The sequence below is a fragment of the Melopsittacus undulatus genome, chromosome 4 (genome assembly GCF_012275295.1).
Source record: "Melopsittacus undulatus isolate bMelUnd1 chromosome 4, bMelUnd1.mat.Z, whole genome shotgun sequence".
NCBI classification, from domain to species: Eukaryota; Metazoa; Chordata; class Aves; order Psittaciformes; family Psittaculidae; genus Melopsittacus; species Melopsittacus undulatus.
This window is the reverse complement of record NC_047530.1, coordinates 97,253,698-97,325,373: the sequence shown is the minus strand read 5'-3', so window position 1 is coordinate 97,325,373 and position 71,676 is coordinate 97,253,698. Positions and strand designations below refer to the sequence as shown.

The window sequence follows — 71,676 nt, the reverse complement described above, 5'->3', positions numbered from 1 at the left end:
GGGTTTAAATGTCCCTTGGAAAAGTTGTACTCCTGTTCAACTGGAAGTGGAACGTTTCAGTGCCCTTAGTGGTTATCATTTAACTACATGCTGTAACTTACTATCTTTCAAAATACTACAACACTGAGTGAAAGATGGAAAAGTGTGAGGGGGAAAAACTAAATGTGAAATGTTGCTTGTGTGTAGGTTTAGATGAGTATCCCTTCTTCAAAATGTGTTGTGTAAGACAAGTGTACTGAGCCTGTGTAAAAATGAAGTGTCAAAATCTCTTGGAGGGGAGGGGGAAATGTAACTTTCTCCCTGAAATGTTTCTGTGAATGTTTAGGTTATTCTAGCTTGTACTTGAGGAACAAAATTAGAGCAAGTATTGGTATTTCTGGATAAATGCTGAAGCACTGCCCACACATTTCTCTTGGGTTTTATACTTTTATGTCCTCCTTGTCATCATGTGCCTTCTTACAAAGTAGTAAAAATATAATTGTCTGGAACTGTGTGGTAAGATGCCACCAGAACCTAATTATTGTATCTTACAGGAGTATTTGTTGTAAACTCTTCACAAAATCTAATCCTTTGGTCTTGCATCTGCAGTTTTTCTTGAGTGATGTGCAGTGTTTTGGGGCCAAACAGCTTCAGTGCTCAGTTGAGACAGGCCACGTGAGGTCCATTCTGCATATGGTCTTTTGAATTCAGCAGAAATGCTGTATTTATCTCTTGAACAAGCCTAAACTGTTGAGAGAACTGTGTTTTGCCCAGGCTCTTAAATCAGTGGTTTTCAACCTGGAGTTGGCAAGAAGCAACTGTGGAAAAATAAGACTATTGCCAATAGTTTAAATTGTGTGGGGTCTTTATGCTTTTCAAGAGCCCACAGGTTGAAAATTACTGCTCTAAATGATTTGTAAACAAGAGCTAGTTTTTTCTTTTTCCTTTTCCAAAGTGCTTGTAGGTGTTAAGGAGTATGAGCTGATATTTAGGCATGTATTAGATTAGGATTGAGTTTTCTTTTCCCTTTTGCGTCTCATACCTAACTATTTAAAAATATATGTTACCCAAAAATGGATATTGTGGAGGAGACTAACCCTGGAGAGCTTCAACTTGAAAACTAACTTCTGCAAGAAGGTTTGAGTGACATTAAGTAGGTCTGTTTTAAGTGCTGTGCTCCCTGTCCTCAGAGCTTCTGTATTTTCCATTTCAAGAACTTTGCTGTGAAGGTCAGACTCCTGCTACAGATTTTGTGGTAGATCTAAAGATTTCAGTAGTGCTCCTATGTTCCCTTCTTGTGGTTGAGAAGGGAACATAGGCTTGAGTGTAAACTTGAATGATGTAGTCTCCATGCCCTGTGTTGGCAGATACACTGAGGCAACAGGTAAGCCACCTTTTGGCCTCAAGAGGACATGGTTTGAATGAGTAGAAGGTATTTGAGATGTGGAATTTACACCAAGCTGTTTGGTAGTTCCTAGGTGCACTGATAGTCTGGGTATCAGAGTCTCCTCTTAACAGCTCTTCCAGCTCACCCTCTTTTTACTAGAACCTTAGCTGAGGTCACAGGCTGAGTGCAGTAACAAATTTGAATATAGAGTTCGGAGGTTACTCTGCTCAACAAGTTGCTCAGTTTCAAACTAGATTAAAAATTGACTTCATAAGTTAACGATGTTGCAGGCCTATAGTCTCCTTTGCCATGGAGGCTGCCTCCCTTGCCTGTAACAAACAGATTGGTTCTTGTTCCCAAATCATCTGTTTTCCTGTGACTAATCTTGAATTCGTATCTTCCTGCTGCTTGTACTTTGAGCTGAATTCTGTACTTCAAATAAGAACAAATAGGGCTTTAAATTTTCTCAATCCCTCCTAGCCCAAAGACTGCTCCTGCCCTGGGATAGGAAATGCCTTATGCAGCTTTGTGTATAATGGGAGGTGGTGGAGGGGAAGACATGCAGGGAGAAGTCGATCACAGCTGCTTTGGTCTATACTTACTGGCATGTTGGTGAACTTTAGCAGCTAAATGTGCTTGTGATGACACCTCACAAACTTCAGAAAATAGGCAGTTATTTTTGGAAACCTTTTCTCTAAGAACTAAACGTACTAAACCTACTTAAAAATCTGTAAAATCACTAGTTCCCCAGAAACTATCACCTTCTGCTTATGCTCATGGGCATTTCAGCATCCTAACCCTAAATCCTGCTTGATGTTCTGTCCTGTCTGTCCTTCCATTATCTGGAACATGGAGTATTTTATGTTGCTGTAAAGGAGTAGAATAGTTTGGGTTGGAAAGGACCTTAAGATCATCTAGTTCCAACCACTGTGCTATGGGCAGAGGAATAGTTCTTTCATATTCATTTCAGGGGAAGAGATGAGTGATTCTGACTTAGTCTTTGCTCTCAGCATGCCATGGTGCTGCCTAGGAAGGTTTTTGTGATTCTGCCTGTAAGCAGCAGGCAACCAATTTCAGAGCTGGTTTGCGCTGGGAGACTCGAAGGGTTAAGAGTGCTGAATTTATTGCATAGTGTTGAGATTCTGATGGTAGTAGGAAAACTTTCTGTACACCCCCCCACCAAAAAAAACCCCAAACCTCAAACAAAACCAAGCCCTAAATAGTCCCTGCTCTGAACACTGCTTTGCTGCCCCATAGTTTTACTGGTGCAGCTATATCAGTGTCTTTTTGTAAGCTGGGTCCTGAAGCTGAAGTTTGATAAGCCTGTCCTTTAGTGAGAGGTCCTAGGTTAGGCTGAGCAGGGTGTGTTGGACCTCAGCTGTGAGTGGGCCTGAAGGAAAGCCATGGATGTAGGTAAGTGGAGGAATCCCTGCATGTGGTGTTCTGTGCCTCTGAGCATCTCTTCACAGTGACTGCAGAAGGGCCCTGGTGCCTGCTTGGAGCAGCTTCTGCTGAGGCACAGAAAGTGAGACTCTCCTGTGGACAAATCCCTGCTTTCTGTCAGCATGGCAGCCAGTGTGCGAATGGGCTCTGGCTGTTAGTCCAGGAATAGCTCACACTGTGTTGTCAGTCCACACTGGGGGCTAAACCCATGCTTGAGGTTGGGAGCTAAAGCAGAGTGATTCGGATAGCCTTGGAAATATGAATGTTTGCTCCAGGTGGTCACACAAAAGGTTGTAAGCTTGCTCAAAATGACACACGCAGTACTTATCTACAGGCTTTCAACCTCCTTAGTAATGCATTCTTTTACTCAAGTGACTCCTCCCTGTTAGTTCAGTCCAAGGGGGCGTAGACAAGATAGAGCCAAATATGAGCTAATGGGACATCATAGCCTTGAAGTATCTCAAGTCTTTCAGAACCAGTGAAGGAAAATGAATCTCTTTCTTAAAACTAGGTCTCTTTTGAAAATTCAGATTTAGCATAAATAAGGGTCAAACAACACAACAAAGCCTTTTAGAAAAGGAGATGATATACTTTAATAGCTGTATAATTACTTGCCTTGTCTGAAGGGTTGTAAAGGTGCGTCTAAAACAAAGAACTGAGAAGTTTCTGTCGTTCTGCCTCTGGATTAAATTAGCTATGAGTGCTATACTAAATGGTATAGGTGGTTTAGTTGAGAGATAGTTCTGTGAAATCCAGAGACAAGAAACGTGGAAGGTCAACCAGGGCAATGAAATAAATTTTGCATCAAAGTATAGCCATAAACGGGTGTTTCTATTGTGTGGTGGTTGGGTTTTTTTTGGGTTGGGTTTTGGGGTGTGGGCTTTTTTTTCTCCTTTTGTTTTTTGATCAGGAGGGGGTAGGCATAACTAAGAGACCTGTCTGCAGGGAAATCATGGCTACTTATTTCTAAGGTACTGGAAAAATGATCAGCTGATAGTCGTCCAAATACATCTTAGAATTTTTGGGAAATGGACAACATATTTCCCACTCTAGGGAAAACCCAGTTTCAAGTAAGTACCAGTCATTTTTCCTGTGAGAGGAAGAAGTATATTCTTTGGAAGCCTTTGCTTGTTAATATTTTAGCATGAGACTTTGGGGGACAGTGTACGGGGACAGACTGGTGGGAGAAGACAGGCAGGCAACCTGGTCTGGTGGAAGGTGTCTGGGCCTGTGGGAGGTGTCTCTGCCACGGCAGGGTGGTCGAAGCTAGGTGATCATGAAGGTCCCTTCCAACCCAAACCACTCTGATTCTGTGCTGGGTTTTTTTTTTCTCCAATCTTATAAAGGGGATAGAAGTTATCTGGAAAAAAAACTTCTAAAAGCTCATTGTTTTCAGTTAAGGGGTTGTGGGTTAGGACAGAATAGAGATTTGCCTAGATAGAGTCATCAGAGAACCTTTCTTTTAAGGATATCAGCATTGGAAAATGGTCCTTAAGAATATTTAGTAGAACCACTGTTGGCTTTTGAGTTTTGGTGGGTTTTTTTTCAGCATAAAGTTAAACTTTACACTATTTATTTGTTAAATTATATTGCGTCACAGTAATTAAGCAGGTTTATAGAGGTTCAGACTTCTGAAAAGGCACGAAGTTAGTCTCTGCACAAAAGAACTGTTTAAGTGGAAAATACTGAAATGTATTGATTATAGTTTATATGTCCTAAACCTGTGGGTAGAAGATGCTACAGGAAGTATTCAGTAGACTTTTTTTTATCCCCTTTTTAAATAAAGGAGAGGTTGTGCTAGAGCATAATAAATAAACTATTTCACCCTACTTTGAAGAAGCTGCAAGTCCACCTACAGACCTTGCCAAACTGTGAGAATTTGCTTTGCCTTTGTAGTAGGTGAAGGTTTGGGCAGTAATTCTGATGGTAATTTTGGAGAAATGGCAATTTTACATCATTTAACCTAAATGGGCAGAATGGGAGAATACAGTTGTTTAATGCTGGCCAATCTATAAGATCCTTCAGGAAAGGTCTTGGTTCTACCACAGGAAATAGAATGTACATCCAAAGGATACATAGCAGTAGAAAGTGAATTTTCTTGTAAAAACACAGCTTGTTTAAGAACAATGCTCTCCCAAATGCCAGAGACAGTAGATTTAACCATGGGAACTTCCTGAGGATAGTCAACCCCTCATTACATCAGATGTCTGTGAAGCATTCTTGTTTTAGTTCTGTATTTTCCCTTTTCACTGGGAAACAATCCCTATCAGAGAGGATAATGTGGGATGATCACAAGGATTACAGGTCAAGCAGGTTTGGACTGGGCTTTCTGTGTGGTCAGCCAGTTGGGATGCATATTCAGCATGGTTACTGGTTAGGAATTTTGTGTTTAGGCAAGGTAGGAGGTTGGCACAGGGCTTGCTTCCAAACTGGAGTCATCGGATAGGGCTAAGGGCAGGTCGGCACTTGTGCTGAATTCATCTGCTGAGATTTGTCAGCCAGCAACTCTTGAAAGTTGACTGAGGAGCACAACAGGACTATGTCAGACCAGCGCAGGAGAGAGGAGAGAACCGGAATAAGAACTGTTCCCAGAACACATTTCCTTTCTGTTATAACAGTCCTTGATTCTCCAGCATGCTCACTGGTAGTACACATCTCCCATGGTTTTCACTTCCAAGGAGTTGTAAGCACTTATGCATCTGACTGATCAGGGTAAGTGCATACTCTGTTCTTTGACAGTTTGTTAAGCAGTAGCTGTACTACTAGCTCCTAAGCAGATGTAGAATGGGTTGATTTTCACGGTGGTGGTGTTTACAACAACCCCTTATGTGGCCACTTACATATTGGCCTTTTTGGAATTGGGACTCCAGGCTAGTTAAACCTTTGTCTTAACCCTGAACAGCTGTTCTTATGTAATGTGGACTTGTAGAAGTTACTTCTTCAAAAATAAAATAAAATAAAGGGGGACATGCACACTGCAAAATCACTTGTTCGTTATACAGTCGCAAGAATTTGCACCAGTGTAACTGATAGAGTGCAGGGGTAGGAATGAAGTTATGGAGCAGAGAAGGGAAGGGCTGCAGAACCTGCTGTTACTGCTGAAAGACATGCTTATGAGACTGTGCTTTGAATCTGTAGGCTTGATTGGAGTTTGTCTCCCTGTGTTTTGCCTCATGCTAGCACTGATAATTCAAAAGGGGCAAAAAGACTGCATACATAAATACTTTGCCAATATCCCCTGGTGCAAAAAGTAAAGATTTAGGGGTTTTGTCATGTTTAAAGCCTCACATCTTCCTAAAAAGCATCGAGTTCTTAAATGAGATGATGTGGTTCTCGGTTCTGTAGTGTCCCTGTAGTTCGAACTACCTTAAAATGGTACTACAATCCCTTAAAAGCAGTGTTTCATGTGCCTTTGACTGGAGGGATGCCTGGGAGTCTGTTGTTTGAATTTCCATTGAAATATGCTGGACTAGCCACTCTCTGTCAAAGATGAGGCAGATTGGTAGGAAGTGTTTCTTTGTCCTTGCTATTACACCATGAGCAGAAGCTGTAGATGTTCATGATTGAACATCTTCATCAGAATGACTTATCTCAGAAATGGGTAGCTTAGCAGTTGTCAAGAGGAGGGAGGGGAAACCTTCACTCTCCTGTTTTCATGTGATGATGGTATGCATAAACTGAAGCATGAGCATCAGTGATGGAGCTTGTCCTAAGATACAGCAACATGATAGGTGGAAAGATGGCCTCTGTTAAAAAGGTTTTTTGTTGTTTTCCTTTCCTTTCTGATCTGCCCTGAGTGTAAAGCATCTGCATGGTTGCCTCACAGAAAGCTTGTTACTGAGAGTTACTTAATCCTGTAGAATTAGCCTATTCTGTTAATTTGGGAATGAAGCAGAAGAAATGGTTCTTAGCTTGTGCATGGGAATATTTCTAAGAACAAAGGCTTGACAGTCTCTGAAGATGTATGCTGGGTAATGAAGCTTCTGCTTTTGTATTTATGTGGCTACTGCAGGTGGGGATCCTCTTGCAGCCTTTCTAAAGGTAGAGTCAGTTCTTTCCTCCTGTTGCCTTTGCCCTTAAAGCTGGATGGTACAGACATTTGCCATGATGGATGAGTGGATGTTGTGCTCAGGAAAGTAAGGTGAAAGTAAAGGGTGAAGGGATTTTATCCATTTTTCTTTCTTTCTTTTGTAATAGTTGAGCTAGCTGTTTTGGTTTCTTTTCTCAAGGACCACATGAATAAACCTGAACAATATGAGGTTGAGTTGCACCTGTAAAAATGGATGCATTTTGTTAGCTTCCTCCTGTTCTGCACAAAGCCACGAGCAGCAGAAGTACTGGAAGAACCTGCTGCGTAGGCTTATGCTAACCGTATGTTAACTTTGCTTCAAAAAAATTAAACCCTACCTCCTGCAGAACTTGATTTGCCATTGAGAAGAGCTTTCCACTTGCTGGGATTGAAGGGGAATTTTTCAGACCCTGGCAATTGTGCAAGGAGATGGCTATTGTTACTGGCTCAAAGACTGTAGAACTTTAATTTCCCTGCTCTGTTTGATACCTCTGCAACTCCGAACTGTTTTTCAATGCAAATATTCAGCTGACTGTCCACTGTTGCTGCTTTTAGGTTTCTTTCATTTTACTTTGTCTTCCCCTATCCTCATGTTTCCTCTACATTGAGCATTTGAAATTATTTTTTTCACAAGACATGCGTGTTTCCAAACTAGTTTTATTTTCTGTCTAGGTCATTTATGTATTTGCCTTCACTAATGTTTGCAACATCTCCATAGTATCCTCTGTGAATTTAACTAACATGCTGTTTACCCTTTCTTCCAGATCCAGTTTCTGATCCTACTTCCACATTTGGGAGTATGCAAGGGACAAACGCATCTCTTTGTGTAGCTTGACTGGATATCCCAAGACTAGGATGTTAGTATATTTAAACAATTTATTTTTGCATTAAAATGTTGCCACTATATTAATTGCACATAGATTATTATTATTATTATTATTGAAAATGTAATTTGCTTTATTGGCATTATGCATATTCAGAAGCCTGCTGTTAGAAACACTTTTTCTGCAGTCTGACTAATGCTTATTGGTGACTTTAAAATGGGTGCAGGAGTAGGAAGCATTTCAGTGTTGGTTTTAAAGGGGCCAGGCTTATTTAGTCTTACAGCTTTAGCACTCATTCTTGAAAGTCTTGGCTCTTTGTCTAATAAGATTAACTGTAGGTTAATCCAAAAACATATAAAATCTTTAGACCCATGTTCAAGATATTTATGAAAGACCACTTCAGACTTCTGAATGCATGAATACAGGCCATAGGAGAGATTTTTAAATACTTGAAATAGTCAAATATCTACAGGAATAGTTTCATCAAATAAGTGTTAATGAAAACTGGAATTGCACACTGAAGTTTTTTGAATCCCTGCATCACAGGTTGCATTATTCTGGTATTTGTAAGAAGACAGTTGCCTGGAAAAGTAAGCCCTGAGCTAAACTACTTTTGTGGAGTTGATAATTCAGCTTCCTTTAAAATGTGTTTTGTGATGGTGCAGTTATTGCAAAATGAGCTGGTGCATGTTTTCTGTTATGTAAGCAATTGTCTGGCAGTAATCAGCAGTTCAAAGATAAAGAAGTCAGCATTAAACTAATGTGCTATTTTTAAAACTGTATTTTTGTCTCAGCCACCTCTTGGAGTGTCTCATATATTCAACTACAACTATCTAATTGAAAAAACTACTGAAACACTACTACAAGCAATTATTTAAATTACTGAAGTGAATTTGATGCTGAATGTAGTGTTTATTGAGTAGCTGTGGACTTCTCAGGTTCTTCTGCAGCCCTGGTTTTCCAGTGCACTTCTGTTCTTTACCTCTTATAAATGGAGTCTTCTCTTCAAATAGTTTGAATTTCTTTTGTTAAAACTGTTGCCTGTTTTCTTGGTTAACATTTTGAAGTAATTGGATTTTCATTTATACTGTCTGGCTCTGTACATGGGTAGTAAATTTAGGTAAGATTGCAGATTTTCAACTTGGCTACTTTGCTAGATGCTCTCAGAAGGACAAGTGCTAGGGAAGCGTGTCTTATCTTTGTGGTCCATTCCTTCATCACCCCTTCAGTGTTATTCCTGTGGCTTTACAGAAAAGTGAGTTTGGCATGGTTGTTTACAAGCTTTTCAAGGGAATTTGAGACTCATTGAATATTGTTGTTTATCAAGTTTGCTGAAGCACAAGGTATTCTAGAAGTCAAATATTCCTTGAGCCTGGGAATGTTTCTAGTGTCAACAAACCACTTCCTTAAAAATGTTGGCTGTATCTGATACAACCTTCAGAGGATTTAAGGTATAAAATGGTGGGGTAATGGGAACAAGGCACTCTACATGAAATTGTTACTGGTGCTTCCTGCACACACTGTCTTCAGCAATTTGTTGTTCATTCTTTGTGATACTTTGTTCATTACATGTGCATGCTACTCTTTTTCTTGCAGAGAAACTTGTGTATAAAGAATTCTGTAGGGAAAAGCTGACCTTAAGGGAAGATACTAAGTGTCATAGGCACCAACCTGTTTTATAACTTTGAATATCTGTTAGTGCTACTTTTAAACCCTTAAGGTCAGATAATTAACATGTAGCCTGTAGAAGCACAGTTTGTATCAAATTCATCACTGTTTATATGGCTGTGCTTCTGGCAGCTCCTAGCCCTGGATTAGGCAATCCGTTCTGAGATTTTGCTCAGAAAGTAATGTTCAGAAGTTACAAAAAGGGCTGCTTTGGGTATAGGTGGGAGGCGACTCTTAAAAGCTGAAGCTTTTCTAGCAAACTGTCACTCAAAACTGTGAAGTGTTTTTTGTTTTTTCATACAGAGGTTGTCTGTCTCCAGTGAATTTAGCAATACAACATGATGTGCATTGCCAAGTCTGAGGAGCTTTGTGTATATATTACCTGGAAAATTTCACTCTGGTTTTGAACACGGGTCCTGTAGTAGTCAGCTTAGAAGGCTGAGTGTTCTCTCAGTGTTTCTTTACAAGGCTGAGTGTTCTCCCAGTGTTTCTTTACTTAGCACCAAAGAAATGCTTTTAGATCTGCTGAGCATCCTAAACAGGGATTAATTCTTTGAACAGATCTGAGGCAGTAACAGGTCTGCCAAGACCTTTTCATTGAGATACCACCTGTAAAATTGGAGCAAGGGTGTCTGTTCTAGAAGCCCATCTCCACATATTTTGTCTTTAACAATTTGATATTCTTGACTAGAAACCCAAATTTGATTAGCTGTGAGCATAGTCTGAGATTCTGTTGTAATTCAATCTCATTGAACAACTTAGTGTGCAGAAAGCGTGGGACTGCTGTCTTCTTTCAAATTCAGATCACACATGCTGTTTTCAAGCAGAGAACTTCAACTAGGCTGAAAACAAAAGTTGTGTGGGAATAGGGTGGCCTCAACCAAAATACAGTGGATTAAATGTTTGACTTCTTTAGTTATGCAAGCCTGGTAACATGCTGTGCTTCAGGAAGTGTTCAAGGCCAGGTTGGATGGGACTTTGAGCAACAAGATCTAGTGGAAGGTTTCCTGCCCATGGCAGGGAGGTTGGAACTAGGTGATCTCTAAGGTCCCTTCCAACACAAACCAAACAGTAATTTTATGAATTATAGAAGGTTTGGAGTAAATGAGATAGAAAACTGTGCTTCTGCAGTCAAAAAGTTGCACAGAACTGCTTGGCTTGAGAAAGACCTAAAGATGATAACAGGAGATGAAATTACTTGGGTAAGTGCAAAGTAAACAGTTAAATATACCATAGACACCAAATTCACTGTAGCTACTCAGAAAAGATACTTGGGCATAACTTTGAAATCCACAATGGCCATCATAAAAGATGTGTTCACTGTCATGTTATGTTTGCATCAACCAAATCCCAAAGGATTTTTTCCTGACTATGATTTTCAGCTCTGATCTAGTACCTACTTCAGAAGTCTGTCTCAAATCTGAATAAGAGAAAGGCAATCTGAGAAAGGCAATGAGAAAGTTGAACAGGTCTTGATTTCAGCAGTGTTGCTGTCTAAGCTGTCCCTGGTCCTGCCAGGAAATTGTTCTTGTCTGGAAATAAAGCAAGTGAAACAGGTTATTTTTCTCAGTTTTCTGCATGCGCCTGACCAGGTGCTGGTATGTTGCCAGGGAAAATGGAAGAGTGTGAATAGAAAAGCCTGGTGTTAAGCAGCCTTTCTTCTGTCCCATGTTACTGTCAAGGAGGAAAAAGAAAAGCTCAGTGTAACTCCAGTTGTAGTTGGACACGAAATACTCTTAAGTGTGTGCTTCTCCTGGGAAGCTCATCTGCAGGCATAGCTTATGGAATTGATGGTGTGTATCTGAAGCTAAAAGGTTAGTGAGATTCAGAAAGCTGCTACATGAAATGATGGCAAACATTGCATGACATTAGAAGTGAGAGAAAGATTTATCAGTCTCTTGCTCTTTGGGAAAATTTTCCACTAAACCCCAAAAGCCATGCTGTCTTAAAGCTGCTCACTGCAAGTTTCTTGCATCTGTGTGTAGTTTTTAAAGAATGTTTACTGCTCCTATTGTACACTGAATAATGAATGCTCCATCACGTTTGGCAATTTCAGTTTCCACAACTTACTTCAGCACCAAACTGTTTTGCTGCTGTAATCTTCAGTTACAGTGTCATCAGCAGCTGTGCTTCTGTTTCCAGAGAAATATCAGGGCTTGCAGCTTTAGTGCACAGGTATAACTTGAGGTGTGAATGGAAGGCAGGTATTTCAGTTACTATTTAGTTCTGTTGGCACAAGGGTAGCAATAGTAACACAGCTGTATCTTCTGTGATGGTGTCATGTGCTGACTTTGTAAGGTTGTGCTCTTGATACTATTGTTGTGTAAAGGGCAGCAAAGCTGGAGAGGCTGTGAGGCTTAGGTGTGTTCCCTTTGAGTTTGTATCTTGTGTTGTAGGCTCATGAATGCCTCACTTGAGGTATACTTTCAAATGTGATTTCAGTGGTGAAAATTAGTCATTGTAATCTGCTCTGCAGCTAGTATGAATTCTGTGTTCATATCTTTCAGTGTTAAGATACTTCTCTCTGGGTGCTGATCTGCTTGTTTGGGGGATTTTTGTTTAAGGTGGATATCTTTTCCCCAGTGCCTTGCTTTCTGTTATATTTTCACTTTGTGCTGCCTGTATCACCTGCTGATTTCACTTAGGTCATCCTTTCTGTTGACAGAACTGAACGGTCCATCTGAAAAGCCTAAGGATATTTTTTTAGAGTTTGAGAAGCCTTCTCAAAACTTCAGGCATGCCTCGTATTCACTGTAGTCATGATTCAGCCTTCTTCACATGAGCTAGATTCTTCTTTTCTGTTAGCTGCTTAATCAGAATTTAGATACTCACTGATGTTTTAGTGAGATAATCACTTGACTTTATTAAGTGGTGCATCTTTACATATTGTAAGACTTTTCAGGATGCTGTTAGCTAGCTGGAGTCAGAAGGGAAACTCTTCATGGGGGCAATAATGTAATGGCTTATGATGGAGATTTATTTAACATCAGACTTTTACAATCACAAATTACAGAGTAAAAAGGTTCTTGGCACTTTTTACTTTACAGGTAAGCTCAGTATGTTCACCTCTCAACTAAGAAAAATTCTATAAACTTTCACAGGTCTATGCTATTGGTTGAAGATCAGCTTTTCAATAATGGGTGCTACAACTGTGTTTAGTTTCCTAAGTAGAATCACATTATCGTTCCTCTTTGCAGACTCCTATGTAAATTTGACAATCTCTGTAGAGATGGTGAAAGGGATGTTTATAACTTGAGATCCAAAAAGAAGAGAGTAACGTATTGAGTTAATTCAGTAATGAATGATGATATAACTGATGTGCTGTGATAAAGGGGGTGAGACTGAGTGGCACTCCAAGGGTTTGCTAGACTGTAGTTGTTTAAATGGATTCAGCAGTTTGTGCCTACTCTTTATGGGCTGTTATTTAGAATAGTTAGGATTGGAAAGGACCTCAAGATCATGTAGTTCCAACCCCCCTGCCATGGGCAGGGACACCTCACACTAAACCATATCACCCAAGGCTTCATCCAACCTGGTCTTGAACGCTGCCAGGGATGGAGCATTCACTACCTCCCTGGGCAACCCATTCCAGTGCCTCACCACCCTCACAGTAAAGAATTTCTTCCTTATATCCAGTCTAAACCTCTGCTGTTTAAGTTTCAACCCATTACCCCTTGTCCTGTCACTACAGTCCCCAATGAATAGTCCCTCCCCAGCATCCCTGTAGGCCCCCTTCAGATACTGGAAGGCTGCTATGAGGTCTCCACGCAGCCTTCTCTTCTCCAGGCTGAACAGCCCCAACTTTCTCAGCCCGTCTTCATACGGGAGGTGCTCCAGTCCCCTGATCATCCTCGTGGCCTCCTCTGGACTTGTTCCAACAGTTCCATGTCCTTTTTATGTTGAGGACACCAGAACTGCACACAATACTCCAAGTGAGGTCTCACGAGAGCAGAGTAGAGGGCAGGATCACCTCCTTTGACCTGCTGGTCATGCTCCTTTTGATGCAGCCCAGGATACGGTTGGCTTTCTGGGCTGTGAGTGCACACTGCTGGCTCATGTTCATTTTCTCATTGACCAACACCCCCAAGTCCTTCTCCGCAGGACTACCATTAATTTCCTTTTTGCCCAACCTGTAGCTGTGCCTGGGATTGCTCCCACCCAGGTGTAGGACCTTGCACTTGGCATGGTTAAACTTCATGAGGTTGGCATCAGCCCACCTCACAAGTGTGTCTAGGTCCCTCTGGATGACATTCCTTCCCCCTAGCGTATCAACAGAACCACACAGCTTGGTGTTATCGGCAAACTTGCTGAGGGCGCACTCAATTTCATTGTCCATGTCAGCGACAAAGATATTAAACAAGACCGGTCCCAAGACCGGTCCCAACACCGATCCCTGAGGGACACCACTTGTTACTGGTCTCCAGCCGGACATTGAACCATTGACCACAACTCTTTGAGTGCAACCATACAGCCAGTTCTTTATCCACTGAGTGGTCCACCTGTCAAATTGATGACACTCCAATTTAGAGACAAGGATGTCATGTGGGACAGTGTCGAACGCTTTGCACAAGTCCAGGTAGATGATGGCAACTGCTCCATCTCTGTCCATCACTTTTGTAGCCCCGTCATAGAAGGCCACCAAATTGGTCAGGCAGGATTTTCCCCTAGTAAAGCCATGCTGGCTGTCACCAAGCACCTTGCTCTTTTTCATGTGCCCTAACATGCCTTCCAAAAGAATCTGCTCCCAGATTTTGCCAGGCACAGAGGTGAGACTGACTGGTCTGTAATTCCCCGGGTCATTCAGTAAGTGGCTGTGTGTTGCAGACAGGGAATGATGTGGGGCAGGACTGAGTTCCTAGGGGAAGGCTCGTTCTTCAAATAGAACCGCTGTGGAGTGTGAAATATAACTAATATCACAGCCAGTTTAACCCATTCTTATAACACACTTCTGCTCTGTGGCAGCACCTGTCCTTGAGGCTGAGGTGGAAATCTCTGGTGTCCTGTGCTTCCACATATACTATTTCTGGGGGAGAGGGAAGGTTCCTCCATGGTTTAAATTGATGTGAGCCTCTGCTCTACCTACTTGTGGCAAGTTGTTCCTGACAGCACACCTGACTGGCTGATCTGTGGTATGGACATTACTGTGGCCATGCAATAAAGTGGAGTGATGAATTGTTGCTTCTGGAAATCCTATCTCTTCTGTAGGAGGCATTTTCCAGGCAGATCAATTCTGTCTACTGCAAGGCTATTCTTACACTTGTGCCAAGGGAGCATAGGGATAAACACCGGTGGTTAATGAATGTCATCTTAACTTTGCTTGGGAGTGAAGCATTAACAAGTTGTCTCCAACAGGAAAAAATTCTCAAGGTTTTTATTTTTCTGCAATAAATAATGCAACACTGTTGAATATGGAAAACAATTGCCTTGAGAAACATTTGGGTCTCTGTATAAAAAACCTTTGGTCCCTGATGTTTTACACTATTGAACACGCTCATTCTTGAGCTATTTGACTCTTTTAATCTGTTTATAAACTTTCTAGCTAGTTGATACAGTTTCTTCTCAGTGAAGAACCTAGTTGCCTGCAGGAAATCCAGACCTGGAGGTTGAATAAAGAGCAATGTTTTTGAATTGAGATACTGAAAACTAACTCCCACATAAATTTGTGCTGATAATGCTTGTTTGGGTTTGGGGTTTTCTTTGTTTTTTATTTGATCATATTTTACCATTAAGTAAAAATGACCTTTTAAAGGATACATAGAAAGTTGTTAGTTATTGAAATTCTTCTACTGTCATTCTTTGCCATTTTGTGATGCCTGTGTTTTCTGGTTTATTTTCTTAAGTAATAAAATGCAAGTATTTACATGAGAAGATTCCAGTTAGATTCTGCATTGGTGGTGACTGGCTGTGAAGAAAACCAGGTAGTTGTACAATAAACCTCCTGATCTTGAGTTAAAATGTTAAAAGCCAACAACCGCTGATTTGAAAGACAAGCCAGATTAGTGAAGTATCTACAAATCAGAGGATCTTCCCACCCCCACAAGCCCACACAAGGTTACAGCTCAGTCTGCCTGATCAGTTACTGTATCTTGAGGTGATGTTGAGCTGCTGCAGAGTCCTTGGCTTTTCTTGAATTCTGCTGCTGATGCTTTTGATTAGAGATAAGAAGGTTTCATGCCTTCATGTGATTCTCTACTTGGTATCAGATCACACACACAAAAATACTGCTGGTGGGAGGGAGATGGAAGATGATCCATATTATGCCTTTTGCCTTGCTGTACTCTGGCAACAGGCTATGTAACTTGTCGCTTCTGGGTTTTTTGGTGGTGACTTTTCAGTTGCTAGTTGGAGTGCTAACATAGGATGGGGAGACCTGTTCCCATTTTTTTTCGCTGGAGAGCAGCCTGATAACTTGTTTTCTTTGTCTCTCCATTCTCCACTGTAGAGGGAAGAGATCTCTCTTTTAGGGGATTTGGCAGGGTGCTCTTCTCTTGTGAAGGCAAGTGCATTGCAACTGTGGTTTAGATATGTAGCTGTTCTTCTGTCATGCTTAGTTCATTAACTTTTAAATGCCTTGCTGTGAGTTTGATATTACATCAGAGAAAATGTGCTTAGGCTTGATTCTCAGAGGAAAAGGAATCGCTTGGTAGAGAGGGACGGAGAGAAGAGTCAGGATGGCCTGCTGCAGCTGCTTCTTTATTAAAATGACAGACCAGTAGTGGAATTTTAATGAAGTCTTGCAGGCTGGATGGCCAGAAGCTCTTCTATCAACACTGCTTGTCTGCTTTAGTAGTTTTCTTGTCCCTTTTTTGATTTCTTAGCTTACTGCTGTGGTAAGTTACTGTAACAGTGAAGTGGCTGTTTGACAGAGCATGTGCCTTGTTGGCTTCTTGCTAGTTTCAAATGAAACTTCTCTACTGGAAATGCTGTTTTATAGTGAATGAAGCACTAGCCTAAGGCCAAAGGACTCTCTCTTGAACTCCAAGGACCTGTTTATGGACCTCAGCAGGTGATACCATGTATTCTGTCTTGGAATACGAGGTGTTCTGATGAAAAAGGCTGTTGAAGAGCTATGTATTACTATATGAAACTTCATTATATCTGTTCTTTCAAACAGTACCTATCTTAACATACTTAGTTCTCTTATTCTGTATGCATGTGTCTGTACTGCTCTTGCAGAACTAGGTTATTGGTATTTATGATCCCTGGAAAGTCCTTGGGTTTCCTAAAGCATCTGTTGTCTCTGAAGGAGGGATATCTGCAGCAAGTCCCTGAGCAGTGCAGTTTCATTAATAAAAATGCAGAAGAATGAACTTTGAAAACTTGCTGAAGATGTGCAGCTTTTTCTTTGTTCCACAGGAAGCTCAGAGAAAGTTGGTTTAACTTGTAGTTAGAGTACTTAATTGGACTCCATTCACATAAAGAGATCTTTCATCATAGATGGGAGTTTCTTTTATTTTGTTGCATGAATTAAAGAATATTCACAACTTATAATTATATGCATGTCCTGAGACTTGGTGTATATTAATAACTGTCCTGTGACTTTTTTTCCCCTCCCTTGTTGCTTGGTCTTGCTTTTCTATTAAGATGCCTGTGACTGAAACATTCAAGTTTAATAGATTTTTGTCCTGAAAGAGTCAGAATTCCCATGTTACACATAGACAGTAGGATTTTTCTGAATTAATTCCTCCTTCAAATCCCATAGCTGTGGATAAATATATCCAATCTTGACCAGAAAATCTAGGCATGAGAAATCCAATAAAAACCTGATGTGATGGTGGTAGCTCTTGCTTCCTACTAGTTAATGAGACTTCTAACATGAATGTAATTGCTGGGGGAGAGTACAAGGAGAACAGATTTTAGCATCCAGCCCATACTTCCCTAAATAACACCTCCAGAATTCTAGAGCAGGGCAAGTGTTGATCTTGTCCTAGAGTGCATGTCTTCTATCTTAACTTGGACCTTTTGTCTTATTGTCTGGCTGAGTTTGATCAGCTTCCAATTTCATCTGCGGGATCTGGAGATGTCTTTAATAATCCTGTTGCTAAACGTGTGATTTGTGGCTTTCTCCATTCCCCTCTGCCCCCCTTTCAAAGTAGTGTTTAATTGCATTTGCTTTGGTAAGCAGCCTCTGTGACCTGGGCTTTTGTTATTTACTGTTCTTCCTGTCTTTGTATCTCCTGCAAATTTAGCGACTGCTTTCTTCCAAGTCACTGACTAAAACATGAAATGGCATATGGCCAAGAACCAATACCTGATGAAGCTCACTAGCAGTGGTTTCCTATTGACAACAACATTTAAAGAGCTGACAATTAATTGCCTTTTAATCTGGTTTATATCTGTTTGGCTGATTTTGGCTTGGTTTGGTTTTTCTTTTTCAATGCCTCCTCCTCAGCTGGTTTTAGCCAAAATGTGTTGTGCTGGCCCAAAAAATGTTGCAGAAATCTAAAAATATTATATCAAATCTGTTACTGTTAGTAAAACCTTCAGTTTCATTAAAGTCATTAAATAATTGCTGTTAGCCCGTGTTGAGTGACACATTGTGTGTTAAATCCTCAGTAGTCCTCTGAGCTATTCCTTGGTTTTTAAAACCTTTACTAAGTTGAGGGCCCAGTTAAATGTTTTTCACAGGGATGACTTCTGCTCCCCCCTCCCCCCCCAGCCCATTGGAACTTTCTCAATATTCCAAGCCTTTCTGGAATTAAACATTGCTGCAAACACTCTCTGAGTAACTCCCAGGGAGGGAGAGAAGGGGGTAGGGGTGGTAAAATAGCCCACGTAGCCTTTTAAGACTGTTATTTTAAAAATGTTAAATAATATCACTTGCTGGATCATGTGGAACAATCGTATGCCATTATATTGACTGTTTGTTCATATACTACCGTATTCTTACAGATTTTTTTAAGGTATTATTCATAAGTGCCTTCTTTGAGGTTTTTTTTTTCTTCGATCTCGCCTTTGTAACATTTCTGAATTTTCATTGATGTTCTCTGCTCTGAATCCCCCTGCCCCTCTTCCCAACCTCTTGTCTTCTTTGTGCTTTCACTCGTAGTTGCATTGTTGATTTTGTTGGTTTTCGGTGGTTTTTTTGTTTTCTTTTTTTTCCCCCATGATATTTTTTGAGGGTTTTAGGTAAAAAGTTCTTAAATAGTCAAGAAATTTAAACAAAAGATATAAGCAACTATTTCTTAATTGATTTGACTCGATTTCCAGCTTATTGCAGTTGTTCTTCTAAAGTTCAAGTTGCTATTTATTAGGCTGATTGCTTATTAGAAATAAATGTTGATGAATCAGTTGTCATCTTGTTGCAAATGATCTACAGTATCTACTGTACTTAACTACTGCCCTGGCTAGTGCTTATTTCATCTATTGAGCTCTTTCATACAAATTGGTATTCACAGATTAAATTGATGGTCACAAATTAGAGCTGATGACTATGTATGCTTTATTTTCCCCCTTCGAGGCCCTTGCTATGTTGATTTTGTTGTTTGGGGTTTTTTTAGTTCAATTTATGTAATAGTAAAGGCAGGTTGTAGCTTTTCTTTACTACCCTTAAAATGATTTGACTTTGGGTTAGTGGTACAAGCTTTACTGCTTTGATGAGATCCGTGTGTAGCGCTGAATTATGTAGTGAGTATTAAAGGGTATGCTTGAGCTGTGCTGTCGCATGGAAAGAAAGCATTGTTTGAAAAGCTGGGCTCTGTGTCAGTGGCAGTCCAGAAATGCATCCCTATCTCCTTCTGATCCTGCATTCCTGGCTTTTTAAAGGGGAGAATATGTCTTTGGCTCACACACATTGCTAGAGATGAGCAAAGTCCTCCTTTGGACTCTGATAACACTCTAATAGTGTTATCTCAAAGAGCCCAGTAGCTACTTAATCATGACAAGAGCCCTCAATTTTAAGGCAAAAGAGGATCTAACTGGATAATTTTATTTCTGAAGCTTGAAGTCAAACCATTGTGTTAAACTGTTAACCAACAGTTTAAAATTTATGATTTAAAATACTCGTTACAGAAGGGGGGACATAAATACCAGAAAAGATGCGAACTGAACTGTTTAGGTACAGAGACAAAACTAGTGAAATGTAACCATGCTGAAAACTGCATCATTAAGTTTTCTCTTTAATTTTGGGGTTTTTATTTTCTTAGGTTTTTTTCTGTGCTTTTTACTTGTAGCATAAAAATGGCACATCCATGTTCCGGGTTTTGTCAGAGGACTTCTTAGAGAATAGTGTTTCTTAAATATTGCTTTACTTTTAGAGCTAACAGTGGTGAAAAAGTATTAAGTTATTCTAGTCTTGCTTCAGTGTTAAGGGTTTTCTTTGTTCTTTCTGGGAATTTGGTTTCTTTTTGGTAACTATTTGTTGGAGAGCCTTCTCATATAGTCAAAGTGTTTTACACTTCAAAAATGTTGTATTTTGAAAAGAAATTAAAATCTCTTGGGTCTTAGTGTAAGAATTTAGGAAAAAAAGATGTTTTCCCTTGTATAAGTCAGCAGTTATAAGGGTTAAAATGATGGCTGCTTTAATTGTGAGGAAGCTACCTAAGGGAAAGCTCTAAAATATCAGGGTCTTCATCCCCTTTTCTCTCCTGTTATTCCTGCAACTTTTCCACTGGCCCTGCTTTTCAGCTGCTGTGAACTGTCAGACACCAAAATATAGAAGCTGGAAATATGAAAACCGGGATTTAGTGGAGGCAGCCATGTTAATTTCTCTTCCATTTGAAATGCAGGAAAATATCATCTGCCAAATGGAAAAGGACAATCGGTAGGAAAAATGTTCTTTTCAAGCTTCTAAGAGCAGTGACAATGGAGAGAAAAAATACTATAAAAAGTAGGCAGCTCCTTTTTCAAGATTTTGTTTTCAATGTATTATGCATGATTAACTGTACACAGTTGCTCTTTCGGAGTCCTCAGTGACTGAATACTACAGTGCAGGGCTTAGACTGTCTTTACTGTGCTGCACTTTGCATCTGGGGGGAGTAGGGCTCAGCTTCATGGTGGTTCTGTCAGTCTTTAGTATAATTTTGAATACATTCATACTTCCCTTATTTGCCTTTTTTAATGTCAAGCATTGCACATAAGATGTTCTGCTGTTGCTATGCAACTGCTAAATCCAATATTTAATATTAATAAAACCCGAGTGGCATTAGCATCACTCAGAACAGTGGGCTAGCAAACTATGATTGTACAATATCCAAGCTGTAAAACTTGGCAGGGACTTCAGTGTGCAATTGCATGCATGGCAAACTGTGGGGCATGAGTCATTGGCAGTTACTATTTTAAGAGCGGTGAGTTTGGGTAAAATTTCTGAGCTCTCTTTATTTATATATATAATATATTTTTTTAAAAACAAAAAGATAAAGAATGAGGTTGACTACCTGTTTTTCTTAAGGTGTCATTTCAGATACAAATTCTGAGGGGTCACTACCCATAAGAGAGTCAATGTTAAAAATCTACGGGTCAATACCCTGATTCTCCTATTTTTCTTCTAGGTCAGGTTGGTCGGCCCTTTCCTACTGCTCCTGCCACTTCCTGAAGCCTGAATTGGCTTTTTTTGGAGGCAGTGCTACTTCTCTGCCTGACAAGGTGCTGTTCAATGGGATGTTTTTCCAGTTTCTCCTCTTCCACCTTGTTTTCCAGTCCCTCCCTATTTCTCTTTACTCTTGACTGTTACTTTCACCATCCCTCTTACACCTTTATTTTTTCCTTTTAATTTTTTTTTTCCTTTTCCCATTTGATCCTTTCTGAAATTAGGTATTTTAGTGCCAGCCTCTGATAGGGATTAGATCACCATGGTGATGTACCCCAACAATGCTCTGGCCATCAGTCATTTGCAGGCTGCAAATTCTGTAGGTTTCCACATCTGGTACCTGAAGATGGTGCACTGGCCCTCTTGCTGACACCCAGAGGGGTGTAACATTACTTGTCTTTTCCTTTTGAACACTGCTGTCCAGAAGATAACTTTGATCTGCATAAAGTCAGAGTTATTTTAGAGTTACTGCAATGTAATAACTGTTTTCCTTCATAGATGTGATCCATTTATATTTCAACTGGTTTCTTAAAATGGCTACTTCAGGTAATTTATTTGTCCCTGATTCATCCATGCAAGTTTCTCTGAATATAAAACCATATTTTTGCCTTTTTTTTTTCATTTCTTTTTCTGCCTCTCAAAGATACAGGCAAGTAGGAGAAGCTGCCACTATCTGTGTGTAGACCATTATTAAACCTACAAAGCGAAAGTATTAATAGGGCAAAAATTACCCTATTAATTACCTACAGTAAGTTGTAGTCATGAGTTTTATGGTTATATTGGGAATATGTTTTTCTAAACAGGTAGAATTGATCTCTCCCCCTTAACGTAGTTTTTGTATTTCTCATATTCATTCTGCTAACCTGTCTTCTCACAGTATTGGGTAGTTAATAGCTCTGTAGATTTTACTGCCAGCAAGGGGTTAGTGCAGTATTGATTGAACATTTCCAAATAATGGCAGGAATTTTGGTACAGGTTTTCCCTCTTTTGGAATAAACTAAAATTGGTGAGATTTATTTCAAGTAAGGTGCAAATCATGGCATTGAAGTAAATCGGACTGTGTATCTTGGATGCGAATTTATGATTGGAATTTGGTTCCTTAGTGGCATGGCACTTTGAATCCCTTCCCTTTGAATTTTCTCTCTTCAAACCTGTAACTCTTCAGGAAATGCTGATTCTAACTTTTGCTGAAATTCAGAAAAGTAACTGCATGCCACTCAGATGGAAGAAAGTATTTTTTAATTGGGAAAGCATACCTTAGTTCAGAGGCTTAAACAAGAGATTTTGTACAGCAATTATCTGGTCATGTTGTAGAACTACAACCTACAACTTCCTATTTTCTTTCCGAAATGGTTTATTTCAATGTCATAATGTTCTTTGTTTTTAACCTCACTGTTTACCGAAGTGCGGGAGCTGGTGGGCTCTCAGGATTGTGCTGTGATTTGTCAGGAGTTCAGTCATCACAATTGACCCATGCATCTTGTGATACTTAGAGAAAACACGTTGAGCTCTGTTCTTGGAACAGATAAATATAGAACTGCTATTGTGAATATTCTTGTAGTGACGTACTTAATCTAGAAAGCTAACAATTCTTTTATTTGCTTTTAGGGTTTGAAAGTATTCTAGAAGGCCTGTTTGGACCTGGATTATTAAAAGATCTCAGTTTGTTTAAAGGTATTCAATCTCTATGTTTGTATCTTGTTCTGCATTTCTAATGACAGAAGCAGCCCCAGCTCTGCCTCTAGAAAATGTGTGTTACCGTGGTGATTTGTGCTTTTTTTCCCCCTCCCCCAGGCAGTGCTCACAGTTAGTTTCATATTGGCTAAAATTACTAATGAGTGTGCGTTCATCTTTATGTAGCTGGGAGTGTATTTGGCAGTGCTCGGAAAAAACAGATTGGTTGTGCATAGATAAAATGTGTATGGTTTGGTAGTCTGGGGATTTAGAAAAATGGCTGAAATGAAGCCTGCATCCTCAGAATGCAGGCAAGAATGTGGTGAAACAGGTATTTAATTTGGCATTTCTCTTTTGGCTCCAGTTGTGTCGTGCTATATGAATATGAAGTAATTTGCTATTCCTCTGATTTACAGACTGTGAGCCTGAAGGTGTTTCTGATTGGTCTTTTGATGAAAATTGTCTTTTCTGCTGCCTGAGAAGAGAAAAAGTGAAGGTAACAATGCAGATGTGTGAAGCTAGTAGTTGTAGGGGAGGGACAAAGGGAGGGAGCTTGCTCCTAGTTAAGTGAACATAGAAAATTGCAACCTCCTACCCCCTTCCCCTCCTTTGGAAAAAGGCTTTTTGAATTAAAACATTGCAAGTTAATGAACAGACTTGCCTCTTCTCTGCAACTTTGTAGGATATGATGCACATTTTTATTCTTTTTCCATGTGTAGTGGCTCTTTCTGCTTGGTGTTTTTTGTTTGGTTTGGTTTTCTTTTGAGTTCTTTGTAAGGGACCTTGCTGGGATCATAAACCCTTCCCAAGGGAGCCAGACTGTGGCTTGTGTATGTTTACTACAGTCGGATGCTGGGCTTATCTTCAGTATGGAAATGTGGTCCTTTTAACAGCCTAGAGTCTTGTTCTGTATTTTGAAATCTCTTTCCCAATGGACCATATCTTTTTATTAAAGGGCTCATGTATGGTGGGTAGATTTTGTACTGTGCTTGTTTATAACCAAGTCATAGAATCATAGATCATAGTCAGAGCCTAAACATGGACAAGTCAGCTTTGTCAGCATAATAAACTTGCAGTTGGTTTTCTTAATGAGATATAGCAGGATACAAAGCAAAGGCTCTTGTGCTATATGCGATCGTGTCTCAGCCCATGTGTTGCAAAAATGATTGTTCTATGGCATAGGAAGGAAGGCAGGTTCATCTGTCTTGGCAAAACTTCATTTGCTGGAACTTGTAACTACTCCTTCCTGCACGATATGAAATAACACACAGCGGATCTCCATCAATTTAGGAATGAAACAAAAGCACTCTTTCCTTTGCAGCAGCTAACATGTGTGTCTTGTTCATAAAGGAAGTACTGTGTTGATACTGATACTTGCCATATTGACAGTTTACACTTGTTTTGTATTAACAGTTTTTAAGGCAGGGAGAGGAGAGTTAGGAATGCTTGAGTTTAGAACAGGTTTAAGGCATAATGCTTTCTGTTGTTGAGACTTACAGCAGGTAAGCTGTATGTGTGTTTGTGCTGTAAGGAGTTCTGTCTTCTTTGTTTTATGTCATCTCATAAAAAGACAAAATCCAGTGTTTGGCACAGTTCTAGTTAAGTTGATTCTAAAATAATTTTGTGGTCAGAGACTAGTCATAGTCTGGGGGAATCCAACAGGTGTGGGTAGAGCTTCAAAACCACTGTTTACATCTCAGTTGTCCTCAGAGGTCCACAATACCTAAAATAAAGCTCCTGAAAATCAGTGATTTTTAGGTGAAGACAAAACCTGAGAACATGAATGTCCACTGTGTAGTGTGCTGATGGTCATCTTGTCCTTTTCAGACTTAACACAACTGTTGATCAGAAGCTGAGATATCACTATTTGTCTTTTCGTGTACTTTGCTGGGCTTTCCTGACTAATTTCTCGTGATAAAATGTAGCCCATGATTCTGAGTATCACTGAAAAACCAGTGATGTATTCCTTGTGCTAGTGGTAGTTATCATTTATGTTAAGATTCCTTGAATGGAAGGTTCACATTAAGATTTCCATTGTACTGTGCCTTTTCAATATGTGAAAGAAAGAACATAGATGTGATCGCATCTGGTGTGCTCTGTGGTGTTTTGGCATTGGGCTCTAAGGAGAATTTAGGACTGTGTTATGTGCAGCATTGCTAGGCAAAGGTGCTCAGTGAAAGGGCTGGAGGTTGTAAGTTCTGAAAAGGCAGGAGAGAAATGTGAGTTAAAGGCTGTGGTAGTATCAGTCAGCCACTATGGGCTTGGGTAGAATAACTTTTATAAATAAAACCCAAGCAATTTCTGTCACTTTATATTCCAGTAGCCAAAAAATACCTGTTTCAACCATTCTTCTTATAACTCATTTGTAAATGAGGACAGCAAAGAGTTTTGTTCACAGGCTTATTTGCTCTATGGCCAGAGATTGCTGGCTGGGGCAATGGGGAAGGAGGGTGAACCAGTCCATGCACATCAAACTTGTGACTTCTCTGTTAATCCTAGTCATTCTTGTCATGATTGGAGTATGTATGATTCCTTTTTAGTTGGGTTTTTTATTTTGTTTTGTTTTGTTCCTGCCTCTCAGCATTTGTATCTGTTCTGTTGGGTTTGGGGTTCTGGGGATGTTCTGTTTTGTTTAGTTTTGTGGGAAGAATGTGTCTCCTTTTAGACTTAGTGAGTTCTTGTATATCAACTGAGAGATGGCAGGGTAAGAGTACTTCATTTCCCCTGTGGGTACACCAAATTGCTCTACTGTTGGCTGTTGGTGATGGCATCAGCTTGCAATACAGAGTTAAATATTACTCTCTAATGGAAGCCTTCAAATAGTATGGATTTTACAATGTAATTCGAATTAAAACATCAGAGACCTAATTGTTACAAAAAGTCTGTAACTTCCTTTGGTATTTAGCCAAGTGATGGACAAACCTAGATTAGAAATGGTACTAGTTCATTTGAAATCTCTTCCATTGAACGTCTGTACGGATAGCTTTAACTTTTCTTTTTTGGGGAATTGCAGGTTCAGTCTTCTGTAACTGCTAAAACTTGTCAGATCCTGTACATAAAGCAGTAGCAGTTGTGCTCTCTGTGCCTCATCCTCTATACCGCTTTTTTTTATTGTACATGTGCATTCTCTTAGGTTTTTAGGAAAATAACTGATAGAATGATTTAGGTCTGTGCTTTTGTATACTGTTGAATTACAGAATTAAAAGGTGTGTAACTGATGCTGTAGCTGGGAGCAGAATAGTCTCAGACCACATTACAACAGTGTGTGGCTGTGGCTGGCCTTTTTTTCCCAGTAAGTACTTCTTCACTGATCCACCTTTTTAGATTAGTGGAATAATTAATGGTGTGCTTGATTTTCACCTCTGAGTGACATGTAGGTACCTGGTCTGACAAGTTCAAACCCAGTAAAAATCTTCAGGGTTTTTCTCTGGATTTCGTTTGCCCAAATTACCCATAATTTGGGAGACCAGTAGTTGTGCTTAAGGAGAATTGAGCTCTACTGCAGGATGAGAATTGGAGGCCAAGATTAGTTTACTGGCAGAGCTGTTAAGGGGAAAAAAAACTACGCTTGCTCTCCCACCTGTGTCAGTGATGTTGGTTCTTGCTTTTACAGGCAGTCAGATTCAATTACATGAATTCTTCAAAGGATGGAGAACCATCTGCCAAAGCATTCTGGAAAGATTAATTTATTTGTATCAGCAGTTCAACTTGCAAATACTGAGCAAAAGCATGGGGGTTTTTTTTGGCAGTCAGAATACAGGACATTTTTTGATCAAGAAATTGATTTAAATGCCTTAATTTGAAAGGGATGATAAAATACAGACAAAATAGGGAGCTAAAATCTTCACAGACACACTTTTGCCCAAATCCAAAGGGTTATGTGCAATAATGTAAAGGTTTTAGAAATCAGAGTTCGATTTTCTTCCAGAAAGAGTGCAGAAGAATGCAGAATAATTTCAGAATAATGCAGAATAAACTATTATTTCAGTATGCTGTGATCAGAGAATAACAAATTGCCTAAAGATCTGCTACCAGGTTATTAATGTGGGTGTCTGTGTGCAAAAACATGGATATATCGGTAGGTATGAAAGACAAAAAAGACAAAGTTAGCAGCTCTAGCTGCCTACTCCTACTGAGAGGAAGTAGGTTGGGTTCTATGGGACCAAACTTGGTAAACTTGGTTAATCTGCAAATGTGATAGTTCTCAATTGCTTGTGGGCTTTATCTTTCACAGGGAATATCTAAGATAGTTTAGTTTGCAAGATGGTTGGTTTTCAGTTTTGTTTTTTTCTCTTTATATTGAAGCCTTTCCTTCTAAAAGGCCGTGGCACAGAGAAGACCCATCAATTCAGATGAACTGAATTTGAAGTGTGCTTGACTTACCTCTTTAATTATGGTTCTTAATTTTTCAGTTTGGCATGTTAAATAAAGTGACAGAGATTACAGATGAAATCTGTGGCTTCATGTAGAATGTTTGTATCAAATGTATCTGCTGTCAGTTGCTTATAGCTGGGGGTCAAGCTTAGTTTAAGATGTTTCTTTTTTTAAGAAAGAGCTGCAGATAGAAAAGGACAGAAGAAAGCACCAGTGATAAGAGGGGAAACTGGGAAAAGATTACATGAAGAGGATTTAGCTGAATATAGTCATTTGGAAAAGAAAACACTGTTGTCTAAAGCTACATAAAGCAATCCATATGTATTTAAAAAAAAATAAAAGGGGAAGGGGGGACACAACTAATCTCATTAGTTGGTGAGAGGTGAACAAGAAGGATAATACTCCTAAGCACATTAAGTATTTTATAGATATATTTAAGCTACAAAAATAGCAAGAGAGAATATGTCTTCTAGGAGCATATTCTGGAGTCTTGTGCTGTTGACATCAGAGGGTTGACTCTGGATTTCAGAATACCATGGAATACTTGGGCTTAAGTGTAAGGCCCTTCCAGCTGTGAAGAAGTATGGTAGGGTACAGCACGTGAAGGAGTAATTTTAAAATCCAAAGTTATTCTGATACGATTTTTGTATTTTTAAAAGGTTATAAGTAATTGCTTTATGTAAATATCTAAAAGGTAATGCTGTACCATTACTTGATTATGTTTAGTCACAATAACAGCCTCTGACTCTAGTACCCTTTCACTGTGGAGGAACATAAACAATAAGAAGCAAACTGTGGTAAGTGTCTGAATAATTCTGAAGAGAAGCTACCACTATCATTTAAAGCACTAACTCCTAGGATAATTGAAGATAGCAGAGGAAATATCTGAAAATGAGTTGAAGTTGTGGAACTCTTGGGATTTTTTGATGGCTTTAGAATCTATTTAAACTGTGTACAGAGATCTTAAGTGGGCAGGGTGATGTTCCTAAAACGTTTTTCATGCATTTCATCACTTAAAAAAAATCTCAAGCATTTAGAAGATCAGTTTTGTATTGGGTGGTTATAAAATTATTTGCTGTGGAGTCTAAAACCTGAAGAGGCTGTTTATGATAATCTCCAGCTGGTTTTAGTGGTAGTGTAGGGTTACAGTTTTGCTTGTGTGTATATGTCAATGTCAAACTCACTGTAATTCCACAGATTTTTGTGTCTTTCTCTCCCCCTGCTATAGCTAATAAATTATAATCAATAGCTATGGATCAGTCAAGTCAAACTTATTAAAGTCAAGCCAAATTTATTATCAGTCATCTTAATAGAGAAATAAATACTACTTCTTACCATATGCGTATGTATGCTCAGTAAGTCAGGGTTGTCTTAAAACTAAGCCATCTGAACTTCTAATTGATTCTAAGATAGGAACTGTTGTAGATGCTTTTAAAGGACATGCTCAGAACTGGGAATGTTCTCAATAAACTTGAAAAACAAGGACAGACTGACTTATTTTGTCAAGTCACAATTTGCAGATACCTGAAAAGTGATAGTGTAAAACTACTAAACTATTTCTGGGACCATAGCAAGATAGGCATTTGTCTTTATACCTAGGAGGAAAGCCTAAGTGCTGGAGAAACCTCAACTGGGTGTAGCATTTTGAGAGAGATGTAAACAAACTGAATATTATTGGATATTGGTGTCCCTGCCCATGGCAGGGGGGTTGGAACTACGTGACCTTAAGGTCCTTTCCAACCCTAACTGTTCTATGGTTCTATGATTATTGAAATGAAAGCAACAAGAATGACTTGATCTTGAAGATAGAAGGAAAGATGGTGCCATTAGGGCTTTTCTGCAGAAAATAGGTTATTCTCCTTTGCACTGGCTAAGAGATAGAAAGACTGTACAGTCTTAAGAAAAATGAAGTGTTGGAGGAGACAATCTAGGGATGCTGAAAAATTCCTTTCTTACTTGCTGTTCCTGATCTTATCTTGGAGTGATGGTCTAGATCATATCCCTGTGGGCCATGGGTTGGCTACTAAGCCACAGGTGTTCTGGTGGAAGCCACAACTCTGTTTCTTCTATGAAGATGGATGAGAATTACTTCACAGCATTCTGTTTTATGGGTGATTCCTGCTCCATATGCGTGCAGCTTGTGGCTTAAACATGAGGCTACTGCTGCCATATCTATATAAAACCAGCCCGCATCATACATTTCTCTTCATGCCAGCAGTTTAGCATTTAAAATTGCTGTCTCAACGTTTCCTACAAGGAGGGTCTCAGTGAGGATCCAGCACTAGTGCTGACAAAGTCAGGCTGTCCAGGATTAGGTGGTCTGTCAAGGTCATGCATTGACCTTGCATTTTGAAACCCTGAGCTCTCTATTTCTAAGGCCCTTTGACTTAATTAAATCTTTATGCTGTATATCTTAATGTGCAAAAGGCTTTAAGCCTTTGGGAGCATGTGCAATCCACTACCAATATCTTTTCCTGAAGCTGTATTTTTTAGTACAGTGATACTGTTATGTTCGCTGATGGGATTCCAGGTATGCTCTGGGGCATGATTCCCATCTGAAGAGATGGGCAAAGAGAACAGAGTGAATCCTGTGCTATAAATATTATGTAACAGTAACTGGTTGGGTTTTTTTTTTCAGGGTCTTTGCAACTAATGACAATGCTATCTAAATATTCATTTGCTTTTCTTTTTTCTACTTCCTGCATGTTGGTACTGAAAACTTCAGTGTGATCCAGGACTGTGGAGTGAGAGGATAAGCCTGAAGATAGTGGATCTATATAATGGCTATTGGGAAGAAATGGTGGAAAATGTTTAGAAACACCTCCACCAAATGAACAAAAGCAACACCTACAAAAAATCAAAATGCCCCAAAATCACCAAAACTCCTCAACAAACAAAGCCAAAACAAAACCCTAAAATTCAACCCGAGGCCAGCCAACCAACCACACAGATCCAGAACAAACAAAAGCCACACTTTTGGAAGCTGACTTTGGACAGCAGTCACAATCAAATATTTAGCATGGAAACTTGAAGCTTCCTTTGAGAAGTGAGCCAGCTGTGATTTCTGGCATAGCTGTGACACGGTTGATAAGAAAAATTATTAAAAACTGCAATAAACAGAAATTTTCCCCATATTTTCTCATGTAGTGCGTGCTGTGCTACAGATACCAGAAAATAGCTGAAGATTTTTTTTTTCTATGCACAAGGTTAAATGATTGCTATAGGAGTGTATTTCTTTACATTTTGATGTCTTAGCATGGACATTAATAAAGGCCATATGTAAAGAATGGCACGCTCCTTAGTTTGAGGCATAAGAGCTAAGTGCTGCCATTGCCTTGGTTATTCTCCTCTTCCAGATGCAGATCAAATGATCCCTCGTTCACTCACCAATATAAGCTACTTACAGTTTTTTTTTTCCTGGCTGATTCCCTTTTTCTTCATTCCTTCTCTAGAAAATGTGCAGCTTTAGCCTAGGTAGATTAAATTGTATTCTTTATGCATTGCCTTTATATGAGTAATGTAAAGTACACTTGCTTCTGGTGAGGCATGCTGCCATTCAACTCTGTTCCCACCAAGTTGCTAGGCTAGTACTTACTGTGTATTGTCTTAGTTGCAGAAAGTACTAGGAAGGTTTGATAAGCATTGGGTTTGCCAAGGGTTATTTTTCTTTTAAGCTTCTTCCAGAGCTAAAGCCTGTCAAAGGGCTGAATATCAGCTCAGGTTGAAGGGTAATGTCTCCTTCAATTCTGAATTCTCTCATTGTCCTTTGAATTAAAGGAGGTTTTTGCAGTGGTTTGTGGGACTTTAGCTAAAGGATGCCAATTAGCTCTAATAGAGTTTATCTAGCCAAATCTCTGTGCATCAGTTTGCAGAGATGCTTTTTAAAGTTAAACTTGAAGCAGTTTGTAAACGCTTAGATATTCCAGTGATCGTTCCAACACTTCTGTATGCCTAGATTCTGTTATTAGCTAATTTGCACAAACATCTGCTTCTTGTACAACCTGATAAGCCAAGCTTACAATTATCCTGATAATGCCTAAAAGATAATGGAGCTTGACTCAGAATGGCTGTCAATAACTGGGACAGATCCTGCAGTAAGATTTGTCAGATACAGAAACACAGTTTCAAAAAGGGGATGCAAATGTGCTCTATGAATTCTCAACTGAGGCATAAGTCTTAAAAAACTATTGGGCTCACCCTCCACAAATACTTTTGTGAAATCCTTCGCAGATACTTCACACTTTTTTTTAAGTATCCGAAAAGTACAACTGCATATTCAGTGTGTTCATAACATGCCAGTGAACCACGGGAGCAAGCCTGGAATCCCTCTGGTATAGAAAAAACAGTCAGTCACTTTGTGAGGTGTGCAGACCCTTACCTTCACAGAAAAGTGTGGTGTTTTACTCACCTGCCATCTCCGTCATTGCATGTTCCTTATCTTTTTATTAAAAGCACTGCTTTGTCTCTATACCCTGGCTGAGAGAGTATCTCCCTTTACTTGTGATAGAGAACTTTTGGAAGTTGTTGAATTACAAATCCAAGGCGAGAGCCCATGTTGTTAAGGCCAGAGTCCACAGCATTTCATATTATTACCCTTTGCACGTAGTTCATGTGACTGCCGTGTTTGTTAATTTACTATGGGCTGGTTATGTGACCTTGTTTCATTAAACCTGTTAAAGTTGAGGCGGCACAAACTGAAGAGTGACTTCTTTGAATTTATTGTGAATTATAAATTAATTGACAGTTCTTTCCTTCCCTGCTAATCCCATGAGGATATGAACCTGAAATCAACTTTTAGAGGCCAAAATCCAGATGTGCTATAGATATATTATGGTAACTGATACTTCGTAAAGGTTAACAAAACAAAACACTCCCTAAACCCAAAGAGTGGTTATGTATGCATTCCTGCAGTAGGTAAATACAGGTAACTTTATAGCTTAAAATGAAAGTGGAGGGAGAGGGCCTGGAAAGAGAGTGTTCTCCTAAGCAGGAGCAAGACATTAAACAGAGAAATGAGAAGAGGGGAGTGTGCTGGGGGGGGGGGGGGGGGGAGGATCTGGTTTATAAACATTATTTTTATAACCATTGGCTTCTAGTTTCTTGAGTTCCATTTAAAGTGAGTAATTTATGCTGGCATCTCACACAGTTTAATTATCCTCATTAAAACGCTTGTTTTGAAATACTGAGATAACTCAGTTGCTTCCAGTTGTAAGAAAGAGAATGAATTTTTATTCACTGCAGGTGGTGTGTGCAGCTAACTTAAGTTTATTTCACTTAAAAGTAGCTACTGCTGAGCCTTTTCACAAAGGATCTGCTTGTTGCTAAAGTTTGGTCATTTATTTATCGCTGAGTTCACATGAATGCTGCGTAGATTGAGGAGAATTTCTGTGTTCTGCCTTCAGTGTTTATTTCTTGGAACTGAAAGTAGTAGCTAAAGAACAAGTGCTAGATAAGAGATTCGCAGCCAAGTGTTGTAAAATATCTACATGTTCTTTATAGTAGCCTCTTATTTCCCTGTAATGTTATAAAATCTTACAGGCTTCTGCTGCATTTACAACAAGAAAACAGGACAAAGTACAATGTTCTGGAGCAGTCAAAAATTAAGTTGTGATTTGAGTAGATTCAACTCTGTGTAGTACCTAACAAAGTTTTGAATTTAAGTAAATTTTTTTAATGCCTAAGGAACTTTATTAACTTTAGAGTCAGGAGGATCTTACAAATATTAAATATCTTTGCAGGAACACTTAGTCAGTCTGGATGAGCCAGCCTCGGAAGCTGGACAAGAAGCTCTGCTTAGACAAGAGCAAGCAAAAATCATTCGTTTTGAAAGGCAAGCAGAAGAGTTCCTCAATGCAGTCTTTTACAGAAAAGGTTGGTTTTACTGGGGGGTAAAATGGTATCTCTTGTTGGTCTCTTTGCATGCAATGCAGGTATCAAAGATTTGACGTTCAAGCTGTCATTATATGTTCAGTATTTTTCAGTTGTTGTCTTACTATACATTTATCAAGAGTAACCATTGACTCTCAAATAATGTAGCAATACAACAGTGTGGGCTTGGGAGAGAGGAAAAGTGTATAACATACTTAGCCCTAAACCAAATCTCATCCTGAGAGCACTGGTGTTTTGTACTTTCAGAGGAATGACTCAGTTCTTATCCAATATAACTGCTCCCCTGAAACCAGTGTTTGGGTGAGTGGGCTGTTTGGAGGAAGGGGCGAGTGATGGTGGTAGTAGGTGGGCAATTTTAAACAAAAAATTACTTTTTAAAATCTTACTTTAATGGGATGTATACTAATGCATTTTTTCTTAAAGCTCAGCAATCTTCTCGCTATGGTCTGTAGTGATTACCCACCCCCAGAAATCAACAGTACAAAATAATGTTGGAATAGTGCTAAGGTGGATATGTGGAGAATTCAAAATGTGATCAGCAAAAGAATTGGAAAATCAATGCTGTAGAATTTTCTGAGAACAGAAACAGTAGCTCAATGCTAGACAATCCTGTAAATCTCCTCTGGAGAGTTATGTCAGTTAAACCGTGCTCTTAGGAAGGCACAAAACTCATTTCAGTGTTTTCTACCTATCTGAGAAATGGGAATCCAGAGGTTGCTTCCAAATGCATCCTGAATGAAAGTACATCGTACTTATCAGTCTAACCCACGTGTGAGAAAATCTGCCAAATCAGTAATTCCAACCTGTCTTCTGGGGGACAATGCAAGGCTTCAGTTTAACAAATTAGAAATTGCTGTAGCCAGTCCTCAGCCCTTCCTCCCAGGGACCAAAATATTTAAAGGTGTTTTAAGTAGATAACAGTACCTTAGCCTTTCTTTTAGGACTCAAATGAAGAAATACAAACTATACATTATGATGTATTATGTAAAGTATAGAAGCATGTAGGATGGTAGGAAGGATAATTATTGCATTACTATCGATAGTTCAGATAATGCTTTTGTTGCAGGTCTTCCTTCTCAGAGTGTGGGTTTTGTTGTTTGGCTCTTTTTTTTGTTTCTTTCTTCTAAGAAAATATCCCATCTCTCTTTTTAAATCCAGAAGGGATTTAACTAAACAAAAATCTAGAGGAAAATATACTTTTTTTCCATTTTACTTTTCTTACGAGAAAAAAATAATGCACTTCCATCACCTCCAAATGGTTTATTAAAGATGTGATCCCTTTAACATTGAGCTTAAATTTTTCTCTGTGACCTGCATGTGTGTCTTATTAGAAATGCATACGTTCCTGAATGTTGGAAGACCATTGGTGGATACTGCAGTGTGCTAATAAGGGGTTTAATGCTCTGTCCTTGGTCAGATGCACACAATGAACATAATGAAATGGCTTCAGATGTCTAAGAATCTTTATGATTTTTTTTAATATACTCTTGCTTTCCTTCCTCTGGCAAATCTGTGCTTGGTGCAAGAGTACTAAGGGAGGGGAAGCTGTCTGGCAGGAAGTAATTTTTGAATCCTTAATATGCATCATTGTCAAGCTTAGCTGTACTTAGATTGCCTGAAAGGTTATTCTAACTCATGCCAATGCCGTAAGATCCCCAGGCACTGTCATACTGAAGAGGACACAAAGAATGGCAGAATTCTGGCACTCCTGTGTTGCTCAGAGATGCTGGGCTCTCCTGGCATCATGCCAATCATTAATTCTTTCCTTTTTTGTTTGTTCTTTCCATCCTCACTGCCAGTAACATTTGAGACTGGTGTTTTGTAGCCCAGGCAGATCAGAGAAGATGCAGATGTTCTGTGAACAGATGCCTGTTGCGCATCAAGGACATGCACTCTTGTACATAGGCAATTAGCAAGATCAGCAAACTTTCTGAGCAGGTTCATTAATCTTACGTACTTCCTCTCTGCTTTGTGCCCACTCTGTGATGCATCTTTTGAATATTCATACTTCCCAGTTGTCTGTACATACCTAGTTGTCTGTTACCTTTACCTTGTGGCAGGATACGACCTTCTTTTAATGGTTTAATGAAGATTTCAGTGTCGATAAAATACACAAAAGATTTTTATAGCTCAGAGGTATTGCTTTAGATTATTTATAGCTGATAAATATTTGCTGTATTGTTTTTCCCTGAGAATTTGTATGGTTTAGTTAATTTTAGTTTATTAAAATAAGATGCAAACAACAAAATAATGAGACATGGAGTCAAAATAAACATCTGCTGATTTCAAGTGATGCTGCAGAGGCACCAGCAAATGTTTTCCACTTGCTTTTGAACAGCTTTAATCCTTAGTGTTTAGGCTTTGTATTAAGCAAGGAGCCTTTAACGTGCTAGGTAACTGCTCTTCTGCTTAAAAATTGGGTCCTGTGTCCTGAATTAGTGAGTTTATCTTGAGCAGCACTGGAAAGCTCTCAGTAGTGATCCTGTGCTTATTCTTTGAAGCTGCAGATTATCAAGATGCATGGCTGTAGGCATATGCAATATTTTCTCAGTGAATTTGGAAATATGTTTAACTGTAAGCATTACTGCATTGTATATGTGGACATGGGTGCACAGTGAAGGCATGATTCTTCTTCAGAAAACGTAGGTGCCTCAGAGCTCTGTGTTCCTGCCAGCCCCACTTGTACATACTACAACCACGTGTTGAATAGTTGGTATCAGTGTGATCATGCCACCAGCCTGTGCCCTTGTGGGCTTTCTTAGAGCGTTTCATATGTTCTTCAACAGGTTATAGTAGAGAGGCTAGAAAATGTAAGAAATCTCACCATAGCAAAAAAAAGCCTTCATGCTTCTCCATGGTCCCTGTGGGCTGCTTAGAAAGAAAATGAGAATATGATTGCACCTAAATTCAAGTTTGGCTCATCTCTTGGGTAGCTGCTTAAAACTCTCGTGTGTCATCCTTAGCAACAATAAAACACCCTGTAGGTTTTACAAGAAAATTATTATGAATTTACATGAACATCTTGAAAGTTTACAGCTGTTATACCCTTATAAGAATATACATGGTGACTGTAAAAGGTCTTAGTTTTAGAAAGCTGTGCTTAACAGGAAGGAATTTGGCCTTGATAAGTAAAGCTCAGCATGGTTTTTCATCAAGAAACACAGGCCGCTGCTTACTGCTTCTCTCTGGTTTGTGGACAGCTCCATGTTCAAACACAGTGTCAGTCATCCTTTGTAGATACACTAAAGCTGAATTGTTGGGATGATGCACTTTTGTCAGAAATGACAGCAAAAGTAAAATCTAACATTAAATAGTCCACAGAAGATTTTGCTCATGCTTCTAATAGTTCAGTCTCAATAAATAGCCTTTGAATGTGGACAGTTCTTTTTAAGAGAAAGTAAACACTTCTCTGTTGTTCCATTTTGAGAGCTGCTTTTAGGGATTTGCTTGGTCTTCTACTGCACAATTTTCCCTGAACGTTTCTTCAGAAATAGCAAATCAAACCTTTTCAGCCATTGCTGGAGTTGTGTGGTTGTGGGTTTTGGTTTTGTTTTGGTGGTGGTGATTTTTGGGGGTTGGGTTTTTTTTTCCCACATCCCCAAACACCTTTGTATTTATACACTATTTCATATAAATAAGTTGGAATGTCTGCCTGTTCCATTTCATATTTCTAATAGATTTAGCAGCTCTCCTAGAAACAGCGTTATTTTTCATTTTACACATCCTGGGATTTCTATGTATGTGAAAGCTCTTTGAGTAATCCCTGATGTTACATTGATGATAATGACTGAAATGTCAAATGGAATAGATAGAACGGGATAGAAACACTCAAACATTTGATCTTATGTGAGTTATTTTGAAGAATCAGAACTATAGGGCTTGATTTCTTAGTAGACTTGTAGGGGACTGCTGCAACTTTATTCTCCTTTCTCCCCTTCTATACCTGCAGGTAAGTTACTCAATTCTTCCTCTGAATAACCTGTTCAATTTTTTTTGTTGAATGAGCTTCTTTACTTTGTACTTATCTTCATAAGTCTAACTCTCCATTTCCACACCTCTTAAAGGTCTGGTCAAATATAAGTATGTTTGAAAACAAAATATAAGTTGTATATTTCTTTGTTTGGGAAGGTTATACCAGAATTAGCAGTAGTTTTTGTGCAGGTACCTTAAGACTAAAGCACATTTTCTACAAAAACTATTTTATCTGTGGCTTTCATTTTTTTCTTCCCTTTAGATTATTACTTTTTTAAAAAATAAACGATGATTTTATATAAAACCTGTTTTACTTAAAGTGCTTCCTTAAAAAACATCTCTAATATTTACAGACAGTCCTAGGGTCTCTGACCCCAATATTCCCCTAGTGGCCCGTGAGATCATGCAGCGAATGATCCGACAGTTTGCTGCTGAATATACCTCAAAAACTAGCTCTACTCAGGACTCCAGCCAGCCCAATAGCACAAAGAACCAAAGCCTGCTGAAAGCATCTCTGGTCGCCTCCTCTCCCACGGCTGCAACTGCTCAGAACCCTGTGCTCAGCAAACTTCTCATGGCTGACCAAGACTCACCTCTGGACCTTACTGTCAGAAAGTCTCAGTCAGAACCTAGTGAACAAGGTAGGACTCTTATCAGTGTCTTGCATCCTACAGTAATCCGTTAATGGCATTCTTGTTGCAAAACCAGGCAATTGGAAGGTTGCACTTTTATGTAAGCTGTAAAGGGGAAAAGCAGAAGATGTTTTTACAATAAAATAACAACTAGCTGGATGTGGCTGGGAGAGAAGAGACTTTTTGGAACAATGTAGGCCCATAGATATGAATGATTCTTCTGAAGAAGGGCAAAGGGAATGGACGTGCTCCGTACTCTGGAGACAAGTGGGCTGTTTCTTCTGGGAGCTGCAAGAAACAGTCTGCCGAAATAGACTGTGTGCTTGCAGATAAGGCAAGTTCACATGGTCATGAAAACCATAATGTTGTCTCTTCTCTGAGATCAGTACACAGTCTGATTGAAAGACTGATTTATTTTCTTTCTGGCCATAGTGTGAAAACCGTATCTTTTTAAAAGTCTGTGAGAAATGGCTTTGTGAAGGCTGTAAAAACGGTACCCAAGAACTGTACAAAACTTCCAGGTTTATGCATTTGGAAGAAACGTCTCTCTTCTGCCTTAAAAATAGACTTGTTCTGGAGAGCACAGATTGAATAACTTGTAACAGCATTGCAGAGCTTGTTTTAATTTGAAAACCTTGCCATTAAAAATGTTTTTTAACGAGTGAGTTCTGTGAGTGATTTACAGTATGTGAATGTTGGTTTGGGTTTGTTTTTTTTTTCCCCCTGAAACTGTTGACTAGAGGTTATCGTAAGTGTCCTACTTGAGGGGATTAAAATTAGCCCCTTTACCCTTCTTTAGAAATGTATTAGTGTCTGAAATCATTCTGTCAAAACCCAAGTAGGCTGTCCATCCTCCGGTGGGAAAGGTGGAGCCTTTAAAAAGCTAGTACAAAATTGTATGTGGTTGTTTCTTTATTCTTTGAGCTTAGATTTATGAAGCCTTTTGTACAAAGGTTAATTTGATGTGTCCAACAGTATGCAGCTTGGAGCTTGGGCGTCTGGACACTCACTGCACCTACAGCACTTACTGAAAGTTGTCACCTCACTGCAGTTACAAACTGCAGTGGAAGGTTATATGGTGTCAATAGAAGGTTGTATGGTGCCTGTCTTGAAGTGAGGACCTGTACCTTAAGCTGACAGGAATATGTTTCTAGCTAATTTTAGTTGTTTCTAGCTGGTTATAAATGTATTTCACAACTGTTGCATATATGCTTATAAATGTGAAACTGTTTTTGTTATGAAACTTTTTGCTGAAACAAAGAATCGGTTTCACTTCTGTTTCTTTTTATTTCTGGTTGGTTTTTTGTAATGAGAGGATTGCAGGTGAAGAAGGAAACATGAACTGTTCTGTAGCTACCATGTGACAAAAAAGCTCTAAGATAATTTGTAATGTTTGTAGAATCATAGAATGGTTTGGGTTGGAAGTGACCTTAAAGATTCAACCCCAACCCTTCATAACACTTGTTACAGAGTTAGAACATACACACATTAACTTATACAGCAATCTGTTTGCTCGTGTAATTTTTTTTCTTTTTTTCTTTTTTACAATTTACATTTCATGTACTTGGGAAGAGATTTTTGCCAAACTTGTTAATGAGAGATTTAAGAGGCTGCCAGGAAAGACTGCTAATGGTGCTTATTGTTATATCTCTGTTCTAGTAGGTAAGCTGGTTGTAAACTCTGTGGAGTACCAGTCAGGCCCTGCTTGCCCTCAGAAACTTCTAGATCATTATGACCCTTCTGACAAAGGAAGTGCGGATGCAAGTGCCCCTGGCAGCAGCCCGTGCTGTTTAGTGTAGCCCCTTGAAAAGGAGGTGCTACTTGATCCAGTCTGCGTTTCTTGTGGCTGCATAAGTGTTGTTCAAAAGGAAGATTGAATTCCCTGCTTAGTTTGGGTTACGGTGTGTTCCCAAATGCAGTGGGTGGAACAGCTTTCTACAAGTTAATTCTAGTTCGGTGTTTATCATGGCTTTTTTTTTCTCCATATGTCAAATGAGAACTCTAAGCAATTTAAAAGCCATCTTACATTGTTCTTGTGCTGGGTGGTATTTACTTGATTAGATGGAATAAGTGAAGAGCTCAAAAATGTCCCTAGTTTATGGTGCCCACAGGTTACATTTATCTTTGCCTCATACATTCCTTGTTTCAAAGTTTCCAGGAATTTCAAATGGCTGTGCTGCTTCTATAACAAAGTTGCCCTTTTAAAATGACCAGAATTTCAAATCATTTCAGTGCAGTGGGAGCAAGGCTTTGCTAGCAAAAAGTGCTTCCTTTTCTGTTGCCTAGAAATATAGAGTTTATGTAAGGGCTGGCAGAAGCCTATGGGTCAGTGTGAGGATGTGCCATTAGTGAGAATGGAAGAAGTAGTCTAGCAGGAAAAATAATTTAGTATATGGAAGAAGAGAGGGAGTAAAATGACACAATAGAGAGGGGAAAGGCAGCAGCTTTGCCAGTAGGAACCCATTGGAGATATGGAAAAAGGATGGTGATAGCTGCCAGGTGAGGGGGAGTCTCACATTTAAGTGTGTGTTTATTTGAAAATGAGTTTCCAGTATGAAATTCCCAGTGAATTTTCCTACAGAGATTTGGATTTAAAAAAAAAATCAAATACTGTCTTAAAGTGCCCTTTAAGGAGAAGGAATGTATCAGGAATTTGGAGATTGCCTCATTTTGGGACCACTGAGGAGGGTTAGTTGTGTCATAGGCTGTAGCGTATCCTGAACTATCATTTGTCGGTCACCTTTTATTCCCTGGCTCTGGAAATAGGTGCACTTTTAATTTTGTCAGTTTGTGTTGTGACTTCTGAGGGCTGTGTTGAAGTCACACATAAGCCAAACAGCAAACAAATCAAAGCCTTAGTTTGTTTAAAAATGAAACAGAAAATGCTGTGTGCTAAATAAGACGTTAGCCCAAAAGACTTGTGTCAAGGAACAGCATGGCCAATCCTACTTCTTCGAACACTGAAGTCATTCTTTTGTCTCTATAGACGGTGTGCTTGATTTATCCACTAAGAAGAGTCCTTGTGCCGGCAGCACCTCTCTGAGTCATTCTCCAGGGTGCTCCAGTACTCCGGGAAATGGGTAAGAGACAGCAACTTACTATGACCTTTTAAAACTGTTTTATACTAAAAATGTGTGCTTACCTCCTGTTAATTTTACCTTACTTTTGGTGTTAACCCTTTGGAGTAATGTGTTTTTCAACTTGTACCTTTTGGCAAATACCTTCACCCCACCTGCCAAATAAGTTGTTGCAATTAAGAATTCTAATATCAGTTATTTTGGCCAACTTAGTACTTAGCCGAATATCTGTCCATTACCTGCTGCTTAGGTTTAGTGGTAGGTGACGTCTGTGGAGATGACAGTTCAGCTAAATGTACGAAGAGCCTTGGAGACTTTGCGATACAATCTAGATTTTGTTCCACTAAGAAGAAAGTCAGCTAACAGGTTTATATTAGGGTAGCAATGATCTGAGTGATGAACCAAGTTGAATTAAAAGGTTTGAATCACTGCATGCTTTTTGTAAATACTTCCTGCCATAAATCACAACCTAAAGCGGCTGGGGGAGGGAGTCTGGTAGCTCAGAAGACTTTAAACATGGCATTTTGGATTTGTGATTCTACCGTAGCACTGAACAAGTTTAAAACAATAATTATGAAATATGTGGTGTAGTACTCGTGCCTTCATTAGTTCAGGCTGTGAAAGAATGGTATATAAAGTTTCTTCTAGCTTTTATATTTCTCTTGGTCACTTTTGCATACATATAGAAACCCTTTACTCTTAGTTAGGATTGAGTCACTTGTACTGGAGAGGCTGACTGGGAGTAAGAGGGATTTTGGGTGTTGATGGGAGAATTTTATCTTGAAGCTACTGTGAGCAAGTCACTTTTTTAGTGAAGTACAGAAACAGTGTATGGTTTAAACTGCTATTTAACTGGTGGATTTAGCCTTTGAAAAACTTGAAATTTTAAACTAACACCCCCCCACTGATCTAACTGATCTAACTTCTGAATTTCTTCTTGGAAAAATATTACTCTCAGACTTGAGACATTTAATAGTTTTATTAGTAAAATACTTCAATCCTTGTTGAAAAGTTAGTCTTAATACTTTTTCACAATTCTTTAGCATAAACTTTCCCCACCAGCTTTTCTCTTTCAATGCTGGACAAGTTATTTCCAGCTCTATTTTCCTAGGAAGGCAGCAGAAGCAATCACAGCTCTGTGTTGTTTGTTCCGTTGTTGGTGTGTCAAGTGAGAGACAAAGTCCAGCACGCAGGGGTGCAGGGCCAGCACCTAGTACTGCCCTGAGCAGTATGTGGGTCCTGAGAGGATGCGGCATATGGGCACATGTGGTTACTTGTACATGAGGCTGACTGCAGTCTTTTAGTGTCAGTCATATCAGGTATGAACCTCTGTCCTAGGGACCTGGCAAAATGACCTTTATTTAGGTGTAGAACCACTGGTGTGCATTCAGATGCTGATACATGCTGTGGATGGAGCAGAGGATGCACGTTGTTTGAGAGAGTTCTCTGGAATAGTAAACTTTCATTCACTTCTGGATTTTGTTCTGAAATCCTTGTTGACTCTTTGTTGCCCATTTCCACTATGACCTGCTGCTTACTGGAAAGAAGCCAGCAGCATACATGCCAGGCACAGTGTATGTTACGTGCCAGGTCCTTTTCAGTGGATGTCTTTTCTCCTAAGACTCTGCTTTTTAACACACTAGGATTAAAATAATGTAGCTTTTCAATAGTGTGTATCCTACCCTTAAATAATGCTGACTTTAGCTAGAGGGCTTTACACCACTGTAGTGTCCCAGAGCATGAAAAGAGAATCGCTTGCTAGTCTCTTTGTTGATCGATATGTTGAACGTGGAGAAGTTTGGAGGTGGATTAGTGTGACTTAGTTTCTAGAGAGGGGTAAGCTAGCAAAAAACCCAAATACATGTCTGTCTGCAGTAGTAGTCCTTTGTGTCGTACAACATTTGTGACAAAAGGAAAATGGTAAAAGTACACACTGCTTTTTTTGCTGTTAACCCTTGATATGGATGACAGTTGGGACTTGGATTTCTTTTCCTAGCCATGCTATACATCAAATGAGAATCAGGGACATGTATATATGCAATTGGTTATGAGAGCTATTTGGTAAGTCTAGTGTAATGCAGTGTTTTTCTTTGTGATCTGCAGTATCCCAGCTTTCTTATTTGGTGCTTAATGAAAGTCAAGCAAATACCTTTGAGGCATGCTAAGCATTTTTTTTCTTTACCCTGAGCAGTAATTCTTCAATACGGTATAAGCGAACATATCTAATGTTTCCACCTATGTGTAGATACTGCGGGTGGCAGTCATATTTGCATGTTGAATATGTTGCACTTTGGCTTACTCTTTTATTACTGTACTTGTTTAGTGGTAACGTCACACCAGTAACACAGTTGTGTGTAGCTCTATGGCGATTGATTACTACTTTGTAATTAAGGTGCTATTTGCAGACGCTTGCGCGAAGTCTTTTCTACTCCGAGAATTTGTGAACCCAACCAGAGACCAGCCAACAGGTTTCATTTTTCTTTGCCCAAAAAGCTTCTCTTTTTTTTTTTGTGAACAAGTTTTAAAACTGACTGATGCTGAGACTTAAAAAAAAAAATTAAAATAAAATAAAAAAATAAATACAAATTTAGAGAAAAAATAAATAACACAAAAAGTGATGTTACCCAAGCAAGGCCTTCTAATAAAGGAGTGGCCCCCTCACCCATCCCTCCCTACCTGTGCAAGTCCTGCTCACATCAGTTTCCTTCCATCCAATTAGGCGACCTGGGAGACCCAGCCAGCACCATCCGGAGGGACTACAGAGTGGTGATGGGGTACCTCCAAGAAGCTTGCAGGATGGAACCAGGGAAGGTTATGGCCACTCCACATCTCTTAAAGTACCGCTGGCTCGATCACTCCAGATTAGTGAAGAACTGCTGAGCAGAAACCAGTTTTCTACGGCTGCCAGCCATGGGCCATCCGGACTACAGAATCATGGACAGCACTTAATATTATCCAGGGAGGCTTCTTGGGCAAAACCACACTACGAATTCAATTTCAGCCGCATGAAATTCAGGGGAAATGGTGCACTCAGCAACATCAGTGACCTTCCTTTTCTTACAGAAAACTCTGCCTTTCAAAAAATGGCACTTCAAACTAAACAGGATGGGAAAAAGGACATGAGCCATTCGTCTCCTGTGGATTTAAAGATACCACAAGTTCGAGGCATGGACCTTTCATGGGAGTCCCGCTCTGGTGACCAGTACAGCTATAGCTCTTTGGTAATGGGTTCACAAACGGAGAGCGCGCTTAGCAAAAAGTTAAGGGCTATCCTTCCAAAACAGAACAGGAGAAGTCTGCTGGATGCTGGACCAGATTCCTGGGGCTCAGATGCTGAACAGTCTACCTCTGGACAGCCATATCCCACCTCAGATCAAGAGGGAGATCCTGGCTCTAAGCAACCTAGGAAGAAAAGAGGGAGATACAGACAGTACAACAGCGAGATACTGGAGGAAGCAATCTCTGTGGTTATGAGCGGGAAAATGAGTGTTTCCAAAGCTCAGAGTATTTATGGGATCCCCCACAGTACACTGGAGTACAAAGTTAAAGAGAGGCTGGGCACTTTGAAAAACCCTCCAAAGAAAAAAATGAAATTAATGAGGTCGGAGGGGCAGGATGTTTCAGTAAAGATTGAATTAGATCCCCAGGGAGAAGCAGCACAAAGTGCAAATGAATTGAAAGATGAGTAGGGATATTGTAGAGTGCCAATTACTTTGCAAACTGGGTGAGCACTACTGCATAGTTCAACCACCACTGAGTGCACCTGATTCTTCTATTTGCTGCAAAGCTCTTTCCTTTGCAGTTTAGCATAGACTTGTGTGGACACAGGTGAAAGGTGTGCTCTGAATGTCACATTTGTAAATTTTTCTAGCCCGGTATGGTGCAGTTTCCCTCCTTCACCTGCCCACTACCCTCTTTTTTTTCTTTTTTTCTTTTTTTTTTTTTCCTTTTTCTTTTGCTTTTTGCATGTTTCTCTGTAATAGAGAGTTGAGTTACCTCACAAAGAATGCAGATCTGTGGAAGTGGACATCTTGCCTGTAGAGCCTGCCTGAACTTCTGGTGTTGGATTTTTCCTGTCTGCCTTCATAGAAAAAAGTCCACTTTGTTAAACTGATACTTTCCTAAAACCAGGCATTTTTCAAATGAGAATCAGACTGTCATTCTTCAAAACGTCTCAGAAATCTTTTTCTCCCTCTTTTTCTTTGATCCAGTTGATTGAAAGATTTAAGCTAAATCAGGTTGTTTAGGAATGGTACCTCGCTTGAACTCAGAGATTTCCTTACTAGGAGGATAATCAATTGGGTCTAATTAGGCTCTCCACTATTTTCTTTATAAATTGAACATACTTGCCATTCACTGTCTGCTTAGTGCTCACCCGGGGGGGGGAGGGAGGGGGAGGGAAGGGAAAACTTACATACACTACCTTCAGAATACGTCAGTTAATTATTTGTAACACTACCTTTGCTGTAATTTTGTTTGATATTTTTGAAGGGTGATATTTAGACTCACCTGCTTGAGGATGTAGCCTTATCTCACGGAAGACAAGCTTCTCACAGTCAGGAGCAGTCAGGGTACACTAAATGATGTATTAGGGTATGCCTCATTATAACAGAACTATGGTTCTTTGTGTGACCTTTATGCTTTTTACAAACTTGATTCTGAGTTTACTAAACTATGTGGTTCCAACAAGTAGTTCAAATGACTCTAATCTGGGGAAGGGGGATTTGTGTAACAAACTACTGTGATATTGCAAAAAACGGGAAAAAAAAGAAAAAAAAGCCCACAAAACGGTGATCTCAAACGTTACAACCTCAGTAGTCTGCCCAAATATCTACATTAGTGAAGGAGCTTGTTAATGTTCAGGGAAGAAGTAAAACACTGGTAGCCTGATCTAATTCAGGCTCTGCATCATATCTATCTGTAATACTGTCAGGGTCGAACACTCAGTGAATGGGTGTTTCCTTTTTAAATATTACAGTTGCCAGTAGCAGGAATTAATCCAAATCCTGCTTTTTTTGTTGTTGTTTTTATTTAATCTATTTTGATAGTGGTTTATTACATGCTAGAATAAGCATTTAGACACCATAAAAGCACTCCGTAAACCACAAGTCCAGTTTTTTCAATACAATTATATCATTATCATATGATATATGGAGATCCAGGATAAGTTTTGTACAGAACTTTTATCTTTGATACTTTCTGCAGGAGTGGTCAGTAACTGGGTGGAGCTTACTGGACTTACCACAGTATGACCAAATCAGAATTGCTGGTTCTTCAGGTAGAAACAATTTGGTCTTAACCTGTGCAAAAGGTAGATAGAATTACCATTTGTTTTGGTTTGGTTTTTTTACCCCATTTGCACAACCAAAAGAAGCATTAGAGTTTTTGTGTGAGAGCATTAAGTGATGTCAGTGATTGAAAGTGATTTCTCAAAGTTCATGGGAGGGTGGCCTAAATAGCTGTAGGGATGCTGACTGACTTCTGGAACAGTTGATTCTCTCTCCCCCTCCCCAGCAACTTCATATTTTCAAAGGTTAGGCACACCATTGCTGTCATTTTAAATATGCACTGCTCATTCTTGAAACGGACTGGGCACTTGGCCCCAAGTACACTTTGATTTTGTTTACTTAATATATTTTAGTACTCAAACTCCTGGTTCCTCGTAGCTTTCTAGTTGTCATCTTGGTATTTAAAGCAGTTTAAAGCTCAGTAGCAGTATATAAATTCTGCAATATGTTCCAGTTTAGCTGGTGATTGCAATAAAGGCGCAGTTAAACGTGTGGTTTCATCTGCTGTTGGAGGTTATGGTAGAAAGTTTGCTGCAAGTTTAAAGAAAAAAAACCTAACACAGTTTTACTGTTCAGAGAGGTTTAACCTTTTGTAGTTGTCTTTATTTAAACGACATGAGTTAAGTTTTATAAACCTTGTCACTGTAGTGTATGTGGAGTGCTCATTTTACTAACCTAAATATTTTGTATGTGTATGTTTAAGTGGGTGACAATCGTGCAGCAGAAGAATGGTGTGCCTACCCTTTAATGCTGCAGTTTTAAAAGAGAATTTGTCTTGTCATTTCAGACTGTAGGCTAAGAATTGTAAATAGATAGTGAGAACTTGAGTACTCTTTATTTGCTTTGGTTAGAAAGTGGATTTAAAAAGACAAAAAAACAACAACAAACCAAACGCGTAACTTTCTCAGTTTAAATGTCCTGAGACCTGAAGATTGTAATACTCATGTCTGCAAAGCTTTTAAACACAACACTTGATCTGTGATAACTCTACTATTCAGGTAATCCTTCTTTTTCGAGAAGCTTTTGAACAACCATATTTCCTCCAAAGGTCTCTGTTTGAAAAGGAAAAAAAAAAGAAAAAAAAAGAAGTGTAGATTATTTTTTAAGCACTAATTGCATTACATTGGTAACTGCAATATGAAATAGCCATTATTGTTTTGTGAAGCATGGTTGAGATTAGTTAGTGGTCCCTTTTTAAAATTTCATGAGCCTCTCAAAAAATAAAAACAAATTTAAAAAAAAGCTGCTGAATATTCAAAAGATATATATTTTACCTTATTGTAGGTTTTGTAAATTTAGTCTGTAATATTCAGGTGCACCTTTTAATGTTACCTTTTTTTTGTTTCAAAGTCCCATCTAATGTATTTTCTCTGAGGTGATTCATCACGTAAGGCTAGTATCACTCGAAGTGCTGCAGTGATCACTGATGTTCTGTTTCCTTTCTCACTACGTATTTTTTACAGGCGCTTTCAGTGTAGCTAACTAGTAGTATTTGCGATCATTTTAAATATATGATTGGAATTAATGTTTGTCCATTAGCATGCTTGATTTCCTGCTGACCAGCAGTTTGCATGGCCAGAATCCCTGGTTGACCATATTTTGGTGTGGGAAGGTGTGGTTCACTGCTGTCTTTGTAACAAAAGCCTCGTTTCTCATGTTATTTCTGGTAAGTGGATGCTTATGTTACTTGGATCACTTGGACAGGAGAGAAGGTTTAAAATCTTTCTCCTGCTGCTCTTTTGAGATCGCATTAACGTGTAACATAGACAAACTGCAACCCTGTAAAAATCGAGACGTCATTAGGAGGAGGCATTTCGGGTATTTTTCGTCACTAGTTTTCTCTTATTCCCGAGAACGTCCATCCGATGTAGTTATTGGATTTAACAGTATTGTTGTGTACTACGTTGATGTAGCTGAAAAAGCCTGACAGCGAGAAACTGTGAATACTATTTGTGGCAGTCTCTGAAAACTAGTTTTTCAGTCCAAGTATCATGAAGGAGAATCCCTCTCCCCTACCCCATCCTAGAAAAGTAATTTTATATTTTGTGTGTATAAAGTTTTAAGAATCAAGTTTCATATTGTACTGAAGTTTAGGTGTTGCTTGGTAAATCTTTGCTGCAGCATATAATTGAAGATGAGTAAGGCTTAGTGTGGTAGGGGTCCTGGTGTGGAGTTAATTATCGTACAGTTCTGGTGAGAAAGCCCAACATGTATGAAATGTGTCCTTTTCTTTTATTTGGACTTGTAAGATGTAAAAGTGCTTTTTTAGAACTCTGACCTATTACAAACTATTACCTCACTTTCAGCCAGCTGGATCCTCATTCCACAGTGTTGTAGGCATTATTGTGGCCGTAATGCTTGAGTACAGCTATAGAGTTGAACGTTTCCAGTTAGATATTAGTAGGGACACGTTTCTGGACTTGGTTTTATTTATGTCAAAGGATACTTTATTCTCCAGTCATTCCCTGCTTTTTTTTCTTAAAGGCTTAAGACAGTTTCCTTTAGAATTTCTCTTTTTTTTTTATTCCCCTGTTGCACAGGAGATGTTGCTGCATAAGCAAACAGGTATGCTTTGCTTTGCTTTGCTTCTTGTTGCAGAACTCATCATTTGATGCTTGCATTACCAACCCTATTGCTAGACCTGAAGTCAAACACTGAATTTTCATTGCTATTGGAAAACAAATTACTTTTAACAATGCAGGTATACAGGTAAGGTAGTGCCTCTAGTAAGGGAGCACCTTCTGCTTCTGTGTTCTCACACAACTCCTATACCACCTCTTTTTGTAGAGCTTTCCAATGCTCAAGGATATTTCTAAACATGGGAGGCAACTGCACATGTGTTTAGACCAGGTAGAGCAGACCAGTCTGTGCTTTGTCTTGTGTCAGGCTGACATGTGAGTCTAAATACTTCTTTCATGAGAACCCGAGAGTACATTGCCTTCCCCTGGAAGTTTGCAGAAGCTGGCAAAGTGATTCAGGGGCTTTAGGGTTGAGTAAGCTTTGCATAGATTGGAACAACTTATTTTAGTTCTTATTGTCTTGCTTTTTATATCATCTGCAGCAATTGTTATACAGGAAAAACTGGAATTACCGTGTGCTTCTTTCCAGTTTACTTTGGAGTAATGCTTTTAAGATGTCCTTGAGTCTTAGGAGATGAACATAGTGTCCAAGGAGTGAAGGGAACACTTTGCTGTTCCCTTGTTTCTCAAACACAGTGTGGCTACATCTGTAATGTAAAGAGCTCTTTCTTCAGTGAAGACAAAATTTTAACTCTTCAGTGTAAGAATGCATACACTTGTTGCAGTCCAAACTCTTATGAAGGCAAAATTATTAACCTGTACTGAAAGCTTTGTCACAATATTTTAAATAGGTTAAATTCTCTGCCAAATGTTAGAGGTAGAATGGGAATGATTGTTTCCCTCATTTGCATGAGGATCAGAAACTTATAGGTTTTCCTCAGAAATGTTTCAGAAATGAACTGTAATTTCAGTCTAGGTCAATGTTGCTTTTTCTTGGCACCAGGCGATAATATTGACTAATACTGGTTTAAAAAGCTGTACCTAGTTTTGGTACTATAAAGGTTTCCACTTGATCTCAAACTATGCTGAAAACTTCAGAAACCTGAAAATCTGCACTGCTGGTCATACGCAGTTCTGATAGGTGTAGCAAAGAAAATAACCACTACAGTTACTCATTTCAAATTATCCAGCATGTAAACATGATGTACTGTGATGATCACTAAGCGGAGAGATATTGTAGACTCAAAATGGTCTGTAGATCCACTCCACGTATACCAGAAAAAACAGTAACAGCATTCCAGTGTCCATCTCTCTCCCTCTCTCCTGTTCTTGCTTTGACTGGGGCCAAGTCTCTATACCAGTATTAGAGCAGCAGTTTTAGAGCTCATGTCCTACTGAATTATGCCTATATTCAGGTATTGTCATGAAAACCTTCCTATTCAGAAAGCTTTATTTAATCCTCACAAAAATGTCTTAGTCCAGTAGGAGAAGCAATTTTACTGGGCCACATAATAGGAGGAAGGATTTTTCCAGCCTGTCCAGGGCATTTCATTCAACTTCTTAAAAACAAACATCCCTGCCCCTGTGCTTGTTGCTACTGATTTGGTAATATCATTTAGAGTAACTCCAGATGATAACTACTTTATGGAGCAGGGATTAGGACCCAGACTTCATTCTGACTGGAGCAGGAAAAGTTAGTGTCAGGAAACAATTTCTGTAGTCATCACCTAGTACAGCCTAATTTGATGTTTTTATTTCCTACTTGGAAATAATGAAGACGCTACCACAGCCACTAATACAGGTTTTCAACTACTTGGTGCTACATTTCTCAGATATTTTTGCAGATACTATTTTTTATGCCTGCATGAAAGGATGTAAACTTTACTGTCACTATAAAAAGCACTTGTCTGACCTATTCTAAAGTACCAGAAAAGGGATAAATAACTGCAGCACTTTTTCTGTTACAATGCCAGAGTCTTAATTAAATCTGGTCTTCAGGTTATGAGATATCTTAAATGTACAATCTAGGATCATTAACGGCTTTTCAGGTCAGATCACAAGTTCTCTTGGGATACTAATCTGTCTTTTAAAGACTAGTACAACAAAATATTGGGAAGTTCAGGCAGGGGATGTATATATACATGCCTGATGTTTTTAACTAATCATTTCGGTAGGCCATCTCATGGCTTGACATTTGGAATCTGGGATGATGGGTAGGGAAAGGGAAGTTTCCCAAACCGAAAAATCATTTTGGACCATTGTTTAATGTTCAGTTTGAAAACTATATCACAAGAAAAATGGGTAGGGATTCTTTCTCCCTTATGCCTTCAGGGAATGAGTAGTATTTAGAATCTCTGGCTGAAATTCAAGCCTTTTTACCATGTAAATTTTTAATATAAACTCATTGACATGCTTTTTACATCTGAGGACTGAAAATGGATCTTAATGTTTAAGTTGTGGAATGGTATATTCTTAAATGAAGGGGGAACATTTAAAAAGAATAGATTAGAATACCAGCATTAGTGAGCTTAAGGAATTTTAGTATGTAATAGCAAAGTATAGCAAAGTATTTGATTAAAGAAATTAATCTTGAATTGCTAGTCTGTAACTAGGTGCATTCTAATTTAGCAGGTGAATATTCTTTACTTATCAATATATGATGGGCTTTTTGCAAATAGAAACCTTTATCTGAGTCCCATGTGTTGCTTGTACTGATGGGATGTATGCTTACAGCAGCTTACTGCTGCTTTAAAATGTATAAAATATGTTTTGAGTGTTTGCTCATAACTCTTTCTAACCTCCACTTGTTAAATTGTCAGACATTGGTATTTTATCAGTCCGCAATGTAAGTTTAAACTAATGTTCTTAGGAATCCAACTTGTACACACACTGTTTAAAAACCCTCAGGGACAGTTTACACACTATCCTCACTCAATTCAGGTACTTGTACTCTCTTCTTAAACCTAGCAGTGACTTGTATTTTGTTTTGCTTTTCTTTTGACGTGCTGATAGCACATCCTTGATGAATGTCAACTTAAAACTCAGTTCAGGTATCCAGGTATAACTCAGCCAAACGGATTTTAAAGCTGCATATTTACTCTCCAGCACACAGTGCCTCAGACACTTATAGTGGCATTCTGTATATTCAGTTATTACTACTGAGCAGATCGCGTGGGGGTTCCTGGTATGTATTGTAAGAAATTCCTATGTATATTATATAATATGTATTATATTATATACATATATAGTATATATGTTATCTTAAACTTATATATTTTAAAATGCCACTACTAGCCAGCGCAGCTAAAAATGAAATACATTCCCAACTGCTTCTGTGAACAGCAGAGGCAGCTTCTTAACGTGGCTCTTGCTTCTCTCTCACCATAACTACTTCTAACCTCAAGCACGGGTCCTTGGCTGTCTGACCTCTACACTCTAGTTATGCAATGTCCTTAGAGAATTCTGTGCACTGGCCACTGTGATGGAAACCAATGGGCCGGGAGTGCTTTGAGTTTATTAGTAATTGTTCTGCCAAAGTTGGTGTTTGTATGACAAGCGTTGTAAACCTGTCAGATAATGAGCAGAGGTCCAAGTAATCCCTAACGGTGTGCGTAATCGCTTCCACCTAATCGGTAGGACCAGGCCCTCAGCAGGTGTCTCCTCTCTAATGCTGAGCACTAATTCGGGACGTGTTGGCACTTAACATCTGTAGTGATGGGCCCCAGTGCTGCGCTCGCGAGGAGGCGAACCTTGAAATCTGCTGCTCTGCTCTCGCAGGGATCTGTTGGCAGTCGCGAGTCAGCAACACCTCTGCTTTATTATTTGACACTTTACATCTTAAAAAGTCTTCTCTTTCTATTTATGTAACCCATAGTCTTTGAAGAGTATGGAAAATGGCATTTCTCTCTGACCTCTAGAAGTTCAAGTGTCATGGGAAAAAGAAATAAAACAGGAACCCCCCCCTTTACTCTTATGGACCTCATTTCAATATACTGTTTACAGTTTGACGGAATTGTATAATTTAATATTTCTCTTGTACTGTAGTTTATATTTATTTACAGATTTTTTTTGTACTGTGTGATTTGAATTTTTTTGTTCCTTGCTATGATCAATGTTTTATGTAGTAGAGCACTTACGATCACAAATTAAGGTTTTTGGTTTGATTGCACTACATTAATTTTTTTTAATGCAGTTCTGATTTTTTGACTGGACTAAATAAGCTGTGTCTTAATGTATGTGATAAGTACTTTTAAATTTTTATTTCATGTGGTCCATTTATTTTTTTGCATTGTATGTCAAAGCGCTAATTCTCTTGTTGTGCATGTGTAAGATTTAATGGCTCCATTGTATTATTTGACCATGTCATTTTGGAAACACATTCCCAGCTGTAACGTTGTGTATGGTAGTTTTCACTGGATGCTAGACTTTTCAAAACCACTATTCTTCTAATAAATTTTGTTGTGAAAAACTTTAAGGGGTTCCAATTCTGTTGTTTGTGGTGTGCTTCCTGAGTGGCCACACTGAGGTTATGAAATGCAAACTGTCACAGATCAAGAGCTGCAGGGAAGTGAAAATGTAAAGCCAATTCTGGCTGAAGGATCAAGCTTTGGAGTTGCTGTACTCTGGTTCTTCTCTGAAATAGGATTGTGGTAAAGCTGCTTTAGCAGCTGGGCGGGGAGCACATGTGAAAGCTGAAATGCTGTCTCGTAGCAGCCTGGCCTCCTGAACTCCTGTACTCTCATTTGCTCTTCCCTACTGGCCACCTTAATTTCTTTAATGGTAAATAATTCATCCGGTGAAGAATTAACATCCTCTCAGGGAAAAAAAAGAAAGTGATGTAGGCTTGTTCATTGAGCACTTAGCAATGAGTCAAGGTAGGAACTTATTCTTGCTCTCATTCTCTGCAGCCGTCAGCTCTCCCTTCACAGAGGAGGCAAGTCCCCAGCTCCTGATAAACACAAGGACAGCTCTGGCAGCTCTGTCCTGCTGTCCCTTCACAGGGACAAGAGGCAGATTCAGCAGCGGCACCATGCTCCAGCTGGGCCATGTTGGAGACCCATGTTTACTTGCTTGCGATCGTGCTTTGGGTTGAACTACTCCTGACGTTATGCATTATTGATAGCGAAATGCTGAATACTAAAAAGTAGGTTACAGTAAGTGGTGTATAATGGAGCCCATGTGAGTTTAGGCATTTCTGCTAACCTTTGTGTTCAGCCCTAGGTTGATTTTAAGAGTGATGCATAGGGATTTCCTAGCTTTAGGAAAATTTATCATGCTGCACGCTGTCTAGCCCAGGTTTCTTCTCTCCTGAGAAACTGCCTTTCTCAGCTTGTGCTATTGAAAAGTAGGTAATTTAGGGTTTGCTTTTGCTAACATGATTCTTCAGTGCCTTTTTTTTTAAGATCCATAAATCACTCTTACATTACAAACTAGCTGTTGTGTTCCTTGCATACTAATACTGGTATTAAGAACAAAAAGCAAAATGGTAAGGTAGCTGGATGTTGTCATTGGTTTAACTTCACTGGGCAAATCTCTTTTAAATACAAAGCTTGGTTTGACTAGAGACTACATCTTATTCAGGAATAGTGAGGCTTTATGCATAAATAGCTTGAAAGCCTTGTGCTGTAAACTAGTATTTATCATATTTTTTTGTGTATGTCTGAATACATCTGTCAAATCCTTGAAAATAACCTTTGAAAGTGATGAACCATATTCCCATCTGCCATTCTTCAGGATGTATTACACCCTGCAAGCTTTTCCCAGAACATTTTAAATCGACACTTTTAGTCCTATGATTAGTAGAAATACCAAGTTTTTCTGGTTTTCCTGAAGGACTTGCGGATGGTCTCACACTGTTTAAGGTGAAGTGGTTCAGAGTTATAAGAACACAGCCTTAAATTCTTCTTTTAAAACTGTTTTCTGTAATGCAAGTATGTGGCACGGTGAGAGTGCACAAGATGATGCGCCTGGACCCAGAAAGAAGCATCTATGCTGTTATAGAAGTTGCTACAAAAATAACATAATTAGCCCCATTAGGCAGCTTTAAAAGTCTTTTGCTGATTTACCTCCATTCTTTGCAACTCGGGATGAGGTTTTGAGCTGCTCCATTTGTTATTGGAAGAGGCAGCTGCCTCTTCTGAACCTTCAGAAGCATATCTGATCCCCTTCTGAAGTAACAGATCCTCCATGGAGCAGCAGCGGATTGTACTCTTACTTACACCTGGCTCACCTTCCAAAATCCAGGTACTCTGGCAGATGTGAAATGAGAGGCTCTGCTGTGTGAAAACATGTACTTCTATGAAGGGAAGAGCAGAAAGCTCCAGGTCACTGCCTGCAAGTGTTGGGGTTAACACTAGACCTGACAGTAGGCAACTCCCTCACCTCAGCATGAGGGATCTGAAACTCTGTTGTGTTGGACATCAGGAAGTTTTGTGAGTGAAACTGATTTAATTAAGGAAATTTCTGAGCATCACAATTTCATCTTCTTGTGCAACCAAAACGGAGCCCTCACATTGTGCTTGCTCAAACAGCAGCAATGCAAAGCTTACTCTGGTGTGCTCAGGAAGGTGTCACAGTGGCTTTGCTGCCTGGGTGTGCTGAGCTCTCTAATTTCCTAGAGCCATGATGAAAGTGGGATGGAGAGGGAGGATTTAAATCCCAATATTGGGAAGATACTTCAGCAAATCACTGATTTCTTAATACACAAACTCTGCTCTGGAAGCTGCCCAGCCATGGCTGCTGGCTGAACTGTGGTTTGAACTGGAAGCAAGTAGCAGGTTCTTGGACCTGTTTAGGAGTGATTCATGTGCAGGGAAACAGAGGTGCAGACCAAAAGCAATTTCAAAACTAGTGCTTTTGAAACCAGGCAGATCTAGGAACATGGAGTTTGATACAAAGACGATGGCAAAGAGATGAAAATGAAAGTTGATCCTTGTAATATAGTTATTCTTAAAACACTTTATGTTACAATGCTGGAAGGATCCCAAGTAACACCATTTGTGGGAGTACTGTTTCCCTTGATCTGGAATGTTAGATGCAGGCTCTGTGACTTCAACTCCAAGATGTTCTCAGTTATCTAGTAGGAACTTCAAAAGAAATTGGAATGACTTCACACCTCTGAGCTATGAATTAATTAGGTTCCCTCTTGTGCACCTCCCTGAAAACCCCAGACAACACAACCTTTAGAAGTCTTCCTTTTTTATGTCATAAAGAGGGAACACAAACAATTGCACCTCGTTTTTACAGGTCGCTTTGAACTCATCGCAATTTACAGGTCACATTTGAAAGGGAACTTCTAAAACTGTCTCATGCCTCCTCCTCTGCAGGTGCCGTGCAGCTCTGCAGGAGGTCTATTCCATACGCACTTGACTAAAAGGCAGATTTTGGTGTGAGTTGCTGCAACTCAAATCTCCAGGAACTGTTTAAAAGCTCAGCTAAAATTAGAAGTGTCTAAGGTATGTTTCAGAGCGTAGCGATAAAAGCACTGCTGCCCGATCAGCGCAATGGTTCCTGGAGGAAAATACACCTGTGTCTCCCCAAGGGACTGACCAGAGAGCCCATGGTGGATCCAGCAGCCCATTGGGGCAGCTCCTGCTCTATCTCCCTTGCTGCCGGGCTCCCTGGTCAGGCTCCATCATGGCTTGCATGCCTGCCTTGGCTGGGCTTCTGCCTCAGAGTGCAGAGCCACCAGCCTTGTGCCAGCAGGAGGAGTGGTTTGTACGGGGTTATCAGCAAACTGCCTGTAAAAATTACAGTGCAATTTTGTTACACCTGCTAAGAGCCGATTTTAGGGGTTTTTTGCACTAGGATCCCTCCTGCCCAGCTAATAAAGTGTAGGGTTTGCTTAACTCATTTTTGGAATGACATGCCTAACTTTGAAAGGGCTTTTATGGTTTCCTTTCTTAAAGCAGAGTCTTTGCCTGTGCTTTTCTTCTCACTGAGCTTTAGAGGAAGGCTCTGACACCAGTTCTTGAGAGTCACTCCAGCTCTGCAGGGAGAAAATCAACACTAGGAGAAGCCAAACAGCTTCACCACACGTGTGAAGGGGTTTTCATAGACACATTCCAGTGCTGGCACTTGCTGCAATCTAAGCCTGAGGTGCTTGGAGAATCCCCTGGTTCCTGCTGTGTTGCCCTTCTAGGTGAAGGTGGTGGTGTAGTTTTTGCATGTTTTAGGATGTGCTGTGGTCATGCCTGGTATCTTCCTCAGATTCCTTTCAGGCCTTTAAAGCAAGTAGCTGCGTGTGAGGTGTTAGCAGTGGTTTAAAAGAAACTCTTTGGTTTTGAAAGGCTACAGAAAAGATGCCATAGGATTCTGGTTTTGCGTAAGAAGCTCTCATAAAAACGTACTCTGTTTGCATGGAAATTTTGATTTCCAGCCATCAAACATAACCTGAGATGTGAAAGGTGAACCAACTTACTTGGTACCTGAAGCATGTTCACTAATAACAAGGTTCTTGTTGGACCATAGTGATCTGGCCTCACTGATGGCTAGAGGTCTGCCTGGATGTAACTCAGTGGGCTCTTCTGCTGATGAATACACCAAGTAGGTTTTTGCTCCTGTTTCAGACCTGTGTTGGCTTTTCTCTAGTAGACAGGCATAAGTGTGTATGGTAAGGGTGACTGCTTGACTGCTCTTTAATTCTAATCTTCTTACCTATATCTATCCTAATGTTGGTGTATTTGCTTTTGTTTGAGTGTACACTGGATTGCTGATTGATAAAAACAAAATAACTCTAGATTTAAAGAAAATACATCTTTATAGCTCCTTTAATGATCTCTTTAACAAACTCGGAACAATAATTACTCACAAAGCTTGAAATCTACATAACCTAGCTCAGAGTGATGAAAGTGGTGCCTTAGCGCTGACAAAGAGCAGGTTGGTGAGGTTTGGGTTCTGGCTGTTTTATCTGTTCTTTTATGGCTCTGAATAATAAGAGGAGCGGGTCCTCAGCAGGACAACAGGGAATCTGGCACTCAGCCTTCCATGGGTCAAAAATCCCACGGTGTACTTGGTTTGGGCTCTGGTGTCGCTGAGTGTAAGTCACTGTGAGGAGCATTTTTCAGAGGTGGTTTTGCTGTGATTCCTGCGGATGGTCACATTCTGTGTTCCTCTGGCCACAGAGAGCACAGTAAAAGCACCAACATCCCGTTAGTGCTGTGGACTCGGTACCACTGTGCCGTTAAGTGTGAGTTCATCTCTCTGAGCTTTCAGGGTTCGCGCAATGCACTTACTGTTAATGCGATGAAAAACGCCTGCGGTAGAGGAGACCCGCGAGTGCCTGATGGGCAGCATGTGCTAATGGGTCATCATCGCTTTGGTTTCGTCAGCAAAGCCTGGGGACTCATTTTCCTGCTGGTGGGAGCAGTGGGACCAGGGAGGAGCAGAAGTCAGGGAGGCAACTCAGGCATCTCAGGGGGGATGTGCCTGGCTGCAGTGCTGGCTCCTTCCTCCCTGTGCAAGGGGAATGATGAGTCACTTCTGCTTTTTCCAAAGGATCTGTTCCTTTGCAGGAATAAGCTCTTGTTGGTACATGGCTTTTTCCACTTTATTTTTCCCTTTATGGCAAACCAGCAATTGATGGGTTTTGTCCCCAGCATAAAGAATCAAACAGTACCTGTCGTTGTGCTGCAGGAAGGAAAATTGCAGAGATAAAAGTACATTTTAACTGCAGCACCCAATTATGGAACTGCCAAAATCGAGGAGGCTTTGAATGTGGTAAATAGCCCTAGAGAAAGCCAGGTGTATTAGTGGTGATGGCACATCACATGTTAAACAAGGTGTAGTTCCCTGCCTTGGTTTGCCACATAGCTGGACAAATATTTGATGTGGGGGGAGATGGGGCCTTTTTCAGTGGACGTTCACAATGATCGGTGACGTTTGTGTTTGTTAGTTTTCCTTTAGCATTGAGATGTGTGACAGTACAAACAATGAAGAAAGATAATTGTGGGCTGGGATAGCAAGGTGAATTTTTGAGAGGAGAATAGACTGTCTTGAAAGGGGAGGAAGGACAATAGTTGTAATGACAAGGGTTAAAAAAACTGAAAAGATGATGTGAGGGATGCACAGAAATGGAAGGATGAGAGGTTGGAGCTGAAGGGGAGGGGTGTGCATTAGCGCAGAGGAAACCTCTCCCCACTGGCATGCATAGAGACATTTCCTGCCTTGTGTTTTGGTTTCTTAATAGTTACCTGACTATAAAATTAACCTGCATCACTTAATGGTAGTTGAATGGCAGTTAAATTAACCCACTTTCAAAATAGAGCTTACCTAGCCCGTCAGCTCTGAGACAGCCTCGTCCCCAGGCATCCAGGGCTGCAATCCACTTCTCTGCCTTAACCTATTTCCCAAGCAGACAGCCAAAGTGGTGCATCAGAAACAGGGTTTGCCGCTCAGCCTGGCAGTTGACAGAGAATATGGGCACGTATCAAACCACTAATTCATATTTCAGGAGGCATTTTCGTGCAGGAAGCTATAGCATCGGCACGCGGGAACGCTGCCGTTAGGAGTTGTGATGCTGTTTCTATTAACAGCGTGGCCTTGATTATCTGAGGCCCAATTACCAGAATCTCCAGGTTATCTGAAATGGGGTCATGTCCCCCAACGCCTGTTAATTACACCCAAGATACCCTCTGCTCTCCAAATGTCTTCCCCTGGCTCCTCCCAAGCTTTGGCAACCAGGTTGTGCTGAGTGTGCTCAGCTCTAGCATGTGATCTAGCTAATTCCTGCATTTAGTTTTGATATCCATGTTGGGAAAAAACCCCAAAATGTCCTGGATATTTGCAGACTTCAAAATCCTTGAAGACTTGTAGAAGTAGACAGTGGCAGTGCATGGCAGTGTGCTTGCTCAAGCTGGCAGTGTCCATGGGGAGGACATCCGATGCATTTGGGTTTTCTTCCACCCCGTAGGTACAGCCCTGCAGCATCAGTGCAGCACAGGAGGTGGGATGTATCACAGCACAGCTTAACATGCTCACAAGCCTTAATTTACTGCAGATGAGTGCACCTTCAGTGGGGGGTTTTCTTGGCAACCCCTGTGGTTGCAGTGGCCCCAGCTGACCTGTGTGTGCATGCCTAAAGGCTGGCAGGGAGAGCTTTGTCCCAGGACAGACCAGGAGCTGACAGTGATGTGCTCAGGAACAGGGAGAAGCCATACACCTGCCTCACCCTGGGTGCAGAGCTGGTGTGTGCTCCCAGCTCATACCTGGGGCTGTCAAAGACTCAGGGCATCCCTCCCTTACACCATAGTCCCTGGGGTTCCTTCTCCCTTGCCTTAACTGGGTGCTGCTTTTTAAAACACATGTGCAAAACTGTGAAAATCAGTGTAAGAACCTTTGTCTTTGCCCTGCGCATTTTGTTACCTGTCTCCTGGTGCTCTCTGGTTTTCAGTCTGTTCTCCTCTTCTGGTGCTATCTGCTCTTTTGGAGCACTTAGCTCAGGGAAGATGCTCGCTGCTGCCTCGGAGAGAAACAATCATGGTAATTTTTTTTCTTCCTTAAAGGGAATATCCCAGATGTCCTTGATAATTAGAAAAATTAGCGAGGACAATTGTGGAAAGGCTTTGAAAGCCAGTGCGTAAAATAATGTTTCCAATGTGATAAATTTCCCTTGGTTTTAAAGCAATAGCTCAGTGGTAAGGTTTTTAATTAGTCATTAAATATTGTATTAGAAGTATCACAAGTGGTGATAAACTGCTATAGAATACAGTTGGGTTAGTTACCTGGGGAAGGTGGGAGTGGAGGGAGCTATGACGGGAATATAAAAAAGATAAGCTTACCTTAGGCTGCTATTAGGTTTTTTAATGTAAAACCCGCTTTGGTTTGTAAGGTTTTTATTTGGCTACAGGTGGGGAGAAGTGGTTTTTAACATTTAACTACTTTAAAGAAGCAAATACAAGACACTACTCTGAAGGGTTACAAGTCTGAATCTGTAATGGATGTCTCTTGTTTATCTAGTCACTGATTGTACAGCCTGGATACCTATACCGATACATGCTGCTGACAAAAACCCCAGCCAAACAAAACCCATCCATAACTTGTTTCTTCCTGCTTTTCAGTTGAAATGCAAACTCAAGCCATCCCCACGTGCGTCACCAAGGACAGTATAAATTCAGGGGCCTTGAGAACCTGACAGCGATATTTCCACAGTTATTTTGGCTGTGCTTTGCACAACTTCAGCTTTGAATTTAGAAAAGAGAAATGCTTTTTCCCCCTCCTCGCTGTTGTGTGGAGCCTCAGCTCTTTCTGTGCTGCTTTTTTCTACTGTTTTTTTTCTACAGTGCAGCAAGGAATTACTGTAGCACCCACAGAGGTGTGAAGGGACTCATTCATCTGTGTGGGGAGTGTTAGGTGCCAGGCATATTTCTGAGGATTGAAGTACAGGCATTTAAACTGGTACATCCAGTGTCAGCCTTTAATTGGGGCTTTGACAGATGAGCTCCAGAAAACCTTACTGCAGTGCCTTTTACACTAGCCGTGCCTGCGGCTGTTTTGCCCATCCCCTGCAAGGGATCGCTGCATCCCAGAGGAGTGCCAGCAGAAGGAAACGTGTCCCCCACCTCCACCTCTCAGAGCACAAGGTCTTTGCTGCCCCTATGAGTGGAGATGGGTTTGAGCACGATTCCACATGTCAAGTGGAGCAGGGAAGATGCAGCCTGGGTTGCCTTTTGCCACCCTGGGGTGATAGTTTCTGGCAGAGAGCTGTCAGGAGCCGTAGTTGTGTCCACTGTGGTGACACTGGTGTGTGCTGCTGCTGCAACACAAGGTGCCACCTCCTGCCTCCATCCAGTGCCTTTCCCCAGCGCTGTTTGCTTTTGCACAGCTACTCCACCAGCAAACTGGGGCTGGCAAAGAACTCGTTTCCAGCTCCTGCTGGGCAACATACACTTGTGGCTCCACATGCAGCCCCCCACACACACACTGGGGAAAGCGAGCCCAATATCAACCAGCAGCCACTTTCAACTGCATGTTTAGCACAGAGGATTCACACCACCCCTGGGGCTGGGGTCAGCTCACCTGGCTGCCAGTAATGAGTCAGCTCCTTGTAAGAGGCTGCTCCTCCTTTACAACCCCTCAAAATGCCGTTTCCGTTGCCCCAAAGCGTAAATTAAGTGCCCAAAGCCAGCAAGATGTTTTGCCTTCAACCTTTGGGTCAAGGTGGATATGGTCAGTGCTTTGGGTTCAGCTGATGGAGAGCATCTCTGGCAAGTCAGGGTTTCTTCCCAGTCATCCACATTTCCCAAATCTCTGCTTTTAGCCAGGTTTCCCTTCAGCTCGATGGGGGACTCCAGTGGTGCCTCTGGTTTTGGCTGGTGCGAGGCAGCACTCCACCAACAGGCACAGAGCAAGCTGTGCGGCAGCAGGAGAGGGAGAGGAGAGGTCACCCCCATAAAAAGAGTGAATTGGATTTTATAAGTTTACAGCTATGTTTTGTTTCCTTTCCAGAACTGTAATCCTGGTGCTTAGAGTGGTCTGAAAGGAACAGAAACACTTAGCCTTGAACTTTTGTTCTGCTGCCGCTTCTTGTGCCGCTGAGGTACAAAACATACCTGTAAACTTATAATCTATCAAACCGATGTTCCGGGGCTAAAAAAAGAAACCCAAAAAGGGCACAGGCTTCATGTTGAATAGTGAGAAACTTGGGGTAGGAAAAACAGAAGATTGCAGCTGGCAATCGGCAGGTTTTCAGAGACCAGCTTCCCAGGTAGGTCGATATGAACCAGCTGAATTCTTTCTCCCTCTCTCTCCCTTACTCCCATCCAAAATAAACTCTTGAACCAGAGGCAGGCTGAGCTGCCCCTAAAGCTCTGTTTGTGGCAATCACAAGCAAAACAAGCACAGTTTCACCCTGATGCAACTACAAAAGGGGAGATGTGGCAGCCCCAAAAGCGGATCCCTACTGTGGGAGCTGGCTCTGTAACATGGACAAAGCTCCTTAAGCTGTATAGGGTGGAATCCAGATAATATGCCCTTTCATCCCCATACTGTAAATCCTATACCTGTGCAGTCTATAGGTGTTACAGACAGATAACCCCTTGCCTTCCCCCATCTCCCCCAGCCGTGTGGCCTTTGTTGGAAGCCCCAGGCTGCCCCCCCAGCAAGAGCAGGGGGAGGGCTGACTTCAAACTCCACTAAACAGTGCAGGCACAATGCAAACAAATGTATTGCAGCACGCAGCTATGCAAATAGCTTCAGAGCACAGCGTTTTCCCCGGCATTAATTGCTGCACCACCGGGGTTGCATAGCAACAGCTCTGGTTGTGTCTCTGACAGCTCCTGCCCCTTGATGCCTCTGACACCTTCTGTGGCAGGCGGGGAAGGAGGAGAGAACAAGGCTGCCCTGGGGAAGCTACAAAGGCCAGGAGGTAGCGAGAGGCTCGGGGGTAAGGTCTGTATGGGTGTCTTCTGCTAGCACAGGGTGACACGTGCAGTGGGGCTGCAAAGGGGGTGTTGGGGCACAGGAGCCTCCAGCAGCCACAGCCTTGTGTAGGCAGCTTTCAATGGTGGTGGACAGAAAGGGCAGACCTGCCATCCCCCTGGCTCTGCAGGAAGATGGGCTGTCTCTCCAGTGCAGTGAATCCTCCTGGATACCCCATATGGGTATGTGACTGCACTTGCAGCTTGGCCATAGGCATAGAGGGTCTCCACTAAGTCACCTCACACTGGCCACGGATCCTTAGGCTTGTGGCTTTTTGAGCCCTTGAGAGAAATTACACGTTCCTTATGCACACCCAAAACTAAGAGAGCCTCAGGCCAAGCCCCAGGGGAAGGGGTGAGCACAGACATCAAAGAGAAGGCTGCAGATGGTATGGGCAGCCCTGAGCTCCCTCACTTGTGTACTGAGCCCAGCAGCTCCTGCAGGGCTGACCTGTGCCTCCCAAAAGGCAGGCTCTTCAGGGACAGGGGTGACCATTTCCCAAGAGCAATTTTTCACCCTGCTTAAAGCCGTGTTCCCCACTCCCATCCTCTGCATTCATCAGTCCTCAGCTCCTGCTATGCCTTTGCCCTTGGGGCTGAGGAACCTGTTAGTATCCAGCACCTTCCCTTGGGAAGGCACTTCAGCTCTGCAATCAGCTCTCCTCTCCTTTCCTCTCTTCTTTCTGATAAGCCACGTAAATAAATAGCTTCTCTGCCACAGTTTACAGAGTCCATAAGCAACTCTGCCTGAAGCCATGGGGCACTTGAAATAAACTCTTCTATTACACCTCAGCTCTTCCCAGAAACTGCCTTAAGCAGGGAAAAAACAAGCTCTTTTCAGAAACTGCCTAAAGTAGGGAAGAAGTGGGCAATCCTGATTCCACTGGCAGATAAGCAGGAGAATGGCCATGGGCACATTTTATTTAGTAGTAGTAGGCAGAACAGACGGAGTGGTGGGAAATACCAAGCAGATTGCAGGGAGCTGTGCCTTTTAGATCTGGGGATGGAGAGGCACAGGCTGCAGGTCAGCACCCTTGGGGCACAGGGAGAGGAAGGACTGAGGTAGGATCCAGCCATGCAGGGAGAGCTCTGCCTCAAGGTTATCCTTCGGAAGAGGTGATGCTGCCTGCAGCACCCAGACTTGGGCTGCTGGGTGGGCTGGGGAAGGAGCAGATTGAATGCAAAGTGAGAAGTTGCAACCCATCTTTGAGCCAAAGTGATGTGAAAGCAGAGGACCACAAATGCAACTCGCCTGCAGAAGCAGGTGAACTGTGTCGCTTGTGTGTGAGATGGGTCTTCTAAGGACAAAGGGCATCAAGGCTGCATGGCTTTTTCTTTATCAAGCAGGAGAAATACTTATCTCTGCTTTTGAAATTTACAGCTTGACGAGCAGTGTGTATCTCAGCTTGATTCCTTGGAGGACAGTGGGGCAAATAAGGTGAAAATCAGCACCATGGACTCAGCCACGCTTCAGAGGAGGAAACTGGGTGCAAGCAAGGCAGAAATGCTGCCTGGAGCCTTTAGGACCAGGGAACCCAGGTCTCCTCTGCCATACAAGCAGGATGTGGGTCTTTTGAAGACCTGCACACCTTGCAAGGCAAGCATGACCTGAAACCGGTTGTGTTCAGCATCGCTCCTGCAAGGCAAGGAAGGACCATGTCCGACTGCTTTGTTCCCTTCTCCCAAGGGATTCCTTACACAGACCCACGATGTCCTCCCTTGCCAGGCATCTCCCAGCCTGTAGCTCACCTTTTGATCCTCACCATCCACCCGGGCTTTACCTATGCCATGGCTCTTTCTTCGCAGCCATTTGTGCCCTGGCTGTTTGGCCACCATAACCTGCTCCCGAGCTGCCCGAGGAGCATGGTAATGGGGAGGGCTGGGGCAGGGACGCACCTCTGCCGCCACGGTTATAAACTGAGGCTCCCAGGGGGAAGATGGCTGCTGCTGTTAGGAGCAGGGCTTGTGAGCAGGTAAGGGGAAAGCATCCGCCCTCTTTGCAAAGGTGGAGTAAAAGCTCTGCCTCTCCACAAAGCCCCCTGCTCCAAGCCCTCCTCCTGCAGGGGGGTGAAAGGTTTTTTATCCCCTTTGTTATGCAGCTGGGCAAGGGGAGGAGCTGGGCTGTGTAAGAGATCCTGTCTGACATAACCCTGCCCATGCATGGCTCTGGAGAGGGGCCAGGTTGCACCTGAGCATTTGTATTTAAACTAATCCCAGGCATCGCAAACTGAAAGTCACCGCAGCGCCAGGTAGAACCAGTTAAGACGGTTGCTGAGGGCGGGTTTTTCGCCTGAGTGTAGTAAAGCAGTCTCAAGGTACGTTGTTTATTGCTAACCCTGGGAGTACATTTGGGAGCTGAGCTCACTCAGCTTTTCCGGGTGGTTTGGCAGAGCCCTGCAGCCTGCCACTGAGCACGGCTGGCTCTGGTCCCTGGCTTTCTGTCTTTCTCTCTGCCAATGGCTTGTCCAAGCCTGGGCTCTTCCTTCTTGTCTACCTGCCTGGCAGCACAGGAAGGGAAATCCCACTCCAGATAAAGCTGCTTTTCCTCACCCTGGCCCCAACCCCTGTGATAAGTGTTGCCCCCCTTGACCCAGCCAAGCGAGCAAGGTTGGAGTCTGATGCTGGGGAGAGCAGAGTAAGGCTATAGTGGGGGTAAATGACTTTCACTCCTCCAGTACAAGGCCAGGAGGTGCAAAGTGCAACTGCTATTGGAAAGCAACCTGGTGTTGCTGGCACAGATCCTGCACCTGCAGCGTGGGTGCCAAGGTGCGCGGTCCCCTCGGTGTGGCCAGGACTGGGTGGGAATTGCCAGCACTGCCGTTGGGAGCAGATAGGGTGTCAGTAATGGCAGCTGGCATGGTGCAAACACTGGGTAATTACCCCTTAACCTCTCCACCAATAAGTCCTAATTAATTGCCTCTGCCAAGCAGGTTAAATGATAATCGCCTGGGTTTGAGAGCTAGCTAATGGCAGCGATCCTGTGCTGCAGAAGCACACCTTTTCAAGAGACCACTGCGTTGACATCCCGTCAGCTGCAGAGCCACTTTATTAAATGGCACTAAATCAAAGGTCGGTGCAAATGGCGAGGCACTGCACCACACAGGGGTACACTGCTGCCTGCATGGCCTGCAGGCTGGGAGCTCACCACAGGTTCTGCACTGGTTTGCAGAGGAGGTTCTGATCTGCCCAGTTTGCCCCAGGCCCGTGTTCTGCCACCAAGGTGTAAGCAGAGTTTGAAGTCTCACAGTAGTTCAAGATCTCTGTCATCTGGGTGATGATCACCAGCCTGGATGGGCAGATCGAGCATTCAGAGGTGTGCAGCTGTCCAGCTGGGTCCCTGAAGTGCTGGGCCCTCTACACTGCACATGGTGCAGATACTGAGTCTGAGTCTTACAGGGAAATTTAGGTTTGCTTTGAATGTGTCACACTGTGCTACGCACCAGGATGTGATAGGTAGAAGTGTAATTATGGGTGCTCTGGCAGTAAGAGACCAACAGGAACATGGCCTGTGTCCTGCCAGCAATATGCATACATGTGTGTCTTGGGGACTGATGGGGTGTCTGCCAGCCCCATGACAATAGCGTGCTTGATCTCACCTGGAGGTCTGGCAAGTGATATGCCTGAGTGGGAGGAGAAGGGTTATTCTAGTTTTGTAGTATAAAGTTTTATTCGCTGGGACATGGTGCTGATTGCTTCTCTCTTTATCTCTCTAGTGAGGATGCAACAGAGACGATAGCAATAGACTCTAACAATCAGCCGAAGTCTCCACTGGAAAAGTTTATGGTCAGACTGTGTACACATCACCAGAAGCAATTCATCCGTGTGCTAAACGACATATACACTGAAGTGCAGCCAGACCCTGAAGGCCAGCAGTTGTCTGAATCCGAGAGCATGGAGGCCTCTACTTGTGTCTCTGGTTGTAGCCAGCGAAGCACTGAAAATCAGGACAAGGGTGCTACTTGTACTGAATCAAAGGCCCCTTCTTCCTCAGACCCAGTACAGTTGGGGTCCGATGACCCCCTGCATATTATGGGACAAGCCCCGAAGCAGCTGCCGGAGCTGAAGTGTCTGGACAGAGCAGAGAGCTCCAGTCCTGCTTTGAGAAGGGACTTCTCTGAGCTCCCCGTCACCAGGCTTCGTTCTGCTAGTCCAAAGGATAGCTCCACCCAAGGATACCTCAGCACGTTGAACTCTTCCTCTTTGAATTTCCATCATGCCGCAAAGAGCCTGGACGGGCAGCAAGCTGCTGGACACGAGCAAGAAGTCAGGAAGTGCGAGGACAATAAAGAGCTGCTAGCAGGTAAGACTCTGATGGAAGGTTATATCTCGGTCAAGGTGGCAAATGTGAATGGCAGTGAGGACAGCTTAGACAGCTGCCTGGGGTCCCAGAAGAGCTCCTTCAGAGCTCTGCCAGAAGAGTCTTGGGATCCCAGCTTTGCGGTGACCCCCCCTCGCAGAGCTGACAAAGAGAACACTTTGCAATGCAGCTCAAACGCATCTTTGCACCAGGACTTAGATGCGAAAGAACAAGACACAAGACCAAAGCAAGAAAACCACCTGCACGCCATGCCCAAGGGCAAGACAGGCTGCCACCTGCACCCGGCTGACAAGGGCCCGCTTGACAGGTCCAAAGAGGGCTGGCTGCCCGCCGGTGCTGTGCCAGCCACGCACCGGACCCCCAGTGGGCACCCCCGCACTAAGGCAGCCTCCCTCAGATCCACTCGGAAGAGCAAGAAGGCGTCGGGGCTGAGGATCAATGACTACGACAACCAATGCGATGTGGTGTACATCAGCCAGCCCATCACCGAGTGCCATTTCGAGAGCCAGCGGTCAGTGTCGTCCCGCAAGACGGCGAGGAAGAGCACGCGGGGGTATTACTTCAATGGGGAATGCTGTGAGCTCCCGACCGTCCGCACACTGGTGAAGAGCTCCCGGGTGGAGGAGAGGGGGAGCGGCCCAGCACTGCGAACAGAGACCCTTGTAAGCGCGAAGCCACCGCTGGTGCTCTCACTGGGGGGGTCTGCGGGGGCAGGACGGGAGGGTGAGAAGAGGGTTTCCCTGAGGCTCCTGGCTAAAGGGGCACCAGCCAGCCGAGAAGTGAAAGAGAGACCTGAGCTGGGCTCCGTGCAGCCCCGGGATACCCGGGCGCTGCGGTCCAGGGAAGCCACCATGGCCATGCCCTTCTTCTCCCTCTCTGCTCCACCCAGCCCTCAGAAAGAGGACAGCTCGGCTGGCTCACTGCCCCCCAGCCCCCCTCCTGCTGAAGGAGGGGACACAGGAGTTGGAGGCACCATGCCGCAGGAGGCTGGCAGCAGCCTGGGCTCCCCCGGGGACAGCAGTGCTGGTGAACAGCCAGCTGATTTTGCTGCCCTCCCCATCTCAGAAGCACCCAGTGGGGAGCAAGGGTGTCCAAGCTCAAGCATACAAAATGATCCAGACCTCCCCACCACCCCGGAGCCAAAGTCCCCCTTGCAGCCCACTGCCACTGCAGACACAGTGCCCCTGGCCTGTGATGATGCCAGGGATCCTGCCCAGCTTCCAGGTGTAGGGGATGCGGAGCCCAGCGGGTTGGGGCTGGCAGAGCCCTGCCCATGCTCTCCAGGCTGTCAGGCTCCTGATGTGCCCCTTGCCACCACGGACAGGGAGAGCTCCCCAGAGCCCCCTGCCACCTTGCAGTGTGTGGATGTGAATGAAAGCATCAATGCTGAACCAGAAGCTGAATTATCAAGCACGGTGGGTGACAGCTCCCTTGAGCAAGAGGAGGCTGTGCTGGGCAGCCCACCCCTCCTCGAAATACCAGAAGGTGAGGCAGTGCAGAATAACAGCCCAGTACGTGAAAAAGAACCTGTTGAAGGGGAAACACTGCCTGAATCTGACATCTCTGACACTGCAGGGAATGACTCTGTCTCTTCCAAAGACAGTCTAGACAAGAAACGAAAGAAAGGCAGGAGAGTGCTTGTGGCATCAGACCGGCGTCTCCGCAGCCAGCAATCCCATTCACCCACTGAGGGCAGTGCTGAGGATGCTGGTTCTTCCAGCTCTGTGCAGCTTCCTTGCCTTCAGATCAAATCCTCCAAGAGCCCTGGCATTAAGCGGTTCAAGAGAGAAGTGCACATGGATGGGACAGCATCCATGCACTTCCCAAATGACTGCTTCCCCAATGTGCTGCTCAAACCCAGCGAGGGGCTGGGCACCAGCCAGGCTCCAGAGAGCATCACTGAGCAGCAGCCAGGCGAGGAGAATGGTGTCACTACCAGACAAACCTATAAAAACATCTTGGCAAAAGAGACTGGAGCAGAGGGAGAAAATTCCTCTGCAGGTGACCCCCTTGCTAACAGCAGCCAAAGTCAATCGGCAGAGATGCTGGAAATCAGCATCCAGGCTGATTCTGAGAAGAGAAACATTCTCCTTCCTCTGGAGAGCACCGTGCCTGCAAACGATACTGAGCAAGTGGATGTGAAACCAGGCAATGCCAGCGTAAAGGATGAGGAGAGCCCCAACAGTACTGTGAACGTGGGCAAGCTGGAGAACTATGCACCAGTGGCCAACTCACCTCCGTGTCCCAGCAGCAGAGGTGGAAGCAAGCATGTTCCAGCAAAGGCTGCAAAACATAAAAAGGTCGCCCTGCAGTTTTATAACTTAAGACACACACCCACACCCATAGATACTGCAAAAAAGAGCACACCAGGGAAGGAGCCTATGCAAGCAATCCCCAAACCAAGGGACGAACGCAGTTCAGGGAATGATTATTCCCCGGTGTTGGAGGACATAGACACAGCTGACAGCAAACCAAAGTTCATGGAGTGGTGTGCTGAAGAGGAGAACCAGGAGCTCATTGCTGAGTTCAACACCCAGTACATGAAAGTTCAGAAAGGATGGATTCAGCTGGAGAAGGAGGTGCAGCCAACCCCCAAGGTAAAGAGCAAAGCCGACAAACTGAAAGAGATTTGGAAAAGCAAGAAAAGGACACGGAAAAGTAGAGGCTCGCTGGAAGTGCAGAAGCTTTCTCCTGTCCAGATGCTGTTTATGAAGGCGTTCAAGCTGTCTGACATCTGCCAGTGGTTTCTGGAGACAACTGAAACCAGGTCTCTAGTGATTGTGAAGAAACTCAACACCCGTCTCCCAGGGGAGATCCCCCCCATCAAAGTCCCCATGCAGAAATACTCCTCCTCCAGTCTCTACCCCAGCTCACTGCAAGCTGAACGCTTGAAGAAGCACCTCAAGAAGTTCGCCGCCACTACCCCGGCTCGGAATAACCTGAAGAACCAAAAGCTTTGGGCCAAAATTCGGGAGAACGCTGATAAAGCAGAGGCTGAGGAAGCCACCGCTCCCAGCCGGACGTCTCCCACCAATGCCAGCACCGAGGATCTGGGTGAAGACAAAACCATCCAGCCTGCCCCCAGCTTGCCCACACAGGCCAGCACCAGGATCCTGCGCAAGTACTCCAACCTACGGGGCAAGCTGCGAGCCCAGCACCGCATGGTGAAGGCGGAGAAGAAGAGCGATGGGCCAGGGGACCACTCATCCCTGGAGAGCAAGCAGAGCAGGAAGAGTGTGTGCATCAACCCGCTGATGTCTCCAAAGCTGGCCTTGCAGATCAAAGCAGATGCCTTTCCTGCTAAATCTCCTTCCGTGGATGGGACAGGGAAGGGGCGGAAGGGGAAGAGTAGGTCCCAGGAGGAGCCCTCGCCCAAGGCTGACCTCCAGCTCAGCAGAAAGAAGAGGATGCTGAAGGAGAGCGGGAGTACACAGGAGCGGTCCGGCTCCTCCACCAAGGACAAGTTGCCTGCCAAGAAGGCCAGTAAAATAAAGCATTCGGAGGGCAGCACTAAAGCCCCTGCCACCCGAAAGCAGGCTGCCATGGAGAGGAGCAATAAGCTGGCTAGAAAAATGTCTTTGAAAGAGAAGAGAGCCCCAAAAAGGCAGCTGGAGAAGGTGCGGCTCCCCATGCGGAAGGGCAAGGAGAACACAAGCAGACGGGCCGTGCTGCTCACTGGCCACGAGGAGATGGCCAAGTCCCAGAAGCAGAAGCCCCTGGGGGAGTCCTCTACACGGTCACAGAAGATGGCCAACAAGAAGCCAAGCGGTGGGAAGACCCTGACGAGGTCCATGAAGAAGATGCAGGAGAGCAGTGGGTCGCAGGGCAAGAGGAAGCTGAGGGCAAAAGTGGACTGTTCGCACAGCAAACGCTCGCGACTGGACCCGAAATAGCAAAGAACCGGTAGCCATGTACAAACCCAATGTACAGTAGTAACCCTTTATCATGCATTAACTAAAGCTGCTTTTATAAGCTGTAGCAAGCCTTTAAAAATCCGCAGCTAAAGGATAATGCCCATGATTTTAGGCATCGGCAGGTGTGTCTCAGACAGAGAAGAGGTTGGCCTGTCTGGCTCTGCTGTTCAGAAGGAAGTTTCTACAGTTTGGACGTTCCTTGGGTTTTTTTTAAACCCAGAACCAGGCAGTTTTAGTTAAAAGTACAGTGCCTTATTTATCACTTTAAAAATAAAAATAAGAAGCTCGTCTGTGTGATTTGGAGGCTTGCGTTTTATACTTGAGGCACAAGCACTTGTACTGTAGCAGAAAGAAAACCACCACCGTGCACATGAAGTAGCTTTCGCAGTCTTTGGGTGCACGCAAACATTTCCCTTTCCTTCAGAGTCCTCCTCCTGTCTGTCTTCTTAGTGGCATTTAAAGCAAAACCAAAACCATTTCCCATCACTGAGGGAGAGAAAGGCAAATCTGTCCTTTGTTGGGTTGTTAGTAGCAGCTGCTGGTGTCCCCTGTGGATACCTGCTGCTGGTGTGTGTACTGCTGATGGCTGCCTCACTCCCCCATGGCACAGCCCATGGGGTGGGGGTCCTGCTCAGGCAGCAAAGGGAGATGCTGCAAGGGCTCTGGGTACCAGGCTGCTGCATCCACTGCTGCCAGGTGGGCACACTG

At 42.0% G+C, this 71,676-nt stretch overlaps 1 protein-coding gene across 1 annotated transcript; it reads left to right on the top strand.

Moving 5' to 3' along the window:
* Positions 1 to 22,522: 22,522 nt before the first annotated feature.
* LCOR (ligand dependent nuclear receptor corepressor) lies at positions 22,523 to 71,263 on the top strand. Its single transcript, XM_031044698.2, has 6 exons — positions 22,523 to 22,571; positions 22,988 to 23,067; positions 32,684 to 32,816; positions 37,160 to 37,447; positions 40,425 to 40,518; positions 66,450 to 71,263. Exons 4-6 carry the CDS (start codon positions 37,210 to 37,212, stop codon positions 70,945 to 70,947), a joined length of 4,830 nt encoding a protein of 1,609 aa, XP_030900558.2. The 5' UTR covers positions 22,523 to 22,571; positions 22,988 to 23,067; positions 32,684 to 32,816; positions 37,160 to 37,209; the 3' UTR covers positions 70,948 to 71,263.
* Positions 71,264 to 71,676: the final 413 nt, after the last annotated feature.

What these genes read in the sequence shown, in the direction of transcription:
- LCOR (XM_031044698.2), top strand. Translation starts at nt 37,210, where the DNA reads ATGCAGCGAATGATCCGACAGTTTGCTGCTGAATATACCTCAAAAACT. An exon ending in GTCAGAACCTAGTGAACAAG is followed by an intron (nt 37,448 to 40,424) that starts GTAGGACTCTTA and finishes TTGTCTCTATAG; the next exon opens with ACGGTGTGCTTGATTTATCC. An exon ending in TCCAGTACTCCGGGAAATGG is followed by an intron (nt 40,519 to 66,449) that starts GTAAGAGACAGC and finishes TTATCTCTCTAG; the next exon opens with TGAGGATGCAACAGAGACGA.